Source organism: Magnolia sinica, chromosome 5 (assembly GCF_029962835.1).
Source record: "Magnolia sinica isolate HGM2019 chromosome 5, MsV1, whole genome shotgun sequence".
In the NCBI taxonomy this organism is placed as follows: Eukaryota; Viridiplantae; Streptophyta; class Magnoliopsida; order Magnoliales; family Magnoliaceae; genus Magnolia; species Magnolia sinica.
The window spans coordinates 42,945,823-43,017,911 of NC_080577.1; the positions used below are offsets into that span (position 1 = coordinate 42,945,823).

The 72,089-nt window shown below is 41.0% G+C and overlaps 1 long non-coding RNA gene and 1 other non-coding gene across 3 annotated transcripts; one reads left to right on the top strand and one right to left on the bottom strand.

Annotated features, from left to right (window-relative positions):
* The first annotated feature begins 2,912 nt into the window (after positions 1 to 2,912).
* On the top strand, positions 2,913 to 6,925 carry LOC131245983 (uncharacterized). Of its 2 annotated transcripts, XR_009171065.1 has the most exons (4): positions 2,913 to 3,112; positions 6,079 to 6,153; positions 6,255 to 6,279; positions 6,404 to 6,925. It is a non-coding gene; the product is annotated as an uncharacterized LOC131245983 (long non-coding RNA). The 2 variants fall into 2 exon arrangements; XR_009171064.1 differs by lacking the exon at positions 6,255 to 6,279.
* Positions 6,926 to 21,143: 14,218 nt separating this feature from the next.
* Positions 21,144 to 21,250, bottom strand: LOC131247694 (small nucleolar RNA R71). The gene has a single exon (XR_009171966.1). It is a non-coding gene; the product is annotated as a small nucleolar RNA R71 (small nucleolar RNA).
* Between the last annotated feature and the right edge of the window lie 50,839 nt (positions 21,251 to 72,089).

Below are 72,089 nucleotides of genomic sequence, written 5' to 3' on the forward strand. Positions count from 1 at the left end.
TTGGCCCATCCCATAGGTCTCAATCATGTGATAATTGATGTGATCCCCATCTTACATCAAGGTGGGGTCCATACCCCAGAAAACCCCCAAAGAAATTGAAGATAAAAAGCCCCACAAATGGGCCTAAAACAATGCGCAAAAACAATGTAGCAAATGGGCCTGAAATTTGGATAACAACATATGTTGTCCATATTTCAGCCCATAGAAGATATCCAGAGGGATTTATACCGAAATACATCAAGTGGGGTCCACCTTAAGGGACCATAAAAATTTCAGATCCATGTCCTTGTGAAAATCTCCAAGAAAATCAAGGTATGGGGGCCATCCAACCAATGCATGTCAAAGTGGGCCTGGACATCCCAAATTTCCACTACCAAAAATCGAGCAAAGGCTACGGACTTTGAAAGTTTTTAGGTATGGATTAAATCTATTATGGTACAAATTTAATCCGTAGCTAAAACCTAATTGATATGTAGCTAAAACCTACATCCTCACTGGAACTTTATTAGATATTGATGATGCTTAAGGGGTTCCATGGGGCCCATTGGAATATATGTGTTTGATCTAAGCTGGCCATCAATTCTGATATATAATTTCAGTCGATGAGCCCAAAAATTATGTAGATTAAAGATCTAAGTTGACCACACCATAAGAAATAATAAAAATTAAATTTCTATTGTTAATATGTTGTGTGGTCTTCTTACAGCTTCGATTTGACTCATTTTTTGGATCAACACTTAAAATAATATTTTAAAATTAATGGACGGAGTGGAAAAAAATACATCACGGTGGGCCTCACGATCCTAAAACCAAATTCTTTATGGGCCGTCCATCATGCGCCCCTCCCAAAACGAAATGCGCCCTCCCAAATCGAAATCAGTCTGCTCTTTTCTCCTACGTGCAAAAAACCTCCCAAAACCCATCTCTCAATCTCTCTCTCCATCTCTCTCTCGCACTCAGCCTCTCCATCTCCCTCGCCCTCTCTCGATCTCCCGCTCTCCCTCATGCGCTCAGCCTCTCCATCTCAGTCCGCCCTTTTCTCTTGCGCATAGCAAACCTCCCATAACCCATCTCTCAATCTTCAAAACCCCCTTTTGCCGCAAGAAGGAGAATAAAAAAGAGAAGGAGAAGAAGATCTCTGTATAGGTAGAGCCATTTCTCACAGCCGCGGAAATCATCGGACATGATGGAAGCGTATGGGCTCAGAGCGAGACTTCCCCTCATGTTTGTTTTCCTTGTTTCTGTTTGTATTCTTTGACTAAAATCTGAGATGGGTTTTCTTTTGATTGCTTATGTGGATTGTATAAGATGTTAACAGTCCAATCGGGTCTGGTTCCAATGCTTCAATGGAGATTTTCAATTGGGTGTTTGCTTGTTTGTTTAAATAGCTCATGAGATTTGGTAATTGATTGGATCTCTTGTTTGATATGTAAGAAAACTCAACCAGGTGTTGCTGATTTTGTTAGATTTGGTGTGGAATTGCTCTATTTTGATTTGCGGATTCGATGTGGGTTTTCGGTTTTTTATCATGTTGGATGATTTTTAGGATTGGTTTGAGGGGGGAACATTCATACATTTGATTTAGGTTTGCCGTTTTAATCTGGGTTTGAGAAGATATCGGATGTGGGTTTTGTTTATTTTCAGGATTGGATTTGAGGTTGCAGAGGTGATGTGTTTGTGTGTTTCATTTTTCGATATTGATTATGGATTTGCATTATAGGGATATTGACCTATTAGAGTATGATTTGTTTGGATAATATTGGGATTTTATAGGAATCTGCTAGTTGACTTGTGTAGGCACACCAAAAAGGTTGCTTACGCTGACGAAGAGCTGTGTAGGAAAAAAAATCATCAAATCCACCCTGCCCATTAGGTGCAGTCACATTTTCACCAAGGATCCTAAGAATCAGTCAAATCCAAGAGTTAGGCATGCTGCACCATAGGGAGCGGTGGAAGCATCCTGTACTTGGCCAACATGTGCCTGATGTTGCAAAGGTATTAAAAATGGGACTTTGAAATGATGAATATGCTATGCGATGCTCCAGCCTTTTAATGAAGTTAAATTTCCTGATTGATCTCACATTCTGATTGATCTGCATGTTTTGTATACTATGTGGCAAACCTTTATGAGATTCGAACTCTCATCAGGTAGGCTGGCCCTACCTTAGACAGTTCATATCCCAAAATTGGTTGGAAAAATTGAAATGGTCAAATTAACTTGGTTTGACACTTCTTATAACCATATAATTTCTTTCCATAAAAGTTCTATAATAGAATGGTTAGGATTGTTAAATCAGTGTGATATATATTTGGGTTATGGCCCATTCAACCTATAGGCTACCTTATGATTGGTTTGGATCTCATAAAGATGGTGAGAAACACCATAGTATAGCATATTTTACATGTAATCACAACAGAAAACCTAGTTAAGGATGTCAAAAAGTCAGATGCATGCACCCACGAGCTAATCATCCTGACTGCTTCTAAGTGGGGTGTGGGCCACACTATCTACAATAAATCAGGTTCAAAAATCAATCTGAACTTCTTATAAATTCCAGATGACATTTTTATGGGCTCAAAAATCACATTGATCAGATGATCCAAGCTATTCGTGATTTGTCCCTATTCATGTAGCCATCCTTTCCCCGAGCAATGGATGGATAGTTATGATTGTCCAATAAAAGTGACTTTTTTGAATCATAAGCAATCTATGATAAGTTTTAATATATCTCATTTTAATCTTTTTGCTAGTAGCATTCGGTAGTCGCTACAAAGAAGGGATACAGAAATTCCAACTGCAAACAGAATAAGCCGAGCTTCTCATCTAGTCCATTCATATACTATACATCCTGGCTATAGGTGCATTTTTCGTTCATCTTCATTTCTCAATGCATGTGTTAAAAACCTATAAAAAACATACCAATGAAGCAATTGCATTGGAGAGCAATCAACATAGTACAATTTCTGCTCTCGTACTGTTGATATGGAAATCCAGCAGATTCTGTACTGCCGATCTTTGGCCATGTTTGGAGGTGTTAAATTGCAAGAATGATCAATTTCCCCATTACAAGATACAATGTGAACACTGTCTCACAAAGGGGGCGTTTGGATGGTAAGTTAAGATAAACTACTTTATAGAATTTGTATTCCCTCATTTGATACCATATCTTGACTATTGTCTCTTTATCTCTTATTTACTTCTACTCATTCAGTCTAGATTCTTAGGTTGGTGGGCAGTCTTACATCTTTGTAATGTGCTTTTCAGGTATATGTAAAATCCATTGTTTCATGTGCAACTGGTGCTTTGATTTTTGTTCTTTGGTATAAATTTCCAAAGCATGACTCACTTGTTCCTTTTGGTAGACATGGATTTTGTACCAAGATACTCCACTGCCCATTTGGTGGTTGGTAGGAGTTCCATGCAAATTTAAGTTTCTATTAATGCCAGTTTTTCAAAAAGTGGGCAAAAAATGTGGATAGGTAGTTGGATGTCTGTGACAGTCCCATCTATTGACGGGTAAAGATCTTTTCCCATTTCCTAATTCTTAAGATGCTACAAGTTTTAGAAGGCTGGTTTAGATACTATTTGATGGTTCTCATGTTTTTTGAATTAATGGATGCCAAGAAAAAATGAAATATTTTTGTGCAGTTTTGATTTGCTGGAATCTTTTGACAGGATAATCCTTGGATGTGGTTTTTTATTGAAAATTTTGGATGGTATAGTGAAAAGGCCAAGCTATATGTCCTAGAGGGGGGGGGGGGGGGTGAATAGGACAATGCCAAATAAAAACTTATAACAGCGGAATAATAAAGAATATGATAGCCAAAGTGAATAACAATGCAGTAAATTAAAATGACCTCAAAATTCAGATCTTGAGAGGTTGATACAAACGTTGTTCTAAGGACAACCTTACACCAAAAACAGAGTTTATGGTAGGACAACCTTATTTCTAGAAAGATCTTTGTATCAAGTATCAAATCGAAGAGGAATACAAAAATAAATATAAACTGAATTGAAATAACTTGTAATAAAAAATGTATTGTTCTAGGGACAGCCATACACCATAAAAATGGCAGGGCAACCTTGCTGGAACAACTTTTAAATGAAATTGAAATTCAAGCTGATAAAGGAATAGCTAAAAATAAATTCTAAACTATTACAACATTCTCACAAAGCTTGAATTAAATGATTACAACATTCACCACCATACATACAACCCACAAAAGAATAATTAAAAATAAGAAGTATAAAATAATCAACCACAACACAAGGGTTTATAGTGGTTCGCCTGTGTGTCCACCAACTGTTAAACAACAGCCACACAGAAAGCCACTCCACTCCTAATATCCTCACACAGGGGATATTAGCGTTCACTAAAAATAGGTTTTCCCAGGTTCACCCAAAACCCTTACAATTGTGTCTTTGTATGTGGGCTTACACAATTAAAAAAACCCCCACTTTTGAGTTTTCCTGGCTCTCCTCAGATAACCAATATAACAAGATTTTTCTGGCAAATCTTGAAAGAAACCAAAATAGAAACGGATTTACAATATGTAAAATACCTGAATATCTTCTTCGTTGTAGCAGCCCGGTAGAACCAAATCAAAGTAGATGATTGAATGTCCAAGTTCAATGTCCAGTACTCGATTACAATGGTTCTAGTTCTAATAGATTTTAAATTAAACCAAATAGGGCTTGCCTTAATTGATTTTGATTCCAAAGAAAGGGAATAACAATTCCTCTTTTCAAATCAGATTGGAATAGCAGAAACAAAATCAATTAAAATAAAGCTAAGGAAAGAAGAATATTAAATAAGCACACTTAGCTTAGATGGAGCACAAAATTATCTCTCAAAAGTTTGACGAAGATTGGCTTGAATACTATAATTAATTCGACGATTTCTTCTGAGATTCGTGCACTATTTATAAGTGAGAAGATCGGGTCTTTGACTGGTCTAGAGTGCTCTTCGACTAGTCGAAGCCATAACAGATATTTGAAAAAAACCGGCGGGATATGCTCTGACCGTTCTACGACTGGTCGTAGGTCACCTACGACTGGTCGTAGGTTTCCTTCGACTGGTCGTAGGTCCAGAAAATCTTTGCTGGACTTCGAGTCGAAGATTGTATGACTGGTCGAAGATCAGTCGACACTGTTCCTACGACTGGTCGAACAGATTCCTGGACTAGTCGAAGGCTAACAGTTTTTATCTGGAATTTGTAACAAACTCACGACTGGTCGAGGAATATCTTAAACTGGTCGAAGCAAGTCTAGGACTAGTCGAAGAACAGACCAATCACATGTAAAATAAACATTCGGTTTATGTATCCGAAATGACCTACTTCTAAGGTCAACCTATGGTCAATCAAACCTCAATCATGAAGTATGGACATTGAAACATTAGGAACAAGTGACCTTGAAGTATGAGCCTTGTAATCTTGATGTAGATCAAACCTTGATGTAGCTCAATCTTAAAAGTGTACAAACTGCCTTGAACTCTTCTTGAAGTCTTGCAGCTTGAGTCTTGTCTTGTGAGCAGTTCTTTCATTTAAGATCTTGAGTCTTGTCTTGTGAGCAGTTCTTTCATTCAAGATTGATCCTTGTACTTGTGAGCTTTGCTTGATGTGAGCTTATCTTGTTCATGAATGTTGATCTTTGAGAGAGCTTCACTTAAGCAAGTAATATATAACATAACAATGATTTTGTCATCACAAATTTGACAACAGACAGGGATAAAAACTATAGCACTTACATATAGTCTGTGTTATAAAAAAAATAAAAATAAAATTAAAATTAAAAATAACCACATCTTAGTTGTTATCCATATTAGTTGCTTTTAAAATTGAGTTTTACTATCATGGAGTCTTCAATGTTGTTATATACTTTATGCGCCTCATGTCACTTTATGCAACTAATGGTGGTTTCCAATAGCTGAAAGCCTTTTTTTAGGGTGCCACTTCTATTTCAAAATTTCACAATTTTAAGGAAATTCCAGATGTAAAGTTGCTTATCTCTGTATTTTAGCTATCACTATCAGGCACTGTTGGTAAATAATGGGTTTGCTTACATATGGTTTGTAGGGTGGCGCTGAAAGGGAGCAAGGTTTGCTTCAAATACTAACTGAGATGGATGGGTTCAAAGTTTCAACATCACAGGTATGCAATAAGAACTGTCCTTTAAGTTCTAGAGTAAATATAATCTATTTCTGTTAGAATGGTCATTTTGACAAGATTATATGGGTTGGTTTACCATCCAGGGATGGAAGGCTGGCCATATTACAGGTATCCTGTCCTGGGAGTTCGTAGTGTTAGATTCAACATCATTATGTCTTCTACATTAGATCTTGGTGGAGGTTCTCATGTGTGGTTCACACCTATAACATGTTCTCAATCTACTCACTTGTAGCAAAAGAGTACGTTTGAAACCGGTCAAGAAGATAGTACTGAAATTCTGGAGGAGTTAAAGCTGAGGTTGGCATTCAGGGAAGCAGCTATGGCTGTTCTCATTAATTTGGAATGCATGTTTATATTCAGCTGCCATATTGTATTACTCTTTTTGATAAAAATTGATGAAATTCGTGGTGGTTCATATTTTACATCTTATTATTTTGTCATGATTTTTTTTTTTTTTTACCAATTGTTGAGTTTGGATGAAAGTGAGAGGTGTTTCCCATCCTCTAGATGCACTTTTTGCATAACACCAAGGTCTGGAGATGCTTCATATGGAAAAGAGTATGTTTACAAAAACTTCTAACATGTCACTAGAACTGAAACTCTTGGTGTGGTATCTCACCACTTTTCTAATGAAATCTTGTTGCTTAAAAAAAAAAAAAAACACTCTTGGATATTTTCTCTTTTTTTCTTCCTTTTGGTTTCTGTGCTTTTAGTTTGATAAGTGGTGGTAAGTGGGGAAATTTTTTTCTTTTCTTCTCTTCTTTACAAGTATGCTTTAATTAAGGCAATAGAGAGTAACCAAAACTTTCGAAGATCTAACACGTTAAGTCTTAGATTCGACGTATACATCTCATTGTTAAAAGTGAATTTCCATTCCTATATCGTTCTACATCCTTGGACATGAAGATCTGATCTTTTCTCTTTTCATAGCCTTCCTTGTCATGATATCTGATCTTTTCCCTTTTCAAAGCCTTCCTTGTCATGATATCTAATCTTTTCTCCTTGTGGACTATGGATCTGATGCAGGTGGTGACAATGGGCTATTAGCTGGAGCAATCATCGCATCGTAGCTGGTTGTTGTGTTGTTATTGGATTGATTTTGGTATTTCTTTTGATGAAAGGTTGCTTAGGAGGAAAAGACCTTATAGACAAAGGTGAGATGATGAGTCAATATCTACTTTGTTTATATTATGGGAGGGACATGGTGAGGATCTCAGCTAAGATTAAGATCAAGAATTCAATTCATATAGATCTCCCTTTGAATCATCATTTAACATGAAAATTCTAGTTGATTGCTGAAAACATTGCTAGTTATTCAAATAAATGTGTCTCTTGATTGTCACTTAAACTGCAAATCATTTTTTGCAAGTGCCTGAGATCATGATCACCTATCAATGCAATATAAGGCATATATGTGTATGCATGCAGATGTGCAGGGACTAAACAAGAAAATAAGTTAGATTGAGATTTAGGCAAAAATAAAAAATAAAAATACAAACATATATGAATTTGCATTTGGCCATCACTGTGGGTTTGAGTTTACTAGAACTAGATAGCTCATATTTCACTCAAAACCTACATTAGCAAAGAGGAGTTATGTTTTTTTCTGCCATTTTTTGAAGTTGTTATAGTTTTTGAGTTTACTAGAACTAGATAGCTCTAATTTTGTAGGATGAGTGTTTACAAAGGTCAACTAAAGCTAGATCTGCCAGAATGAGATGAAGAAGCTTCTACCTATTGTGGATGCCAACTCTTCTGATTCAGGTGACCTTATGCTTACCAAGCATTTTGTATAAATGGTTTGTATCATTGAACAAGGCCTAAATCCAATGTCTAGAATCCCAGCGCATCATGTTTTAATATGTTGGGATTTATGTAAGCCAACCTTTGATTGGGATACTTGTTTCCATCTTCTATCTGATCTTGGAATACTTATCTTCTTCTTTCATCCTGGTTGAATTGAATGATCTTTGATGGTTTTTATTGATAATCTTCAATCTATTTGAATGATTTCAAGCTGTGACTGGTTAGATACTAGTTCTTGAAAACTATCTCGAGTGATTGATTTTTCTTATACTTCTTTATTATTCGATCTTATAATACTTTTGTTTGAATAATTCCTTTTTAAAAATAATCATTTATTCGATTCACCGCACCGATTTTTAGCTGCAAACGATCTTAATTACTTTCCTTTGAAACCGAATCCAAGAGAATCAATTGACAGAAGCATTTCAAAGCATCTGAGTTTTCTTGATTTCTGTTCTTATAAACATAATTTTGAAAACCATTTGGCGGCAATTAGTAGCTTCTTTGTTAATAGTTTGATTTTAACTGTAATGAATTTTCAAAAGGGGAATCCCCTGGTGGGTAGAGATGTTAGAGGAATCTGCACAAATGAAAAAATACCTCATCTTAGAAGTTCAAAAGTGTACTTTCAAGTTGTTAATGTTTTGATTTCCTTGGAAATGGAATTTAAAAAATCTTTACAAGATTCTACTTCTTTTCTTTTTCTTTCTTTCTTTCTTGCCTTTTTTTATAGAATTTTTTAATATATTGAGTATTAGTTGTTGATAAGCTCTATTTTTATTCAAAATCAGTAGGTTCTTTCATTTGATTTTTCTTTTTTATTTCCTCTTTTTAATTCATCGTAGACTATTTGTTTGATTTCTTTTTATGCAATCTCTGGGGTATATCATGCTTTTGTATGATCTCTCTTGATTTATGTCTATCTTCTTACAATTTTGTGTTTCTATTTTCAGGCAAACAGATACATATCTCGTATCAATGGCCAAACAGCACATTATGTTGCTTCTCTTTTTATTTCTATTCTGGACAGTGTACTGTTTTCTGAAACATCTGCAATCACTGATCCTTTGCATGGTAATTTTAATATTTTTATTGCTTCTCCTTTTATTGTTTGTATTTTATTTTTGGGTGAAAGTTTTGATAAATCATTTGGGAGAATATACTAGCTTGGAAGTGTTAAAGACTTTAACACCCTCACTCAGATGAATATGTAGGCTGTTTTTGTATTTGTTCTCGACAGCCTATTTTTAGGCCATAGAATGAAGGTCTGAAACTTAGGATTTGGCAACTATGTACCAGATCTTGAACTAGAAGGAATCGATCTTCTTTCAAAAATGCTCTGCTTGGAACCGAGCAGAAGAATCACAGCCCGAAATGCACTTGAAAATGAATATTTCAAGGATCTTGGGTTGGTACCATGACTCTCTCTCTCTCTCTCTCTGTATTATATACCTCATGGGTTTGAATGTGGGGTTTTGTTTTCATTTTTCGGTTGTGGTTTCTGAACTGGTTTGAATGAGAACCAATGCTTGGGTTTTGCCTCAGTTCAGATTACTTAGGGGAGGGAATTCTCTTCTTGAGGAAGATACTGTACAACTTCCATATTAAGATTGTTTTGAGTGAAACTTCTCTGCTTTCATGCTTTAAAAAAAAAATAAGAAGAGAAATAAAGCAACATTTGTAGAAACTAAAATCCTAGAGAATACTGTGCATAATAATGCCTAAAGACCAAATGGAATTCTCACACTTTCTTTTTCTTAGTACAAAAATTCTAACACTTCCACTCAGCAGATCTCATTGCAGGGCCTTTACATCTCCCTGAACTTCCCACCCCAACTCACTGGATGGTATTTTGTTGATGGTGACCCTTATGGAGAAAGTCGGGAAGGAATCAAATGCTCTAGAGATGCCATTCATTCCATGTAATGCATAACCTTCTATTCTTATCTTTGTCCTCAATTTCTCTTATTGTGCAAACTGTTTTTGCTATGGAAAAATAGTAGAAGCCATCAAGGGTGGTTGAGGCTCAGTTTGCGTTGGGGCCACAATAACAATTGACTCCTTGATGACTAGGAAAAACAGTAGATGCCATTCACTCTCTATGCTCACTTTCTTTTGATTGAATGAAGGATTGTAATTGATTCATTATTAAATGAATGGCTGTAATTGAATGAATGAATGATTATGAAGGTGGTAATTGAATGAATGATTATAATTATTATTTTTAATGTAGGCAATAGCTATGGATATTAACCGCAGGTGTTATTAAATTCAGCATATTACTATGGATCTAACACTACTTTTAGCTACCAATACTATCCGTAGCTATAGGTACTTTTGGCTACAAAAATAGTTGCTACGGATTATATCTGTAGCTATTGTAATCTATGGCTAAGGATTAAATCTATAGCTAAAGGTTTTAGACCTATTGGCTCAGCACTTACGACGACGATCATGCTACGGATGAAAACCGTAGCCATAGGTCTATGGCTATGGATTAAATTCGTAGCCTTTGCCCAATTTTCTGGTAGTGTTTTAGTGGATCTGGGATTTTTTTGATCACTTCAGTGGGCCACACATATCAGCAATCCAAAGGGGAAGAAATAGAGAGAAAGAGAGAGAGAGGGAGAGAGATCACAGCCATAGGGTAGGGTTCCGTCACTATGAACCCTCCACCTTCACATCCACACCATACAATGTACATAGATCTTACATGCATGTTATCCTACAAATCAAAGAAGTTGCTAAGGTAGGGATGTTATCCCTACCATGCATGCAGGGTTTAGATGACCAATGAAGTGATAGATCAAAGGAAAAATGCATCATGGTGGGTCCATGGAGAATGGCCCACCATGGAAGTGAACATGCATGAAATAGGCTCTTGGCCTCTCATATTGGAGTCATGTAGGACCTCCACCATTGATTGGTGGGTCCTAGGTGCTTCCAAACATGCTAGAAAAGAAATACATGAAGAAGGAGAAGAAAGAGAGCTTCAAGTAACACCCACTTCTAAGATCTCCTCTAATCTTCAAGGTACTAGCTCCAATGGTCCAAAGGGAAGGTTTTAATGGAGGAGATGATGTTGTAATGGTGGGATTGGGAGAGAGAAGGGGGGAAAACTTGCTGAAAAATGGATGAGAGGTGGACGTCCCGCCTAGCAAGGAAAGGAAAGAGAGGGAGATAAGAGAGAAGAGAGGACAGAGGAGGGTTGTAGAAAAGCAATGATTGTACCCATCTGTTTGTTGATTGATTGCTTGTGTTGCATTATGTATTGCTTTCTCTTATGTTGTTAATTGATATTTATATGATGATCTAATTTTGCATTACATTTTGTCCTGGTTATGGCAAATTTTGAGGATAAAATTTCTTTGTAGGTGGGGAGAGATGTAAGACCCTATCCTGAGTATCCATTTTCTTCTATTATGTCCCGCAGTCCTACCGGTCAAATCCCGGTGACCCGCAACCTATAGATTTCGTTCGCGATCATCCTTAAATCTCCTCATGTTAACCTGACCCGGATCGACCCGAAACCTATACCGTTGCGACCGCATGAATGCCGCAGTTCCAACACTGCATCTCATACGTCCATTTAATGTGTACATCATAAGATGTAGCCCGCACCATTTTTGGGCCATTAATCATGCATGTGAGGCCCACCTAGACCCTTACACATTTTCCCATGTCGGCCCCACCCTAGTGCACCTTTTTCTATGCAAGCTACCCTCCATAATGACATAGCCTAGCTATGATTATTTTTCTTTTCTAGAAAATAATCATGAGATATCCTCTCTATCCCATGCATCTCTCTTCCCAAGATAGTCCTTTCTTCCTCCTAAATCTCTACTTTGCGCTCCCAAGACGCCTCTGCCTCCAAATGATGACCCCACTTAACCTTCACCAGGGGAATGACCTTGGTCCGGAGAACCTACTCCTTTCGATCAAGGATGTGAATCGGCTGCTCAATGTAAGAAGCATCCTCACGAACCTCAAGGGGCTGCCAATCAATCACTGGAATAATGTCTGACCCACACTTCCGCAACATCGATACATGGAACACATCGTGGATACCGGACAACTCAAAAGGTAAGGCAAGCCTATAGGCCATGGCGCTTACGTGCCCGGTGATCTCGAAAGGTCCAATGAATCTTAGGGCAAGCTTGCCCTTCGCTCCAAACCACACCATGCCCTTCATGGGTGAGACCTTGAGATACACCATGTCCCCAACAGCAAACTTGAGGGGTCGACGCCGATGATCAACAAAACTCTTCTGCCGGCTCTGAGCTGTGCGCAACCTCTACCTGATAATATTAACAATCTCTGACGTCTGTTGCACAAGCTCGGGACCTACGAGACGATGCTCTCTAACCTCGGTCCAACAACTAGGAGATCTGCATGGTCTACCATATAGTGCCTCAAAAGGAGTCATGCCAATGATTGCCTGATAACTGTTGTTGTACGCAAACTCAGTCAAGCGCAATTGCTCATCCCAGCTACCCACAAAGTCGATCACGCAAGCTCTAACCATATCCTCAAGGATCTGGTTGGCCCTTTCAGTTTGCCCATCTATCTGCGAATGATAAGCGATGTTGAGCTGTAAAGTAGACCCCATTGCCTGCTGAAAGCTCCTCCAAAACTGAGACATGAAACTGGAGTCTCGGTCAGAGACAATCGAAACCAGAATATGGTACAGTCTCTCTATCTCCTCAATGAATACCTTCACAAGCCGATCCAATGTCCAGGTCGCACGCATCAAAATAAAATGTGTCGACTTCATCAGACGATCGACGACAATCCAGATGGTGTCGTGACCACGCTGAGTCTTTGGCAAGCCCATGATGAAATTAGTCAACACGTGCTCTCACTTCCATAGTGGAACGCTCAATGGCTGCAAAGGACCAGGGGATCTTTGGTGGTCAACCTTCACACGCTGGCAAGTGTCACATTCGACCACAAACTAACAAACTGGTGCTTCATCCCTAACCAGAAATACTACCTCCTCATATCTTTGTACATCTTCGTGGAGCCTGGGTGGATCGTAAGTATTGATCGGTGTGCCTTGGTCATCATATCTCTACACAACTCTGCCACGTCCAAAACACACAATCAGCCTCTGTAGCGAAGTCCACCATCGGAACCAATCTGCTAGTCTGACTGCTCCATGGATGCTGCCTCTGCTGGTATCCCTGTAATGATTCGTCTGTTTGTTGAGCCTCAATCACCGTTGCCATAAGAGAGGGTTGAATCGACAGGCTCGAAAGCAGAACAATAGAGGACTGCAAGCCAAACTAAAAGTTGAACTCTGATACATCCTCGAGCATCTTCCATTCACGAACCATCATCTGTGCAACTAGGCCTCTTGGCTGACGGCTGAGCGCGTCCGTCACCATGTTTGCCTTACCCGGGTGGTACTGAAGGTCGAAATCATAATATTTTAAGAGCTCCATCTATCGCCTCTGTCGCATATTCAGCTCTGACTGCAAAAACAAATACTTCAGGCTCTTATGGTCTGAAAAGAGCTCGAACCTGACTCCATAGAGATAATGCCTCTACACCTTCAGTACGAAAACATCTGCTGCCAACTCCATCATGCATGGGGTAGTTCAGTTCATGGACCTTAAATTGGCGCAAGGCATACGCCACTGGCCTCCTGTGCTACATCAGAACAACACCCAAACCAACTCTAGAGGCATCGGTGAAAACAACAAAATCATCACTCCCATCAAGAAGAGTGAAGACAGGAGCAGACATGAGGTGATCCCTCAGCTCCACTAATGCCTCCTCACAAGCATCACTCCACACAAACTTGGCACCCTTCCGAGTCAGCTTGGTCAGCGGTGCTGCAATATGAGAAAATCCCTTGATGAATCGTTGATAATATCCCGCTAAACCAAGGAAACTACAGATCTTAGACGCATTCGTGGGCTGGCCCCACTGACACACTGCATCAACCTTTGAGGGGTCCATAATGACACCCTCCCTCATCACCACGTGATCGAGGAATTTTCAGAACTCGTACTTCTCTAGCTTTACATATAGTTGGTGGGCACGGAGGGTCTCTAACACAATCTGCAAATGTATCTCATGGTCCTCATGGGTCCTCGAATACACACGATGAAGACTATGACAAAATGGTCAAGGTAGGTCCGGAAGACCTCGTTCATCAGCTGCATGAAGACGACGGGTGCATTGGTCAGCCCAAAAGACATAACCAGAAACTCGAAGTGACCGTGGTGTGTTTGGAAAGCTCTCTTCGGAATGTCCTCCTCACGAACCTGAATCTAATGATAACCGGAGCACAAGTCAATCTTGGAAAAGAATTGAGCACCCTGCAGCTGGTTGAACAAATCATCAATCCTCAAGAGCGAGTATTTGTTCTTAATAATGACCTTGTTGAGCTCGCCATAATCCACGCAAAGCCTAAACCAGCCATCCTTCTTCTTCACGAACAATACCGAGGCTCCCCAGGTGAACTGCTAGGACAAATAAAACTCAACTCCCAAAGCTCATCTATCTGCTCCAGCAGTTCCCACAACTCCATCAGTGCCATATGGTAGGGGGCCTTCGAAAGAGGCACAGTACCGGACTCCAAATCAATCTGAAACTCTATCTGCCGGTGTGACAGTAAATCTGGGATCGACTGAAACACATCCGGGAACTCGCATACGATCGGAAACTGATCACAACATCAAACCACTGACCCCTCAACAACATAAGCCAATAAACTCGACAGCGGCTCTCCTTTGGGCTCGACAACGAACTGTAACATAGGCAAGCTGGGTATGTAAAATGCGACTGTTCTCATGGCATAGTCTAAGATAACAAGGTGCTCGGTAAGCCAATCGATACCTAGGATGACATCATACTCAGCCATCGGCAAAACGAACAAATTCGTTTGCAGGAACATCTCTCTAACCAAGACAGGACAAGATGAATAGAGGCGCTCAAAACTGCAAACTTCCCCAAGAGAGTCAAAACGAATAAGGCCTCAGGAGCAGACTCCAATGGAAGACTGTTCAATCGGCAAAACTTCTCGGCCACAAACGAATGGGATGCTCTGAAATCAAATAATATACGGGCAATAGAAGCGGAGATAAGGAGAATACCCTCAACTACTCCTCCTAACGATGACTGAGGGTCCTGAACCGGCGCCTGTTACGTAGCATAGAATATACCCTGGGAGGGTAAAGGAAGCAGTCCAGGCAATTGAGGGTCCATAACCTGCTGAGTGGCATAAAACCTACCCTGGGTTGGTGGGGGAGGTACCTGTCCCCTCTACGGCGGTCTCTTCTGCTGCTGCGGCCACTGGGGCGGTCTACCTTGCTGCCTCTTCTGATGTGGAGGAGGCCTAGGAGGTTGATGCTGGGGTTGTTGCTGTTGGTGCTGTGGTGGATGGTGCGGGGGCTGCTGCGGTGCCCTCTACTGTTGCTGCTGTTGGGGATGGGGACACTTGCACTTACGATGTCCCATCTGTCCACAACTGAAATAAACTCCAGCGAATGGTCTAGAAGAAGATGAAGCTGGCTGGGAAGAAGATGTCGCCAGCTGTGCTGCTGGCTGTCGAAACCCTGGATGACCCCTATGCCAATGGTGCTGATGCTGATAGGAGCTACCGGAAGGCGCCTTCCTCTTTCGGTCCCCACTCTGATCTCTAGCCCTCTGTAAAATGGCCCAATCCTACTCATAAACTAGGGCCATGTGTACAACCTCAGCAAATGTAGTAATAAGATGCCCAACCACACGGCTACAGAGGGCAGGATGCAAGCCGCGCACAAAATGGTGGGCCTTCTGCCTCTTGTCATCAACAAGATAGGTGGCGAATCTGGACAAAGCAACAAAATGCGCCTCATACCGGGACACGGTCATATCACCTTAAATAAGGGTCTCGAACTCCAAGGCTCACTGCTCTCGAATGTGCTCTGGGAAGAACTTCTGGTCAAAGCAATCCACGAAGTCCTCCCATGTCCATACGAAACCTGGTCCAGCGGACCTAGAAACAGAAGTCCACTAGTGCTGCGCCTCTCCCTGGAGGAGGAAAACTACCAACGGAACTCTCTGTTGGGTCATGCACTACATAGTATCGAAGATCTTCTCCACCTCGAAGCACTACAACTCAACTGCAAAGGGGACTAGCTCACCCTGAATCGTGGGGATCATGTTGTCTGAAATCTCAAAATATAGCACTAGCTTGCATCTGTTCGGCCTGATTAGGAGTCTCTACGGGATACCTGCCCTGTCCCTGGAGGGCAGCGGTGACTGCCTGGAGCATTCGCTGTAACAGCTTAGCTCCAACTGGAATGGTAGGGGTTGTACAAGCCTCAGGTGGAGGCACGGGAACTGTGGGAGCCTTTGGCATAGGTACGACAGGCCTTGGTTGAGGAATAGGATTAGCTGGAGGCAGAATGACAACCTCCGATCTAAGATCAGGACTAGGGTCCAGAACAGATGGAGCAGGATGTGCTCGGATCGATTGGGTCGCTCGAGTATCACGGGTGCCTCTACCTCTCGTGCCTCGACCACGGGTGCCTTGTTTAGGCGGCATCGTAAGAACAAAGGTGATGGACACCTTGAGATTAGAATTCTCAAGGGACTCGGATATTAGGGAAACAGAATCAAAGAGAAAACGTGCTTGAAGCAGATATGTAATGTTATCCTAAGTTACTTCTGAGTTATTCTATTATGCTCTGATACCAACAATTTTTGTGCCCTAGACTCGGTGACCGAACTCACAAGAATCCCTATTGCCGATTCCAGTGCTGATAGCCTCCGTAGTACCTCATTCTTGGCTCTTGGCACCCATACACTAGGTTCCGATCCTTGGATCCTACAAGGAGGACTTCTATAACATAAGTCTGGTTCATAAAGAGCATACCCAAGATCATAACATCATAACCACGTGTAATAACTACAGGAACACTATTACAAAATCCACTCAGAATTTAAACTTTTACAAGATACATGGCATAAAAGGGAAATACAAGAACTATATAAGGGCAATCTCCAAAAGGTCCACGGCACGCTCCATGCTCCTACCCTGCTACTGCTGCTACCTAGAATCACCTGCACGCATCAATCGTGTATAAGCTTATAGAAGGCTTAGAGGGCGGTGTAAGTGTGTGTAATACCAGTGCTAGGAATGTCATATCAGAGTATGCGAAAATGCGCAAGAACCATGAATACTATCGATGCTGTCAGCCATACCAAGACTAAGCTATACCAAGCAGGAATGATACAAGCCGTCTCAAGGCTATGCAATGTAACATATGAGTACTGGGCGCCATACTAAGGCGATGCAACAAGAGGCTTACATAGCCAATGTTATATGCCAGGTGCAATGTAATCATGCCAATCCTCATCACAAATACAAATATCAATATAGTTCCACTCTAAGGAATGTACCGGGATTAAATACACTACCTTTCAACTACTGCTCTCCTAGTTGTAAAGCCTAGTGAGCATAAGAGACCTCACTACCTAGCTGTGGACAGCCAATCACTAGCAAGGCTCGCCGGTAGCGGACCCATTCATGAGTTGGTCAAACTCAGCCTAGCTATTGCCCCCACACTCAAGCGGGTAAGGCCACACCCCATCTCAACCGACCACGCTACAGTGGGAGTCATGGCCTAATGGTATAAGGCACTCGGGTGCTCATATTTTTCACTCGGTCTTGGCATTAAGGCATCTTCTAGTACCATGAAGGTTTAGGGGATTTCACCCAAGGACATCCTAAGTGCCCTAAATGCTCAAGTAGCATTTTCGGTGTCTAAACCCAGCCATCCACGATATACCTGTGGAGGATACGGCCCTAATGAAGAAAGGGTGAATATTAACATGCTATGCAATGCCAGATGCATGAATCACACAATCAGCCATGCATCAATCCCGATCATCTAATGCACTCAAGAGGAGCAACTCCATCCCTCTAGGAATATCATAATATCCTGCCTAATGGCATAACCATGACAAATCATAATCTCAACCAAGCACACATATGATGCATGTAGGAATGGGTCTTGGAGATAAGCTAGTATGTCATGCGACGATGTTGTACTCTCCACCTAACCAAGTAGGTCTAGGTACTTAGACAAATTCCATAAGGAACACAACCTTTTGTGGGGGCCCAATAGCCTAGGGTAGCCCACAAGACTAAGATAGACGATGACATGGGCCCAAATGATAAGAATGGGCCTAGCAAGGGTCTATGGTCGACATTTAACCACCCATAGATGCAAGTGGGCCTAGTCGGACCTAGAAGAGTACACAAATGTGGACATTCAACCACCAATTGTAACATGCATAGGGGGCCCCACCACATAGGAAGTACACATACAACACATAAAATAAGTGGGCCTTGCTGCTGGACTTTTAGTCCAGCAGAAGCCCAATATAGTGGGCGTCCCACAAAGGGGTGGGCGGTCGAATGGGCTTGATAGTCTAGACCACATCAAAGGTTAAAGTGGCCCCACCATGGACGTCATGCTTAGGAGTGGGCCACACAAATGGATGGACGCATGGATGAAACATTACATCAAGGTGGGCCACATGGAGGTGGGATGGCCACCCTTGCTGGACGTCAACTAGCTGGGACGTCTAACAAGGTGGCTGTCCAGCCACTTCCACCCCAAAATCTGATGGCCTTGATGGCCTATGTTCACATAGGGTGGGTCCCAGCAAGGTGGGCCACCATAGAGATAAATTTTGGGGTCAAACGCCAGCCCAAACAATCACACACATAAAAAAATATAGCAAGGTATTAATCAAAAAAATTTTGCTGCTAAAATTGTTGTTGTCCCCATGTTTGACACCTCATGGGGTGAGCCTAGGCCTCCAAAATCACTGGGAAAATAGGTGAGTTTGGTGCTCCCATGTATGGACAGCAAGTGGGGTCCACTGAAGTGGCCCACTTTCCCCAAATTCAAGGTATACTAGGTCCATTTCCAACATGCAACATTGCTGGACTATCCAGAAATTTCTGGATGTCCAGCCCTCTTTGGCCCATCCCATAGGTCTCAATCATGGGATAATTGATGTGGGCCCCATCCTACATCAAGGTAGGGTCCATACCCCAGAAAACCCCCAAAGAAATCTGAGATAAAAAGCCCCACAAATGGGCCTAAAACAATGCAGAAAATGGGCCTGAAATTTGGACAGCAACATATGCTGTCCATATTTTAGTCCATAGAAGATATCCAGAGGGATTTAGACCCAATTACATCATGGCTATAGGGGACGGTTCCGTCACTATGAACCCTCCACCTTCACTTCCACACCATACAATGTACATAGATTTTATATGCATGTTATCCTACAAATTAAAGAAGTTGCTGAGTTAAGGATGTTATCTCTACCATGCATGTAATGTCTAGATGCCCTGTTGTTCGCCATCGTCTCCTGGGCATGGTTGGATGTCGGTTCCCTTCCTAACCCTCATATCATGTTGATTGGTTTTTAATTAGTTTAATTCTGTTATTTACTTTGTCTCCTAGGCATGGTTTGGTGATGGAATCCATTCTAATTCATATACCTTTCATCTCTTGAAAACTATATCAAAGGAAGTTCAGTTGATTTTCATAGTTACACACTTCAACTGGATGAAGATGAGACTCTAAGTCCAGTTGAGTTCTTAAAACAGGCATAAGATCTCCCTGATCTCTACAAGTGGATCCTCTGAATCCCTAGTTTCCTACCTCTAAATTTCTTAAGTTTTACATTAATCTCTCACCATCATTCATCAATTTATATTTAATTTAGATTTCATCTTAGGCTAGTTCTATTTCTACCTAGTTTCAGGTAATGTACAAGTATCAGTCCCTTGGGATTCGACCTCGGTCTCACCGAGTTTATTACTACATCACAACCCTATACTTGGGGAGTGAACAAGTTTTTGGTGCCGTTGCCGGGGATTGACGGTTTCATTTTCTGAGATTAATTAGTTTTAGAATTTGGTTAAGATTAGGATTTTACTAACTTTAGGTTAAAGGTTTTTATTTTATTTTTAGGAACTAACCTGTTTTCCTGTTTTGTAAGATCCTGACATAAACTTCTAAATTGGTAATCCCTTTCTAATTCTTCTACTTTTTCTATTTTTAGGAAATAGTTTATTTTTAGAAACTTTCTAATTTTAGGTTTAGATCTTCTATTTTAGAAACTTTCTAATTCTAACTCTTTTAGAATCTAACTTTGTTTCCTAACATATTTTTAGAAATTTTCTACTTGTAGAATTTTTGTTTAGAAACTAACTTTCCTATTTTGTAGGCTTTTAAGATAGAAATTTCTAATTCGGTAACCTCTTTCTCTACTTTCTATTTTTCAGATCCCTGTTAGTAACTTACTTTCTAGTTTAGGACTTTCCTAATTTATTTTAGAAATTTCCACTTTCTTTTAGGAATTCCTTCTTTTAGAAATCAGTTTACTGCTATCTTTCTTTTTTAAGGATTTCCTAATTTTAGCCCTTCTCTTTTTAGAATCTAACTTATTTTATTTTATTTTGCAGGTTTTTAACTTAGGGACTTCAATTTGGTAACTTCTTTCCAACACTCTCTTTCTTTTTAGATTTTCTTTTCCTTTCTTAGGATTAGGTTTCAAATTTGATTGAGGGCTGCGAGTGTTTCATGCCCAAGTGGGCCCGTGACAACACTCGACGTCTCTTGACTGAAGGAGGATTGGTTAAGGGGTTAACTATCCATCGTAAGACTAAACACCACTCGAAATCCCCTGAGTTAATTGAAGTGATGGCTGAAAACCAACCTCTTCTACCCCAACCTAGGGTGGAGGACATTCAGGATGAGAATGAGGTGCATCAAGCACCTCTGCCTCGTACTTTACGAGATTATTTACAACCAGCGGGGGTGAGTACGCCCTCATGCATGATTTTTCCTGAAAATACAGGACATGTGGACATCAAGCCAAGGGTTATCCAACTCCTTCCTAAGTTCCATGGGCTTGAATTTAAAGAACCATATTTATATTTAAAAGAGTTTGATGAGATCATAGCCACTTTATATTTTCAAAATGTGTCTAAGGACACAGTTAGGCTGAGACTCTTTCCTTTTTCCTTAAAGAAGAAGGTTAAGACATGGTTACATTCACTGTGTCCTAGATCCATTGGTATATGGAATGATATGCAGAGGAAATTTATAAAGAAATTTTTTCCACATCATAAAACGATTACCCTTAAAAAAACAATCATGAACTTCACCCAAAAGGAGGATGAAACATTTTACCAATGTTAGGAAAGGTTCAAGGATTTGGTCAGTTCATGCCCACAACACGGCTTTGAAATGTGGCGCATCACAAATTTTTTCTACGATGGACTGACATCTTCCATGCGTCAAATGGTCGAGACAATGTGTAATGGAGAATTCATCAATAAAAATGTTGACGAGGTTTGGGATTACCTCGATAGTCTTGCTGAAAAAACACAATCATGGGATTATTACCCAAAATCGAACACCACGTCTAGGCTGACTCAATTAAAGGAGAAAGGTGGATTGTATCTCTTGAAAGAAGAGGATGATCTCAAGTATAAAGTGACTACGCTCATAAGAAAAGTTGAGGCCATGGAAGGAAAGAAGGATAAGGTTAATGAAAGTATTTGCGGCATCTGTGATTGCAACAGTCATACAACTGAAAATTGTCCTACGATACCCGCCTTTCAAGAAGTGTTAAATGAACAATCCAATGCCGTAAATAATTATCAAAGACCTTCCAATGGACCAACCTTTAATACGTACAATCCTGGTTGAAAAAATCATCCAAACTTTAGTTGGAGAAATGGACAAACTGCTACCCCTCAAGGTTTCTTTAATCAAAATCCAAATCAGGGGAAACCTCAAGAAGAACCGGTTCAAAATTCCATGCAAGAGCTGACCCATGCAATGCGAGACTTTATGCAAAAGATGGATTCACGTATCACGGTTATAGAAAAGGGGATGCTTCCTGCACAACCGCTCCCCAATCCTAAACCACAGAATGAGATAAGTAATCCCAGCTTTTCAAATCAAATGGAGCACGCTAAATCCATCACCACTCTTAGGAGTGGTAAGATCATTGATAAAACCCTTCCGGTTAGGCCCGAAAAGCCTCAAGAACCGGAAGAGGACAACAACGATGGATCTAGTGATGCCCCACAAAAATTAGAACCGGAACTTATAGAAAAGCCAGTTGCTCCATTTCCCCAACAGTTGGTCGCACCAAAACCTCTCTTTAACTCTCAGGATATCCTAGAGGTGTTGAAATAAGTAAAAGTCAACATTCCTCTACTTGATGTCGTAAAACAGATACCTTCATATGCCAAATTCCTGAAAGACTTATGCACGACCAAACGACGGCTGAATATTTAAAAGAAGATCTTCTTGACCGAGAAAGTGAGTGCCATCCTAAAGCAAGACGTGCCACACAAATTCAAAGATCCCAATACCCCAACCATATCATGTGTGATCGGAGACCATCGAATTGATCATGACCTTCTTGACTTAGAAGCGAGCGTCAATCTGATTCCCTACTCGGTATACAAACAGTTAGGTTTGGGTGAATTAAAACCCACCCTAACCATAATACAACTTGCTGATCGCTCTGTTCATGTACTAAGAGGGATAATTGAGGATGTGTTGGTCCAAGTTGATAGATTTTACTACCCTGTAGATTTTATCATCCTGGATACTGAACCCATCAATAACATGAGCACTCAGATTCCCGTCATTCTTGGTCGCCCATTCCTTGTTACTTCAAACGCAATTATCAATTGTAGGAATGGTGTCATGACTATGTCCTTTGGGAATATGACATTGGAGTCAAACATCTTTTTCAATAACGACAGAAACTTAGAGGATGATGACGATTTCCACGACATTAACATGATTAACTCTTTAGTGGAAGATACGACACCCCTGACCTTATTCGCCGACCCTCTAGAGACGTGCCTGGCCCACTCCCATGATTTTGATGATGACATGATTAGGGAGACGTGTGCCTTGTTTGATACTGCACCGGTACTTGAAGTTAACCGGTGGAGGCCACAATTTGAAGAGCTGCCCCAAATTGAAGAGACGCCTCTACCATCTAACCTCAAGCTGCTGAAGCTTGACCTAAAACCTTTGCCCTCTGATTTGAAATATGTCTATTTAGGTCAAGATGAGACATACCCGGTGGTGATCTCTGCCCACCTAGAGAAAGAACAGGAGAGTATGCTCATATCTACTCTCATTGAGCATAAGGGAGCCCTTGGATGGACGATAGCGGACCTCAAGGGAATCAACCCCTCGATTTGTACTCACCGCATATATCTTGAGGATAATGCAAAGACTGCTCGGCAATCACAACGTAGACTAAATCCAAACATGAGTGAAGTGGTTAAGGCCGAGGTTCTTAAACTATTAGATGTGGGTATCATATACCCCATATCCGATAGTCAATGGGTGAGTCCAACTTAGGTGGTTCCTAAGAAGTCCGGGATCACCATCGTAGCCAATGCCAATAATGAGCTCATACCAACAAGAGTTACTACTGGTTGGAGAATGTGTATTGACTACAGGAAGTCGAATACCGTCACGAGGAAGGACCACTTTCCTTTACCCTTCATTGATCAAATCTTGGAAAGGCTAGCTGGTCATTCCTATTACTGTTTCCTTGACGGGTATTCGGGCTACAATCAGATTGAAATCGCTCCTGAGGATCAGGAAAAGACCACATTTATATGTCCCTACGGCACCTTTGCCTACAGAAGGATGCTATTTGGATTATGTAATGCCCCTGCTACCTTTCAACGATGTATGATAAGTATCTTTTCTGACATGGTGGGGAAATATCTAGAGGTCTTCATGAACGATTTCTCTATTTTCGGTTCATCTTTCAGCAAGTGCTTAGAGAGTCTTAAATGTGTGCTGAAAAGATGTGAAGAAAAGAACTTGGTACTTAATTGGGAGAAGTGTCATTTCATGGTTTAGAAGGGAATTGTCCTTGGACATATCATCTCGTCCAAGGGAATCGAGGTAGATAAGGCAAAAATCGATCTTATCTCTAACCTACCTCCACCCAAGAACATCAGAGATGTGCGATCCTTCTTAGGACACGCAGGGTTTTACAGACGATTCATAAAGGACTTTAGTCTCCTCTCTCGTCCCTTATGTAATCTTCTGCAAAAGGATGCACCATACGAGTAGACGGAGCAATGCTAGGAAGCTTTCACCAAGCTTAAGGGCATATTAACCACTGCACCTATCATGCAGCCACCCGATTGGAGCCTTCCTTTTGAGCTTATGTGCGACGCTTCTGATTATGCTCTTGGAGCGGTTCTAGGCCAAAGAAAAGATAAGAGGCCCTACGTCATTCATTTCACAAGTAGAACTTTAAATTTTGCCCAAGTGAACTACTCGACTATGGAAAAGGAACTCCTAGCCGTAGTGTTCGCTTTGGATAAATTTAAGTTCTACCTGATCGAATCCAAGATCATTATCTACATAGATCATGCGGCACTTAAGTAACTTCTTTCTAAGAATGATTCTAGGCCCCGTTTGATACGATGGATCCTTCTACTCTAAGAATTTGATTTAGAAATTAAAGATAAAAAGGGAGTAGAGAACGTAGTGGCCGATCATCTGTCTCGCCTTAATACCTCTGATTCCCCTGGGGCGACCTATATCAATGACATGTTCCCTGATGAACAACTGTTCAGAGTCTCCCATTCAACTTGGTTCGCTGATATTGCCAATTATCTTGCCACAGGTTCCATACTGACGCATTGGACTGCACAAGATAAGAAGAAATTCTTTACCAAAGTGCGTAACTTTTTCTGAGACGATCCATATTTATTCAAATATTGCCCAGACCAAATTCTAAGGAGATGTGTGCCGGATGACGAATATCAGAGTGTCATCTCCTTCTATCATTCACAGGCATATGGTGGTCACTTTTCTGCTAAAAAGACCACGGCTAAGATTTTACAGTGTGGTTTTTATTGGCTCACTATGTTCAGGGACACCCATGAGTTTTGCAAGGCTTGTGAGCGTTGTCAAAAATTAGGAGCATTGTCCCATCGAAATATGATGCCTTTGAATCCCATCCTTATCATAGAAGCATTTGACTGCTAGGGCATCGATTTCATGGGACCATTCCCCCAATCATTTGGAAATTTGTATATTTTGCTCGCCGTAGATTATGTCACTATATGGGTCGAAGTAATTCCGTGCCGAAATAATGACCATCGTACAGTCATTAAATTCTTAAAAGAGAACATCCTTTCGTGGTTTGAGACGCCTCGAGCCATCATTAGTGATGGGGGCTCACACTTTTGTAATAGATTATTCGAGAGCTTAATGAAGAAATATGATCTCTCATAAGGTGAGCACCCCATACCATCCATAGACAAGTGGACAAGCTGAGATTTCCAATAGGGAGATCAAACATATCCTAGAGAAAATGGTTAACCCTGATCGTAAGAATTGGTTAATCCGATTGACCGATACCTTATGGGCATACCGTACTGCTTTTAAAACCCCTATTGGAACATCTCCCTTTAGACTTGTTTATGGGAAAACTTGTCACTTGCCTGTGGAGTTGGAACATAAAGGTACTGGGTGATCAAAAATTTGAATTTCAATCTGGACAACGCTGGCTCGCTACGCAAACTTCAGTTGAATGAACTCGAAGAAATCCGGTACGACGCATACGAGAACTCGAGAATTTACAAGGACAGAATGAAGGCGTTTCATGACCAACGTATTCTACGAAAATCATTCACACCTGGTCAAAAAGTCCTTTCGTATAATTCTTGATTACATCTCTTTCCAGGTAAGCTTCAATCTCGTTGGACTGGCCCTTACATTGTGGTCACTGCGTATCCTCATGGGGCCATTGAGATAAGAGACATCGACAATGGTAAAGAGTTTAAAGTAAATGGACATCGCTTAAAGCCATTTGTCGAGAAATTTGATTCAGAGGACATGTCCATACCTCTGACTGATCCTGTTTACCAGGATTGATCTCCTAGTCTGATGGAGGTATAGGTAGGTTTCCTATTTTCATAGGACTAGGATAGTTTCCTTTATGCTGTTTTAGGATAGACGGTAAACTTAGCGCTCCTGGGAGCCAACCCAGCTTTTCATTCTGTTTTATTTTCCTAATTAGTTAGTTCAATGTTTGTCGGTAACATTACTGCAAAACCTCATGAGACTACAACTCGTCCACTTGGGGCAACCTAGGAGTTTAAAGGCTTGTTGCATACGCTAAATGCAATCGAGAGTACCTGCGAAAGTGGTGTAGGTAGGATTGTATTTTTGTTATTTTTATTTTACTTCTGTTGGTTTCTCTCTTGTGCTGACCGCTCTTACGTAGATATCTTTGGAAAGCTTCTTGATTCTTTCGTCCAGGTACTATCTTTTCATCACTCCTCTTATATTTTCGTTGTCCCATGTGCATTGCATGCTTATTTCTTTTACATTGAGGACAATGTAGATTTTAGGTTGGGGGTGGGAGATTAGGTTTCCTAATCAGTGTTTTCTTGGTTTTGAGCAAAAATTGTGAAAATTTTTAATTTTTTTTGGAATTCCTTGTGAATTTCAAGATACGTAATGTTGGTAATTTATGACTCTTGGATTCAGTATCTTTTAGATTTCATAATTAAGTTTTAATTGTTAATCCGGAATTAAAAGTTGTAAACAATAATTGAGTCATGATTTCACAAAACACATCTCGCTTGCACATTAAGGGTTTAGTTCGATATTGAAGGATTAACTTGGTAATCACTAAACATGAAAAGAACCAACTTGGAAAATTGAATGGATTAGGCGAACAGTCTTTACCATAGGTTTTCTCCCTATAGGTGAGGATTCGATTCCCCATGGATGATATTTGAAAAAGAGTTGGGTGTACAGTCTTTACCTTAGGTTTGCTCCCTATAGGTGAGGATTTGATTCCCCTTCTTGGCATTACTTTTAATGAAAAAATTAAAAATTAAAAGAATAAAAAGATAATGTGTGAGGCAAGTTTTGGTTATCGTGAATTCTCTTATTGGTTACCAATGATATCGTTAAATAGAGAGGTGAATCTTAATGTTGATAAGTCGAGATTAGACTATACATTCATGGAATTCAATGTTTAGAATTGTTCTAATTGACAAACTAATATTTTGAACTTAATTATAAAGTTACCGTGTACTTGAGTCTAGGAGAGAATTATGCCCAACATTTATGAATCTTAGAATTTTCACATCTCGACTATTTGTTCACAAGTCACTCGGGTTTACAGGAATTGTCTTTTAGTTTTAAAAGTAATTTTCGCATATTTTGCTCGGGACTAGCAAAATTTTGGTTGGGGATTGTGTTGAGGGTCAAATATTGCATATTAGACCCCAGTTATTGCTTGGATTTACGAACATGATACCGTTTAATGGCCTGCTTTAATCATGTTTGTGATGCAGAGTGTAATTACTAGCATGGACTGAAAAGGGAGCTTAAAGCATGGATTTAACGCTCTGATGACACTAAAGGCAAGGGACAGACTCCAAAGGACCAAGCTTGAAGAATTTACATGCCAGAGATCCGAGAAAATCGAGAAATTGAAGCTCAAGTGGCCCAAAATTGGTCCAGAATGCAAGATCATAGGGTTCCCACCATCTTCTTGGCTCGAAACTTCATACATGGCCTGAAGACCATAAATTAACCGTACACATCAAATTCGAGCCATCGGATCCCTGTAGAAGTGGCCCAACGGGCAAATCAGCCCCTTAAATCCTTAAGTGGGGCCCACTTGATCTCTGGATATGCTTTAATTTTGGACTCAACGCCTTAAATGGGGCAACAAAATAAATGGATGGATTGGATTTCTGAGAAAAATCACAGGGGGCCCTATGTGTGCACGTGTGCGTACACAGTGCACACTTACCGGCTGTGCACCGGATGGTTAGCCCGGTCAATGACAGGCTGACCCATCTTCTTCTTGCGTAGAAGTAGCGGACGGACGCTGTCCGTCCGTTTTTCAGTAGCAGGGCCCACTCATCATCTGGTTCAATGATCCGAACCGTTCTCCTGTCTCAAGATATGGCCAAGACCCTCTCCAAGATCTCCTTATTGTCCCATGCATGCACTTAGGCAATCTTAGCCGTTAAATGCAGGATGGACGACGGAGAAGAAGATCTTGTGGGCCACACCAATTTCACTCCAAAACCACCATTGCGGAACGATTTTTTAAGGTGAACACAATGGTCGGACTAGATTTTCTTTCTGGCATCGATCCTGGGCCCACCAACATCATAGCAAGAAACATCCGTAGCTCTATTTCGTAAACAGAGCCTGCGGATGAATCTTGTGGGCCTCTACCATGCTTCATCGGTCTGATCTGGACCGTCCATCAGAAGCCCATGCTCCTTATCACCCAAGCCTAGATGATGAAATTACAGGAAGAAATGAAGATCGATTTTCAACTGTCTAAAAGGAAGATGAACGGTGCAAGAAGAACTCCGTGGACCACACCAAAATCAGTCAAGAACCATCCATTCCTGATGAGTTTTTCGAGATGAATCCGGTGGACGGCGTAGATCTCTCAAACGTCATAGAATATGGGCCCCACCGACATCCAGCGCAAGAAGAATTACGCATGTCTGCGCGTCCGGAAATCGATCGAATTTTCCAGCCCGTTACACGACTGTGGAGATGATCGGATGGTCGATCCGGACCATCCACAAGCTTCATAGAGTGGCCACGACCCTAACCACGACGTCAGAGCATGCTTTTCGGTGATCCTCTTGCCAAAAAGTCTATCCAAATGCGAACCTATTTGCATTTTTCTTCCGCTGGCGCTTCGCACGACACTACTGTGTAAAGTCGGTTCTCCCCCGATCCCAGCAGGATCTACACGCAGCTACTACCTTCATTACCTATAAAAAGTAAGAGAAAGAGGGAGAGTAGGGGAATGGGGATCCAAGCTTTGGACGAGCAGCGTGGAGGCCGTTGAAGAAGAGTATTTCTTTCCTATTTTTGTTTATTTCCTTTTCTTTTTGAGATTTAGTTAATCATGTCTATGAGTGGCTAAACCTCTTACCTAGGGATAAGAGGTGAAGCTTGTAGTGAGATGGGAGACTCTATTTTATGCTTTTAATTTAATTTTAATTTATGAACTGAATTGATTTTAGTTTGATTATTGAAGGAATGTTTTTAGCCTTTAATGGTCTGTTGTGACTGAAATTACAATAGATCTGCGATGGCTTTGAGTATTTCTTTTTCCTTATTTTGATTTTGACGTCAAGAAGCCCTATTGTTCGCCATCGTCTCCTGGGCATGGTTGGATGTCAGTTCCCTTCCTAACCCTCATATCATGTTGATTGGTTTTTAATTAGTTTAATTTTGTTATTTACTTTGTCTCCTGGGCATGGTTTGGTGATGGAATCCATTCTAATTCATATACCTTTTATCTCTTGAAAACTATATCAAAGGAAGTTCAGTTGATTTTCATGGTTACACCCTTCAACTGGATGAAGATGAGACTCTAAGTCTAGTTGAGTTCTTGAAACAGGCATAAGATCTCCCTGATCTCTACAAGTGGATCCTCTGAATCCCTTGTTTCCTACCTCTAAATTTCTTAAGTTTTACATTAATCTCTCACCATCATTCATCAATTTATATTTAATTTAGACTTCATCTTAAGCTAGTTCTATTTCTACCTAGTTTCAGGTAACGTACAAGTATCAGTCCCTTGGGATTCGACATCGGTCTCACCGAGTTTATTACTACATCACAACCCTATATTTGGGGAGTGAACATCGTCTCTTCAAAAAACTCCATATACTCATGTACATAATCAAACTCTCCATTCTCAAATTCAGTATACTCTACAAGCAAGTTAGAATCACTCTCCTAGCATTATGTTTCTAGATTGGGTTGAGGCTGGGATAAGCTAGCATCTTTCTAATAAAAAAGGTGCGACTGAATTCTTTGTGTAATGACCCTAAAAATTTTGTGCTAATCTTTCCCTAGTAGTTGTTTTTGGGGTAATTAGTGCTAATCTCGATTGCTTGTGAAATTCGCATCAATCACTTTAAATCTGATCTGCATGACTTAAAACATGTAGATTAGTTAGCGCTATGTTACTCTGAAATCTGGGATCCATCGCTAAATCCAGTTGTTCTGGGGAATTTTTGGAAGTTCTGGATTGGACTTGGACCGCGCGTCGAAAGTCCGATAGTGATGATCTTAGGCCGTTGCGGTCACCTTGTTGGACTTGACCATCACCTCGAAAATCAAGTCCATGTGATGTTCTGGGTCGATTTGATTGAGTTCGGAGTGAAGAGTGTGAGAACGGTTATGGTTTTCAAGGCTTTCAATGCCAGTTAATGGTTTATTCTTGCTATGGATGAGATTTCACATGCCAAATGTTACGTTTATGTTCTGTTCCTAATATGCATGTGTTATATTGAGATTTGTGTATTCTATGTGTATGTATAAAGTACCGTATGCGTATAAAATATGAACATGTGATTGCCATGATTATTTGTCGTGTACTTATGCTAGACGTATGTGTGACAACTCCTTGGTAAAAGGAATTGTCCAAATGCGTGTATTTCAACGTACGTCATGTATGTTGGACTATGTATTCTAAGTGTTTGTAGAAATGTTTGAATGATCTAAAGTGTGACTTATTACACTATTTGCAGGCGTTGAGAAGTGATTCTCAACACTCCTATTGATGTGTATGATTTCCTTCCTACAAGTTACATTCCTTATTGTTTAATTTCAAGCATTACTTATGCTTACATTTATGTTAAGTTGATATTCTTCAAGTGCTTATGTATCGCATGATTTGAGTTGTTGTTCCTTTACTGTTTTACATTCAGTATGATTATCTGTTGTAGTGTAATGTGTGTGGGACTATGCATTAGTCCAGGAAATCGGTAATCGGCCTTAAGATCTTGGCTGAGGTTGCTTTCGCCACGTAGGACGTGATTAGACGAACCCGAGTCGTACTAGAGTTGTCGGCAGTGGTTTGGCTACGCGGAGTGTTTGCGCACTTTATGTCATTCAACCCAACGTGTGCTCGTGCTAGTCGAGTTCGTCAAGTAACCCGATTGTCCGATGTATGTTCACCATGTATGGACACTACTGCTTGAATCTAGGGTACCAGACTTACCAGTGAAATCCTATTAACCATGGTACCTTGCTCCGCAAAGACTCATGAGCCGAACATGGTGGTATGGGACACCGTGGTCGAGCTGTCGGCCTACGCTAGGGTGACGAGCCTCCCCGTAGTGACCAGTGAGCAACCAAACTCGTGAGCCGATTATGGTGGTATGGGACACTATATTCGTGCTGTCGGCCTACATTGATTGGTGACGAGCCCTTTGTAGTGACCTCGAGCATACCTGGATACCGCATTGAGGTGACGAGCCTTAGTGTAGTAATGAAGGTATGATAGGCGTGCATTGATTGGTGACGAGCCCTTTGCAACGACTTACAACCATATGATCGTATGAGGCGTCTAGGATTGACGACCCTAGAATGGATCACTGTTTGGATGGTGATATGAGGAAGGTACTTTAGCTTCCCAATCCTGCTGTATGAAAGTGACTAATAACAACTTGGTAATCATGTCCATGCACCGCATTTGCATGTGCTTTGTAGATGTGGCGCACTTTGAGGTGGTGTCATGCATAACATAAGATGAAGACGCTGAGGGTGTACGCGTGAGGGCACGCATCATTTTTGCATACATCCTTGCATTAACAAGAGTACTTAGGACATGTTTAATTGTTCTGCTTTATCATTACTGCTTGATTGAACTGATAACATGTTAACCTGTGCCTTATTGTTCCACTGAGTTGATCACTCACTCCCACGTTCTGGGGCAGTGTTAAACACCCACCAGACTCTGTCTTAGGTTCTGATGTTGGAGATGTTGATGCGACTTCTGAGGCAGAGCGTGAGATGGATGATGATGGGGCTGCTTTCTCTTTTGTGCAGTTTTCAGACGGGTTCTAGTCACCCTCGTTCTGATGCGCGGGATGTTGGGATTTATTTTGGGAATTAAATGATGTAATTTTGATACTTGTAATCTTGATAATAACACTTACATTATGACCCGGTATGTATATGTACTTCAGGGATTTACACTTGTACACATATATTTCTATAAGTCTTCCGCTTGCTTTCTTCACTTATCCCTGAATTATATTTATTATTTGTCTTAATCTATTCCATGTTTTATGCACTAATACAGACAACATATATCCATCATTTAATATGTTGCATAAGTGATGTTTTGGAACTCGGGAGCTGAGTTATGCTCGACCCCCGAATTTCAGGGCGTTACAAGTTGGTATCAAAGCATGATCTGGATTAAACTGGACTTGGTTTATGGTCACACACCGCACGCTGTCGCCACTTTAGTGTATTTGGGTGCGAGTCTATTGTAGCTTGTGTGTTTTTGTTCCGTAGCTTCTATCGGTGAAAGTTCACTGAAAACGTTCGCCGAGATCGAGTCTGTGCTCTCTCCTGATCACACACAGCGACCCGAAACCTTTCCTAGACCATCTATTATTGAGTTTAGATGGTCTATCTTCCCTTTTTAACCCTTAAATCTTTAAGAAATCTCTATTTGAACTAGATTTCTGCCCGAATGGCCCAATAGGCGTCAAATCATGCAAGGGGCCGATCGGGGCATTTCCAGTGGGGCCCAGGGGGAGAACCACATCATTCTGAGCATGGGGGACCAGGAGGACCTCGCCCAAATGGTGAGGCATCGCCGAAAGGTCTAGAGACTGGCGATGCCATCGCCGGCTCGGCGAGGCCTCACCGATCAGCGGGCCAGGCCGGGCGGGCCGGCGCGGGCCGACGATTGTTTGGCCTTGTGTGGCCCACCCCTCCATGGTTCGGTGATTAAAACACCTCCTACACCCTACTTCCTTCACAAACTCCCCTCCCAAGCTCTCTTTTCTTTCAAGTTTCTCTCCAAACTTCTCCAAATCCTTTCCAAATCTTCTTCTTTCTTCATTTTCGTGCAAACCCCATCACCCCATCTCAAAACCCTCACCCCCATTGCTGTTTATCCTCCTTTTCCTTCTCATTTGAGCTCTCACATTCTCTTTTGAGATCTCAAGTGTGTAGAAACTTCCCATCCTTCCTATTTCTCTCTTTCTCTCATTTCTCATGGTCCTCTTTGAGTTTATCACGGCCATCTTTTCCTTTTCCTCCCTTCTTTTTTTGATGGGGAAGAAGAGAGCGCCCGTGGATGAAGTCGGGCCTAGCCGCCCAACCCGTGCACAGAGGCCGAGAGGTGCCGCTATGAGCACGTCCGCCACTCGTGAATTCCAGACCAGCGGGACCTCGATCCTCAAGCTCCTATTGGTAGGACCTTGTTGGCGGAGTTGTCGCGTGGAGTCTATGAAGGCCGTAGAGTCCTTTTTGAGGCTCATGTTGATTCGCGGCTGTATGGTGAGTTTCTGTTGTTGGAGCGCCTGGAAGGGGCTGGTTGGTGTCCCTTGTTTGAAGGCGAGTATCGCGCAAATGCAAGTACTGTTCGAGCCTTTTATGTAAATATTCGTGATCTTTCGCTGGAGCCTCTGCAGTTCAAGATTCCTTGTGGTAGCGGTCGAGAGGCTATAGTCAATGTCGCTTTGATATCCCGACTTCTAAATGTGCCACTTGGTGAGGTGCATACCAGCGAGAAGAATGTGAACAGTATGCGCGAGAGGGATCGTCGCACCCGATCCTTGTGTGGTCGTTTGGTCGAATGGCAGCCTAATAGGAGTCTTCTGGCTACCTATATGACGGACGACTTCCGTTTGCTTCATTATATGTGTACGTTCAATGTATACCCAAGGTGGAGCAACCGCAGCGAGTGTACGCGCCTGATGGTAGATTTCCTATATCAAGTGGGGCAAGGAGCGAAGTTGTGTGTGCCGACGTACATCATGCGCCAGATTATTCTCATCGCTCGTTCGACTAGGAGGACCAAATCACTTCCTTTTGGCCGCCTTATTTGCAAGCTTGCACATGAGTTTGGCTATAGGCTTGGAGCAGAGAAGCCGGTTCCTGTTCGTCATATTAATCTGAGGACCCTTAAGCAGATGGAGATTGGTTCTGGTCGACATGCCTCAGAGAGTGAGGATGAGTCAGAGAGCGATGGTGAAAAGAGTTATGCTGAAGGTGGTGCTGAGATTGAGGAAGAAACAGAGCAGGACGAGGAAGAGGTTGAGGCACAGGATACGAGTGATAGCTCTCCTCCTGTGGCACCAGAGCAGAGTGCAGATCAGACTGCCAGAGATGCCCGTCTCGCACGGCTTGAAGAAGGGCAGGCTGTTCTACGCTAGGATATTGTGGATCTTCGAGCCCTTGTGAAGCATAAGTTTAAGAAAGTGACTCGAACTCTGAAGTCTGTCCTGTGTTGCTTGCAGGATAAGGGTGCCCCACCTCCATCTCCTGATTTCGACGAGTAGTTATCGGTGTAGCCATCCTTTGCTTTGTTTGTTGTTTCTTTCTGTGTGTAGCTGTTGTTGGCTTTGTAGTTAGAGTTGTTTGTAGTTGTTTGTTGTTGCTTGAAGTGTTAGATGTTGTAGTTCACATGCTTTCCTAGTCGTGATTCATGTAATGCTGCACTACTTGTATTGTGACAATTTTGTTTAATGGAATGCATGTTGTTTATCTTTGGAGTTGTGCTGTGATTGCTGTTTGGCTGAATCGGCGTTAGTTAGCACGCCGGTAGTTCGGGAGTTTGAAGATGTGTTTGAGTCGATTCCTGGATTACCTCCTCAGCGTGAGATTGATTTTGCTATCGACCTCATGCCTGGTGCGGCGCCCATTTCATTACCCACCTATCGTATGCCTCCGAGTGAAATGGAGGAGTTGAGGAAGCAGATAGATGGTTTGCTGAATTTGAGTTTTATTCGGCCTAGTGTGTCTCCTTGGGGAGCACTTGTTTTGTTTGTGAAGAAGAAGGATGGTTCTTTACGGTTATGTATTGATTATCGCAGGTTGAATTTGGTAACTGTGAAGAATAAGTACCCTTTGCCCAGGATTGATGATCTGTTTGATCAATTGAAGGGGGCACGGTACTTCTCGAAGGTTGATCTGTAGTCAGGGTATCATTAGTTGTGCATCAAGGATGGGGACATGCAGAAGACCGCTTTCAGGACTAGCTTCGGTCATTATGAGTTCCTTGTGATGTCGTTCGGTCTTACAAATGCACCGGCCGTATTCATGGATCTGATGAACAGAGTGTTTCGGCCATTCTTGTTCCGATTCGTCATTGTCTTTATCGATGACATCTTAATTTATTTGGCGAGTCGGGAAGAGCACGAGGAGCACTTCAGAGCGGTTTTGGATACTCTCAGGAAGAGTCATCTCTTTGCGCAGTTCAAGAAGTGTGATTTCTGGAAAGAGGAAGTCAAGTTCCTGGGACATGTGGTGTCCAAGGAAGGGATAGCTGTCGATCTTGCCAAGGTAGCTGCAGTGCAGGACTGGAAGTAGCCTGGTTCAGTTACCGAGGTAAGGAGTTTTCTGGGTCTTGCAAGCTATTATCGACGCTTCATTCAAGACTTCTCGAAGATTGCCAGACCATTGTCGCAGCTGACACGGAAGGATTTGAAGTTTGCTTGGAATGAGAAGGCGAAGTTAGCTTTTCAGGAGCTGAAGGACAAGTTGACGTCCGCCCCTGTGCTAGTATTGCCAGAGCAAGGGGTTAAGTGTATTATATATACTGACGCCTCTCGCGTTGGCCTGGGTTGTGTCCTTATGCAGAAGGACAGGGTGATTGCTTATGCTTCGCGTCAGTTAAGGAAACACGAAGATAATTACCCTACGTACGACCTGGAGTTAGCAGCTGTCATTTTCACATTAAAGCTTTGGAGACATTACCTCTATGGTGAGGAGTTCGAGCTCTTTTGCGACCACAAGAGCCTTAAGTATATTTTCATGCAGCGTGACTTGAATATGAGGCAGCGCCGATGGATGGAAACATTAAAGGACTTTAAGTTCGATGTTTCTTACATCCGGGCAAGGCGAACCTTATGGCAGATGCGTTGAGTCGCAAGAAGGCTATTGAGTTTATGGCTCCGCTTATGATAGCAGAGTGGGATATGTTGGAGTTCGTGCGAGATTTTGAGCAGAAGCTTATGGTGGTTGAGCCGTATGAGGTTATCGCACACATTCGTGTACAGCCCCTTATCGACGAGAGGATCGTTGCAGCTCAGGCAGATGATGAGCTTTTGGTGAAGATGAGGAAGCGGGTTGGTACAGATGAGAACTCCGACTGGAGTGTTAGTTCTGATGGGGGCTTACGATTTCGTGGCCGGTTATGTGTTTCTGACATCCCTGACTTGAGACGGGAGGTTCTCGAGTTAGCCCATAGTTCTAAGCTTGCGATGCATCCAGGTTGCACGAAGATGTATCAGGATATGAGGAGATCTTATTGGTGGGACAATATGAAGGTCCAGATTGCTGAGTTTGTTTCTCGTTGTCTCACGTGCCAGCAGGTCAAGGCAGAGCATCGCCGACCTCCTGGGTTGCTGCAGCCCATGCCCATAGCAGAATGGAAGTGGGACTTTATCTCTATGGATTTTATTTCTGGGTTGCCGAGAACGAGGAAGGGATATGACTCTATTTGGGTGATCGTCGACCGACTGACGAAGTCGGCGCATTTCTTACCGATCAGAGTCACAAACTCTGCAGACGAGTTGGCTAGGTTGTATATCAAGGAGATAGTACGTCTGCATGGAGTTCCCCTGGAGATTGTGTCTGATAGAGACACGCGTTTCACATCTATCTTCTGGACTCGTATTCAGGAAGTGATGGGTGTGAAACTGAAGTTCAGCATTGCGTTTCATCCGCAAACTGATGGGCAGACGGAGCACGTGAATCAGGTCCTGGAATACATGTTGCGAGCTTGTGTTTTGGATTTTAAAGACAGTTGGAATGATTGTCTTCAATATGCAGAGTTCGCGTATAATAACAGTTTCTATGCGAGTATTGGCATGGCTCCCTATGAGGCGCTGTATGGTCACCCATGAAGAGCACCGCATTGCTGGGAAGAAGTTGGCGAGCGTAGTTTGCTTGGCCCAGAGTTGGTGCAGGTGACTTCAGAGAAAGTTGACATCATTCGACGTCGACTTCTGACAGCGCAGAGTAGGCAGAAGAGTTATGCTAATACGAGGCGTCGACCGCTGGAGTTTGAGGTTGGAGACCATGTGTTTCTGAAGGTCTCTCTTATGAAGGGAGTTCTGTGGTTCAGTAAGAAGGGGAAGCTGACGCCGAGATTTATTGGTCCATTTCAAGTTCTGGATCGAGTGAGAGCGGTAGCGTATCGCCTTGCTTTGCCCACACCTCTTGCGGGCGTGCATAACGTATTTCATGTTTCTATGCTGAAGAAGTACGTTTCCAATCCTTCGCATATTATCAGTTGGGAGCAAGTGCAGTTGAGTGAGGATGCCACTTATGTACTACGACCGACGCGTATTCTCGACAGGAAGGAGCAGGTATTGCGTAGCAAGGTTATCCCTCTTGTGAAGGTGCTATGGACGCATCATAATGAGGAAGAGGCTACTTGGGAATCTGAAGCTGAGGTCAGGAAGAGCTACCCTCAGATCCTTGAGGAATATGAGAAGGTATGAATTTCGAGGACGAAATTTTCTTTAAGGGGGCTAGATTGTAATGACCCTGAAAATTTTGTGCTAATCTTTCCCTAGTAGTTGTTTTTGGGGTAATTAGTGCTAATCTCGTTTGCTTGTGAAATTCGCATCAATCACTTTAAATCTAATCTGCATGAGTCAAAACGTGTAGATTAGTTAGCGCTATGTTATTCTGAAATCTGGGATCCATCGCTAAATCCAGTTGTTCTAGGGAATTTTTGGAAGTTTTGGATCAGTCCTGGACCGCGCGTCGAAAGTCCGATAGCGATGATCTTAGGCTGTTGCGGTCACCATGTTGGACTTGACCATCACCTCGAAAATCAAGTCCATGTGATGTTCTGGGTCGATTTGATTGAGTTCGGAGTGAAGAGTGTGAGAACGGTTGGATATTTATTAAGCTTTTATGAAATCTGAGTCGTGTCGCTTGCGCGATGATTTTAAGCAATCTGACCATTGGATTCTGACCCAATTTCACCCTCTGATCAGGGAAGGTGGCCCAGGCATGTCCTTGTGCTTGTGGACCTGATTGAGATTCGGTGACCGTTGATTTGAGTATGGTCCGCCACGGCTGATCTGAAGATCCGGTCGGTACAAAAATTCAGCCTGACCAAGATCCATGGTTGGTGAGCTTAAGTCCGACCTTTCATGGTAATAGGCCCACCGGAAGTGCTTCGTTGGATCGAGAGAGACCTGTTTTGGTTATACCCTAAGTATACCTTGGCCCTGGGGTTATTTTCATCAATATGAGGCCTATTTATAGTCCTTAAACCCTAACTCTCTTTTCCATACGAATTTCCTAACCCTACCTAAGAAAGAGAGAGGAAAAGAGAGAGAAAGTGAGAGAGAAGTTGGTGAATCATCTTAGATTCTTTCCTGTTCTTCTTCATCCTTGAACCTTCACTTTGAATCGTTATTCTGACGATTCTGAGTTCATCTTTGGGTAAGTTAACCTAACCCTAATCTGTGTTAGAGCTTAGAATAGTCTTGGTGTTGCTGTATCTCATTTCTATTCTTGTCTTAGGTTATTCTGTCGCCGTTGACGAAGACATATCGTCTGAAATCAGTTCGGTGTTCTTTTCTGGCTTAAGGTGCGGACTTTAAGTGTATGGGTTATGGTTTTTAAGGCTTTCAATGCCAGTTAATGGTTTATTCTTGCTATGGATGAGATTTCACATGCCAAATGCTACGTTTATGTTGTGTTCCTGATATGCATGTGTTATATTGAGATTTGTGTATTCTATGTGTATGTATAAAGTACCGTATGCGTATAAAATATGAACATGTGATTGCCATGATTATTTATTGTGTACTTATGCTAGACGTATGTGTGACAACTCCTTGGTAAAAGGAATTGTCCAAATGCGTGTATTTCAACGTACGTCATGTATGTTGGACTATGTATTCTAAGTGTTTGTAGAAATGTCTGAATGATCTAAAGTGTGACTTATTACACTATTTGCAGGCGTTGAGAAGTGATTCTCAACACTCCTATTGATGTGTATGATTTCGTTCCTGTAAGTTACATTCCTTATTGTTTAATTTCAAGCATTACTTATGCTTACATTTATGTTAAGTTGATATTCTTCAAGTGCTTATGTATCGCATGATTTGAGTTGTTGTTCCTTTACTGTTTTACATTCAGTATGATTATCTGTTGTAGTGTAATGTGTGTGGGACTATGCATTAGTCCAGGAAATCGGTAATCGGCCTTAAGATCTTGGCTGAGGTTGCTTTCGCCACGTAGGACGTGATTAGACGAACCCGAGTCGTATTAGAGTTGTCGGCAGTGGTTTGGCTACGCGGAGTGTTTGCGCACTCTATGTCGTTCAACCCAACGTGTGCTCGTGCTAGTTGAGTTCGTCAAGTAACCCGATTGTCCGATGTATGTTCACCATGTATGGACGCTACTGCTTGAATCTAGGGTACCAAACTTACCAGTGAAATCCTATTAACCATGGTACCTTGATCCGCAAAGACTCATGAGCTGAACATGGTGGTATGGGACACCGTGGTCGAGTTGTCGGCCTACGCTGGGGTGACGAGCCTCCCCGTAGTGACCAGTGAGCAACCAAACTCGTGAGCCGATTATGGTGGTATGGGACACTATATTCGTGCCGTCGGCCTACATTGATTGGTGACGAGCCCTTTGTAGTGACCTCGAGCATACCTGGATACCGCATTGAGGTGACGAGCCTTAGTGTAGTAACGAAGGTATGATAGGCGTGAATTGATTGGTGACGAGTCCTTTGCAACGACCTACAACCGTATGATCGTGTGAGGTGTCTAGGATTGACGACCTTAGAATGGATCACTGTTTGGATGGTGATATGAGGAAGGTACTTTAGCTTCCCAATCCTGCTGTATGAAAATGACTAATAACAACTTGGTAATCATGTCCATGCACCGCATTTGCATGTGCTTAGTAGATGTGGCGCACTTTGAGGTGGTGTCATGCGTAACGTAAGATGAAGATGCTAAGGGTGTACGCGTGAGGGCACGCATTATTTTTGCATACATCCTTGCATTAACAAGAGTACTTAGGACATGTTTAATTGTTCTGCTTTATCATTACTGCTTGATTGAACTGATAACATGTTAACATGTGCCTTATTGTTCCACTGAGTTGATCACTCACTCCCACGTTCTGGGGCGGTGCTAAACACCCACCAGACTCTGTCTTAGGTTCAGATGTTGGAGCTGTTGATGCAACTTCTGAGGCAGAGCGGGAGATGGATGATGATGAGGCTACTTTCTCTTTTATGCAGTTTTCAGACGGGTTCTAGTGAGCCTCGTTCTGATGCGCAGGATGCTAGGATTTATTTTGGGAATTAAATGATGTAATTTTGATACTTGTAATCTTGATAATAACACTTACATTACGACCTGGTATGTATATGTACTTCAGAGATTTACACTTGTACACATATATTTCTATAAGTCTTCCGCTTGCTTTCTTCACTTATCCCTGAATTATATTTGTTATTTGGCTTAATCTATTCCATGTTTTATGCACTAATACAGACAACATACATCCATCATTGAATATGTTACATAAGTGATGTTTTGGAACTCGGGAGCTGAGTTATGCTCGACCCCCGAATTTCAGGGCGTTACACTTTGAAAGTAGGATTAAAGAAATTGCAATGATATGATAAGTTTTGTGAATGATTGCACAATGTGTTGGTTAATTTGCTCTTGGGCATCCATGAATTTCTAAAATAAATCCTATTAGATCGTTTCTGGTTGGATCAATATAAGGGATCCAAGAGGATAGTCACTATAATCGATTGTTGGTTTATCTCTCCAATTTAAACTTTCATGTGTCCACTGACTATAGTCACATGGGTCATTTGAATGAGATTGTGATGGTTGTTGGTACATGTTATCACCCATAATATAATCATGCATTGTTTTCTTCTTACTGGATGGGTGATGATTGTTCTCTATCATATCATCATGTAATGATTTCTTAACCAGTGGAATATCATATCATGGTCGGTCCTCAATCATGGTTTCAGTAAAATTTTTAAATAGATTGTTTCCTAACATAATCATGACAGCCCTTCCTAGTATGTCTTGTCATCTAAAAGTAGATTAGTGTATTCACGTGTCTACTCTTGCATGAACATGATGAAACCCTAATTCTGAACTAATCTTAAAATAAATTCCTACAGAAAAAATCTTACAATAATATGGAAAGCAAGTAGGGGGAGTAAGGAAGGATGTTACCAGAAGATAGGAACTAGAATGAAGATCCTATAAAACAAAAATAATAAACTATGTTACTAATGTTAAAGAAGAAAAAAAAAAAGACAAATCCTAAAAATAAAAATCTGGAAATTGAAAAATCCTAAAAACCCTAAATTAGAAAAATTCAGAAAATAAGAAAGATCTGACCTAAAACAAAATTAAACCTAGAAAACTTAAACCTAATCGTATTCAATGCCACTCCCCGACAATGGCGCCAAAAACTTGTTCACAACCCTAACTGTAGATCGTGATGTAGTAATAACTCAGTGAGAACAAGGTTGAATCCACAGGGAATGGGGAACATGGTTTAGAACTAATCTAAATCTAACATGGTTATCTGAGTTTTTAATCCAACGATGAAGAAAAATATTTTAATTAATAAAGTTAAAAAGATAAAGATCTAAGAATCCACCTATAGCAATCTCAATATTCAATCTACTTGATTCAATGATAACTTGATTGGAATCGAAGTTCTATCATATCAATTCCCATGATGGAGAAGTTAAATCATAAGTTAAGTACATGCATTTCCCGTAGCAATGCATTCTGCTTCTACGGTAGATAACTGTATTAAATTTTGTTTCTTACTCATCCACAAGACTAGACCGTTTCCAATGTAAACACATCCACCACTAGTGGATTTTCCATCATCTACATTTCTTTCCTAGTCTGCATTAGTATATCCTGCTATTTGAATTGATGTATCATGAGGATACCATAGACCAACATTACTAGTGCTTGCAACATATCTAATTATGCATTTGATAGTTGAGAGATGTGATTCTTTAGGATCAAATTAATACCTTACATAAATACTGACTCTAAATGAAATATATGCTCTACTAGCAATTAGATATGGCAAGCTATCAATCATGCTTCGATAAAGATGAGAATCAACACTTTTAGTTGATTCATCCTTAGATAATCGGAGTGTTGTACTCATGGGAGAATTGAAATTTCTCCGAGTTTCAAATCCAAACCTCTTAACCAAATTCTGTGCATATTTGGTTTGGGAAATGAAAATTCCATCTTCGAGCTGCTTTACTTGAACTCCAAGGAAATATGTTTACTCACCAACCATACTCATTTCAAATTTAGACTTCATAAATTCTACAAACTTATATGATAGATTAACACATGCATATCGATAAATAATATCATCAACATAGCTTTGTACAATCAAAGTATCATCATTGGATTTTTTAACAAATAGAGTACTATCTACACTTCCCATTCAAAAATCATGGATGAGCAAAAATTTACTTAGCTTTTCATACCATGGTCTAGGGGCTTGTTTCAAGCCATAAAAAGCTTTCTTAAGATGGTACACGTGATCCGGAAGTTTGATATCTTCAAAACCTTTAGGTTGTTCAACATATATTTCTTCATTTAAGTTACCATTTAGAAAAGAACTCATGACATCCATTTGATATATTTTAAAATTCTTATAGTAAGCAACAAAGATAAAAAGTTTGACGGATTGAAGGCAAGTAACTAGTTCAAAGGTTTCATCATAATCAATTCCTTCTATTTGAGTATAACCTTGCATAACTAGTCACACTTTGTTTCTAATAATATTTCCAAGCTCATCTAATTTCTTTTTAAAACTCCACTTGGTTTCAACAACATTTTTATCAGATGGTTTAGGAATAAGATACCACATCATTTTTTTATAAATTGATTTAGTTCATCTTCCATAGCCAAAATTTAACTATGATTAGCCAGTGCTTCATTTATGTTGGCCGGTTCAATTTGAGAAGTAAAGAAAACATAATTGCAAATATTTTCCAGTTGCCTTCTGGTTTGAACACTAAAAAGAGGGTTACTAAGAATTTGATTTGTTGGATGATATTTTTCCAATCTAAAATCAATAACATCTGATATGGATGGTGGTTCACTTCGATTAATAAGAATGATATCACCATCACCGTCATCGTAGTGAAGATAGGATTGATCGATTAATCATCAATTATAACATTTATAGATTCTTGTATAACCCCAATTCTCTTATTTTGAACACGATATGCATGACTATTAATTGGATATCCTAAGAATATGTCTTCATCACTTTTTACATCAAACTTACCTAAATTTTCATAGTCACTTAAAATGTAATACTTCTTGGTTCTGAAGGTACGAAAATATTTTACACTGGACTTTTTCTCAAACCATATTTTATAGGTTGTTTTATTTTTTTCTAGCTCTAATATAAACACAATTGATTATATAGCAAGCAGTATTCACAACTTTAGCCCATTAATATTTAGACAATTTCAATCTATTCAACATAACACTTGCCATCTCATGTATCACCCTATTCTTCCTCTCAGCAACTTCATTTTGCTGGTTGTTTTAGGAGTTGAAAATTCATGCAATATACCATGATCATTGTGGTATTTTCCTATATTACTATTCTCGAATTCTGTTCCATGATAACTCCTTATTTTGACTACAAATAGCTCTTTTTCAGTCTAGATGCTTTTAATAAGCCTTTTGACCTCGTTAAAAGCTTCCAACTTTTCTCTTAAGAATGCTACCCAAGAATATCCTATGTATTCATCAATTAGAACAAAGAAATATTTCTTTCTTCCTCTACTCTCCGTTCTTACATGTCCAACGAAGTCCATGTTGAGAAGTTTAAGAGGTCTAGTAGTGATTAAGGATTTCACTTTCCTGTGATAACTCCTAATTTTCTTGCCAGCTTGACAAGCACCAGATACTTTATTTTCTTTCTTACTCAACTTTGGTAAGCCTCGCAAATGATCTCTTTTGCTTAACTCGTACAGATCTCTATAATTTACATGTCCAAGATATTGGTGCCATAATTCAGTCTCTTCTGTTTGGACCATATAACATGAAACGTTTGTTGTGCTAGTATTTTTATTATATGGCAATTTTCGTAAGTTCTATGAACATTTAAAACCACATTTCCTTCTTTAATAATTATCTTACATCGTAAAAAATCCTACACTATGATCATTGTCATAGATTTAAGATATACTAAGAAGGTTATGTTTCAATCCTTCAACATACAAAATAATTTCAAATATAGGTAAGTTAGGAAGACGTACATTACCTTGACCAATGATTTTACAATTGCTATCATCTTCGAATGTAACTAAGCCACCATCAATTTGGTTGATATTTGAGGGAATGGTTTTGTCACATGTCATATGTCTAGAACATCCACTATCTAGGTACCATCTTGAATTGCTACTTGCTTTGAAAGTTGCTTGGATGACAAGACATTTAACCTTTGGAACCCACTTCATAATGGTTCTAGGCTTTGGAGGGTCTCTTTCCTTTTGTTGTCTTTCGGAGTTAGGATTTCTCTTTTTTCTCTCTTTTTTTTTCTCCTGTTTACTCCTTGTTTGAGTTGGCTTTCAATAATTCTTTGAGCAAGTCCACAATTTTATCAGCAAGAGAAGGATTGGTAATTTCTCTCCTTTGATATCTCTGGATGTTGGCAAAGTTTTTCACTTTAGAAAATTCTTGGAAGGGTTTTTATTTTTTAAAAATAGTTTTCTTATGATCGAACTCAATCTCGTTTTGAGTTTCCACTTTATAGTCCAAGGATTCCCCTTTCATAAAGGTAGGAGTAGAAGTCTTAAGCTTTAAATTGTTATAGATGTTATAGGCAAAGCCAGACTTATCACCATACTAGTGAGATGAGGTTAGTAATTTTTCAAGTTTTTTGTCTCCTTCGGTATAATTCCAAGTATCCTTTGAACTCTGAAGTGTAGAAACTTTAATCCTCATTTTCTCATAATCAGACTTGAGATTTTGAAGTTATACATTTTTCAAACTTTAGTCTAGTTTGGATTTTTTAAAACAATAAAAAAGGTGAGACTTTTCCAAAATAGCCTTTTCAAGTTCTAATTGCAATTCCTCACACTTTTCTTTTGTATTTTCAATTTCAACACAATTTTGCAACTTTCTCTAAAGAGAGCATCATATGCTTCTTGAGGGTCTTCTTTATTTTTAGAGTCACTCTTGGAAGTTTCATAGACAGATGTTCCACTGTCTTTTGGAGTAGTAACTCTAGTTATTGTCATGAATGCATTTTAATATCTTACTTCTCCATGACCTGATTCATCATATTCTGAATCAAATTCAAATTCTGATGATTCATCCTAAGTGGCAATCAAACCTTTTCTTTTTAATTTATCCTTTTTAGGACATTTTGAAGCAAGATGGCCAAACTCATAGAAGTTTTAACATTGTTTGCCTTTGGATTTAGTTTTCCAATAGCTAGAATTGCCCTTTTTCTTATCAAAAGTTTTTTTTTTTTTTAATTAATTTTTTTAAAAAAAAGTTTATACAATTCCTTTACCAATAAAGTCATACCATCCTCATTTTCCTCATTATCCAAATTTTCATTCAATACCTTTAATTTGGACTTAAGGATTTGAGGGCTATAGACTTGTTCTTCTGGGCTTTAAAATTCAGCTCATATGTTTGAAGAGATCCAACCAATTCATCAACCCTCATTTTATCGGTATCCCTCAATTCTTATATAGCAGTAACCTTAGAATTGAGCCGTTCAGGTAGTGATCTTAGTATTTTTGCACAAACCTTGTTTTTTGGGATACTTTCTCTAGGACTGCACATAGAATTAACTATTTTATTTAGTTTAGTATAAAAGTCTATGAATGTATCATTTTCTTCCATACAAATTTCCTCGATTTTGGTTATGAGGATTTGGATCTTAGATTTTTTCACATTATTAGTTCCCTCATGGATCATTTCAAGTATGTCCCATGCTTGTTTTCCTGTTTCACATGAAATGATTCTTTTGAGTTCATCCAGTGAGAGGGCACGAGTTATGGCATTCAAGGCCTTTGCATTAGCACTACTTTCACTTTTCTAAGTATTTGTCCATAAATTGTAGGCTACTTCTTTTATGGATGTCGTTCTATCCTCAGCTATTACTTCCATCATAGGGAGGACCATTGAGTCATAGTGGCTTGCCACACACTTTCATCTATAAATTTGAGGAAGATCCTCATCCAAGCTTTCCAATATGAATAGTTGAAGCCATCAAATGGATGTGGCCTGAATATGGATAAGCTCTCCAAATTTGACATCTTATAACTCTGGATCTAGCTCTAGGAAGTAAATCTAATCAAGAGCAACCCTCTCAATACCACTTGTAAGTGGGGCTATCGATTTCCTAGACGCAAGGGTGAATAGGACTTAACCACTGTTTTTGTTAAAACAATCTTAGAGAACAAAATCAGAACAACAACTAATATTGAAATATAGATTTCAATTGAGTTGTAGGACAACCTTCGCCTAATCTATTAGGTAGGATAACCTTATTTCATGAATTTCTCAATTTTAGTATTTCAAGATAATAAATATGAGGAAAATATTTTCAAACACAACAAGACAACCAGAATTATAGTGGTTCAGTGTTAACACATACCTACTCCACCCCCAAAATTACTTCTCCATGTAATTTTGGCTTTCCACTATAACAAAGGTTTCCATAGGCTAATCTTAACAACTTCCTATAGTTTGTGATTTTTACAGGCTATCACAACTAACCTTAGGTGATTTTAATAGGCTTATCACTTCTCAACCCAATGAGATTTTTTTCGGGTAATCTCATTCAACCTAACTAAAAGTAATTTACCAGATGAAAATGTATTTTCTTAAAGATGTAAGTCGAAGTGAAGATATCGGTAAAGCCTTTCAAGATGAAGCTTCATTAGATGTAGAAATCGCTTCTATTCTCAGAAGAAAATAAATCAATGTATGCACAATTAAGAAGGATTTAGGGATAGAAAAATTTTCAAAGAGAGAAACACTAAAACCTGCAGATTGAATCCTCTATTCTCAAGTTAAGTATATTCCACTCTCTATTTGAATTTAACAAGACTTGAGAAGAGAATTGAATGATAAAACATAATATATGAAAGATAATGCAAATAATATGAAAAGAAGAAGAAGATTTTTTTTCTTTTGTTTCCCATTTTTTCTATATTTTTCTATGTTGAAATAATAAGAAATGAGCTCTATTTATAGCAAAAAGATTATAGCTTCAGTCGGCCTAAGAATCCCTTCGTCTGGCCAAAGTTTCATGATTCTATTTCAACGACTAGCAGATTTCACGAGATTTGATTTCAATCAATCTTGGGCTGGCCCAAGATAGAGTTCAGCTAGTTTGAGATTCATTCATCTAGCCTGAGACAGGGTTTGGCTAGCCTCAGATTGATGAATATCAAAACAACCTATTTCTAGAAAGTGGACCTAGGTTGTTGTTAGACTGACCCGAGATCATTTGGCTATCCAAAGATAAGGTTAAGCTAGCCAAACTACCATAAAATTTAATGTAATAACACAATAAGTTACAACTTAGAAAAACTACTAAGATGTATTTTAACCTAGGGTCATTCCTAAGGTCTTCTTTACCTGTAGGCTAGCATACAATTGATTCTTCTCTTGAAATTCTTCCAATCCTTTTAATCTTGAGATGTTGAATTGTGCTCTAGTCTTGAAATCGTAAATTGAGTTAAATTTCCATACAATATATATTTTTTCTACAAAATTTGACAATCTACTTGTGTGTTGTCACGCCTCAAACTCAGAAACTGGGCTCACAAAATTTTCGATCGCTGAATCCGGTGCCAATAGCCTCCATAATACCCCATTCTCGGCTCCCGGCACCCATATACCAGGTTCCGATCCTGGGATCCAATAAGGAGTATTTTTAATATAAATTTGATTCACAATAAGCATAACCCACGAATAATAACCAGAACACCATCACAAAATCCACTAGGATAAAAAACTTTAAGATACAATGCGCATAAAGGGAAATACAATGATAATAATAACAAAACTCTTGAAGCTCTATGACACACTCCTACTCCTGCTCAGTTATAACCTAGTGTCACCTGCACGTATCAATTATGCATAAGCTTATAGAAAGCTTAAAGAGTGGTGAAAGTGTATGCGTAATATAAGCATGATCAGAATGCAATATCAGAGTGATGCGGAATATGCTGCTAAGTCCATGAATGCTAACAGTCATACCAAGGCTATGTGATGCAAAGCATGAATGCTATCGGCTACCCCAAGGCCATGCGATGCAAGGCGTGAATGTTATCGGCCACACCAACGCCAAACGATTCAAGGCCTATATAGCTAATATCATTGCAAGATGCAGCTCAAGCATAACAATCCACATATCAATCCAGCTCATCTCTGGAGCATCATATATCAATACAGTTCTCTCTAGATAATCACCAAGGTCTAATACATTATACACCACATTGCTACCCTACACTGGACGCATAACCGTGCAAGTGGAAGAGACCTCACTATCTGCCTGGCCAATAGTTAGTCAATATCTATCTGGCATGTCGATAGCGGACCCATTTATGAGCTGGTCATACTCTGCCTAGCAATTGCCCCCTACCCTCGGGTCGGTAAGGCCATACCCCCTTCTAACTGACTATAACACAGTGGGAGATGCGGCCTCCTAGTATTGCCTACGATCTGTGCCATGTGCAATCCTCTCGGTCCTTATGTTTAGTGTTTCTACTTTCCTCAGTTGTTATTTCTATTTTTACTGCCTTCCGTATGAAAGTACTTTCCAGTATAGATTAAATGAAATGAGAGAGATTTCCTCATAGTCAACCGAAATTGATGAAGGAAGCTAGTGTTGGAGTGTACACCTTGGTGATATTTCCAGCGACGAACTGTTACGATATGTGGACTAGTTGAGGATCAACATGTTTGCGTTGTATCTCTAGCATATGAAATTTGGCCACATAGGCCTTGCATTGCATAGCCTTGGTATGGCTAACATCATTTATGGACTTGCTAGTTTAGCCTTCCATCATTTCCACTCACTCTGATGTTTGTATGCTTGGCACATGCATTACACACACACGCACGCACGCACTCTCTAAGCTTTGTAGTAAGCTTATGCATGTTCGTTACATGCAAGTTATGCTATACCGTAGTAGCATTGAGGCAGGAGAATGTGCCTGATCTTTTAGATTTTTTTTATATCATATATTTTTCTTTCAGCATTTACTCAAAGATTATATTAGTAGATATGTGGTGATGATGTTTTGTGACTTTGGTACACTTGTGGTTATGTTCTTTTACAAAAAAAATCACCCTAAAAATCCTCCTTGTAAGATCCTAGGATTGAAACCTGGCGCATGGGATTTGAGAGCAGAGAATGGGGTACTAGGAGGCTGTCGACACCAGATTTGGAAGCTGGAGATTTTGGAAGCCCAGTTCTCGAGTTTGGGGCGTGATAGAAGTGCACACAGTGAAGTAGAACTTTGTCCACATCGGAAGCATCGTCTGAAGTTGTGGTGGCTATAAGTCGGGTTCGTTCCTTAATAGGTATGACGTGTTTTAAATTTGTGAGCTTTGGTAAAGTGGACAATATCATGTGTTGTGGGGACGGGCCTTACGAGGTCAGTCACCCATTAAAATTCTGCCATGATCAACTAAGTCATCTTCCCGACTCGCTTGAAGAACCCATCACCTCCTAGTGGGGCACACATTCTGATCTGATTCATTCATTTGGAGACCCAAAACATCAGATGGCCATCAATGATGCTAGATTATAACTAATCATGGGTGTGTTGTCCGGTAATCATTTCAACCTAATCATAACTAATCTAAAGATTAGTTAGCTTCGAACCCTTTAAAACGAGGTTAATATATCCCTTAAAAGGATACCTTTTAGGGGAACCTCTTGCCAAAAATAAAAAATGAGGGGAGTGAGGGAACGTTATCTATTTTGCGCCACACTGAGTTAAATCGAGTCAGTCGGGTTCGAGCGAGTACAAGCTTAGTATCCGTCGGTAGAAGAAAAGAAGAAAAACTAGTAGAAGAGAAGAATGAGAAAAGAGAAGAAGAATGGAGAGGGAGAGTATGTTAGTTTACCAAACCGACTCAACTCGAACCGAGTTGGCCAGTTTCAGAGGCGAGTTAGTGCGGGTCTAATGAGTCTAATATGCGGCCAAACTCCTTCCTGGCCGATTTAGAAAGCAAAAAGGAAGAAGGAAGGAAAGGAAGGATGAAGTAGAAGGGGAGAGAGAAAGAAAGAGAGAGAGAGAGAGCTGGGTCAGGGGTCGCTGTTGAGACTTGACTCACCGAGTCTGAGTCAACTGAGTTTTGACTTGAAACACGTTCGTTTGAGAAGATATGGGTCCTCTACAGTATAAAAGCAGAAGGAAGAAAATAAGGAAGAGGAAAGAGGGAAGAAAGAATGCGAGTTGAAGCATTGAGTCAACTCAATGACCCAACTTGCAAGGCCGAGTCAACACCTGGTTGAGCTCGGGTTGAGTTCCGAGTTTGAAAATGTTAAAGCAAAAAGTGAGGGGAGGATAAAAGAAAACAAGAGAGAGAGAGAGAAAGGACCGAGTTTAAAGACGAGAGTCACTGACTCGACTCGGTTGGGAGTCTAGTCAAGTTACTGGCAAAGGTTTGTGGCTAAAAAAGGAAAGAAAGAAGAAATCCGAGAGAAGAAAGAAAGAGGAAGAAGAAAGGAAAAGAGAGTAGGTAAAGGGAGTGGATCTTGCCAAGTGAACTCAGTTAGAACTCACTGAACCCAATCGAGTTTGTTATAACCCAAGGGAGTTCTCATTTACCAAGCCAGGGTTTGAATCATCTTAGACATTTACTGTAGCAAACACAAGTAGTTTTGGTAGAATTTCAGCCTAAGTCAAGTTGATTTAGACTTAGGTGAGTCAACTCATCTACATTTGAAGTTCCTTTCTAGTTTATTTTAGTCAAAATCTTAACTTAACACTTAGATTAAAAAATGGTATATTATGTGTTAACCTTCTCAATTCAAGTGTATAGGAGTTAAGACGATTAGATTTGTTTGGAAATATTTTAGATTTGAGGTGAGTCAACCCTTATTTTCCCTATCTGGGTGTCAAAGAAGGCAATATTAGTCTTTTTAATTAAATTACTCACTTATTATAGGAAAATGAGAGTTTTTCCATATCTTCCTTCCCTTATTTACTCAAGGAGGGTCTCAATTTAAGGTGAGGATCACCCTTCCAGCTTTTCTACATCATGATAGTTAGCTTAGTTCATTTACTTAATTATTTACCTAATACAACATGTAATGAAAATAATGATAGTTTCTATTTGAATGATTCTTCTTAAATGATGGGTAGTTAGATTTAAATTCAAGTATTCAAACAAGCTAGTGATCTCAAATATTCTTATTTTGATTTAAATTGAACACTTTATCTGATTAAGTGTTATCAAAATTGTATGTGGTTTGTTTCACCACTTCTGATTACTTTATGGTGTTTTTGGAAGTCCTTGATTGGGTAGTTGATGAAGAATTGAAGGCATAGATTCAATCGATTTCCTCTAATTCCCCCTGTCTCACCAAGCTGAAGACAGAGATGTGATAGACAATAATGATTTGGAACCGGTCAAGAGAACATTTTTCATCTGCATTAAATCGAGTAGTCTCCCCCTATGAGAAGGTAGTGAGTTTTGGCGCGAACCTTACAACCCAAGTAGGTTTGCACGACAATTTGGTTATGATCAAACTATGCCACAAGACGGAGAGGCCGTCACTCGAATAATGAGGAGCTACGTAGTAGGTCCTTATAACTGGGCTCTAATATGGAAATAGTTGCTGGCCAAATTTTTTGGCTCCCGCTTCATTCTCCCCTCCTACAACGATCAAGTTCAAGCTTCCTACATTTAGATACAGTGGTGAAGACATCAATTCCACCTTGTGCGTAACTGCTACTCGGTGGATTGGCCTGTTTGGATTCCTCCTCCCAGGATAAGAAACTATAAGCCTGAACAAGGCATTGGTTATATCATTGAAAGAGACCATGCTACCACTCCCAATCAAGTTTGTCTGAAAATTTCCTTGGAGGAACCCATTCGGTAGGTAAAGCCTGCTAATACTTTAGAAGGTTGGATAGCTTACGGGGCTTCTTTAGACCTCGTAAGATAATCAAAGAGAGTCTACCACAACTGCCTCTCCAAATCAGCCAAAAATTCTTAAAATTTTGACCGACACTTTATATACTCCTACTTGAAGAGTAAAGGAAGACATCAGGGACCAAGATACAGCTACAACATCTCCTTCTTGGGGATCTCTCCCCTTTTTGCCCTGGCAGAAGACGGCTGGGCGACCAAGGGCTGCTTGGCTTCAGCCCCCAACCTCGCCTCCATAGTGGGAGAGAATATTTGGGTGATGGAGGGAGTCGTCCTCTTCCGCTCGGTTCTCTTCTTTTGAAGCATCTCCTTGATGGAAGGGCGCTTCCTCTTCCCAAGTTTCTAAGGCTCGACCATAACTGCACATCACAACTCAAATCAGCTAAGCACCAACATCAAAATTCTAACTGATAAATGAGTACTTACAAAGGGAGGAAAGAGAAGGAATCAATCTGCAAAGCCCGAATCAGTGCAACAGGTCGAGAGTAATGTGGAGCTCCTCCTTCAACACCCTTGCTCTGTCCACTTGGCTGCGAAGGAATGGAGATAGGTTGGGTGAACTGTTTTGAAAAAATGTAAAAGTTCAAAAGGAAACAGATCAACAAAAAATTCAATGACAGGGAAATAAGACCTATGCGCCGCACTGAAATTCGACCTGGGATGGTAAATTTAGTGGGCACTCTTTCCCGAAGACTAGCAAGCTCGGCAGCGGGCGCCTCCCACTCTCCTGATACCCAAAACCACTTGTTCTTCTAATCCTTGTTGGAAGAAGGGAGTTTGGCGATGAGGCTTCGACCTTGGTTTGTCTTCAACAAAAAATAATACGAGCTTGGTTCCACCCGGTTGTGCTTAGTCTGGTACAGGTAAATGAAATCATCTGGTGTCAGCTCATTGTTCCTGAGCTGGAACCAGATGATGTATGTCCCGAGCAGTGCCCACCAAGCATTCAGAATGAGCTGCCCCGAATCTAGCCTCAGGCGGGCAGGCATCGCCCTCACAAATAGGTGAAGTGGGAGCCAGAGTCCACATTGGAGAGAACAGATAAATATGGAGACCTTGCCTTCAGCTGAATCCTTTGGAATGTCAAAGGGGGCCGGTGCTCGTAGACGTATGGAATTCAAGATCTAATATTTAGAGTGGACTTTGACCATATCAGCTTTAGTCAAAACTGACCCCTCGAGGATTACCTCAGAGGGTCGCTCAACCTGTGGTCAGGCAGTCATCCTAACAAATCGCAGAGGAATTAGAGAAAGTGGTTCAACCGAGGCCCGTCTCTTAGAGTTTACACTCCCTAGGTCAGTATCGCCCTCGAAGGCATACACTTCACGCACATCATCTGAATCGTTCGACATATTGGATCCTTGATAGAAAAAAGGAATGAAACAAGTAAAAAAGATTGGAAAAAAGGCCGGGGAAGGAGAAGAACTCACCGAAAACTGCCTATTCTGGGAGTTATCAACAGCGAAAATTCTCTCCCTAAAGAAAATAACAGACCAGATGTGGGAGGCGGTGGCTTTTATAAACCTGCTTGGTTAAGAGTAATCATTACCGACATTAAATGTTGAAGGCGGAGAGTTGCGCTCCTGAACACCACCTCATACGTGGCAATGCTAGATTAATCCTTCTGATGTAAAACCCCAAGCCATGCCGAATTGTTGATGAGCGGCATTAAATGTCGCAGGCGAAGGATCGCTCCCTCACCCACCACTTTACACATGGCAACTCCCCATTCACCACGATGATTCGTGCTCTTGGCTTGCACCACACATCCACTCCCCACAAGTTCGCAATTGAAAACCTGCTGGTATAGAGTACGGTGCCTCGATCCTACTAGGCCATCATTACAGATTTTCCTCGATTATATTGCCCTCGCTAGCTATCAATTAAAGCGTAATGGCACGTCCGTCCATCTCCATTTCACAAGTTTACTCCCCAAGCTCACTGCAAACTCATGAAGTAGGGGGCTTCTGTTATGGGAAAATGCAGTTCGACCACTTTCAAAGTCAGCTCGGCTCAACGAACACCTAATCTGTTCCTGCGTCACCTCATGAATGGAAATTGGCGTTCACTCCTATGGGTATATAGTCTTCAGCAGGGCATGACTCTAAGTTTCTGCCTACTTGCACCCACGAAAGACCGGATAATTCGGTAAGGCCATGGGACCATCGAGAACAGATAGACCCGGCGAAGGATCAGTTCTGAGCTACAACTCAGATTGATTTAGTTCTAATTTAGCTTGACTCAAGTCATCTTCGATTGATCGGTAGAGACCGACTTAGATTAGTTCAGCTCAGGATGTCTTCGGTCGACTAGCAAAGCTCGGATCATCTCTTGTCAATCGGCAAAGCTCGATTTAGATCATTTCAGCTCAAGATCCCCCTTAGTAATGCACAATTCAAAAATAACTGCCAGCACCCACCTCTCGCGTAACCGTCCTCCACGTGATTCAAGGGTAATGGCTCATATTCATCACTCGTGCATGTCCAGTCCAAGGGCTAAGATCGCGCCTAAATTAACACAAAGCTCTACCCTATAAACATTATAAATAACTGGACCATCGACAGAGGAAGGTACAAAAAATCTCTTACCTTAAACCTCTCCATACGATTAGACCCAGACTCCTAGCCTAACTTTGGCGTCGGAGGGTCCCCTGCTCTAGCTAGGGTCTCCTTTATCTTCTTTCCTGTGCAAGTGCGAGGAGGTCAGAGAATGGTGGTCCAAATTACTGCATCAACAATAATAATCAAATCTATTCGAATATCAATTTTGCTAGCATTTCAATTCATGATATAATCTTTTAAATGCAGAAACTGTTGTGTGAAAATGATGTCTCTTTATCAATCAAGATGATTCTTCTGAAGTTCCTTTCCCTTTGAATTAATCAAACTTTTGGAAGAATTACAAATATATGAATCATAAGTATATAGTCGTTGCACATGCAATACTCATGTTTCGTGTGGCATAATAAACTTCGGTTACTCCATTGCACGGTCACTATGTTGTGCGTCGCGCAACAGGTATCCTCCAATACCTTGCGAATTCCGAAGAACTTTCTGGTCTTCTGTTGGTTCTTAGAGTCTTTGTATGTTGGAAATGAAAAGAGAGGAGGGGTATTTATAAGTAATCACACATGTGAACCCTGAATTCCACACAGTATCTCCCTACTGCACAAACCTTGTAATCCTATTGCAAAGGGCGCAATGGTCTACCATGATCAACATATTGTTATGTCGCACAATGGACCAAGATCAACATACTATTGCACACCACGCAATCAAACTATATTGATTTTCATTGTCTCATTTTCTTCTTAAATTTATGCTCCTTTCGACCCATAAATTAGAAGTTACAATTTTGACACAACTGAAGTGTGCCGCGTAATGCATGCGAGTCCCACTTGCGTAAATCTCAATATTCTCAAATCAATCAATCCATCACTCATGTCACTCTCTCCCCGTTAGTCAAACAACCCTACGCCTTTCTCATACAACTCATACCCCTACCTATGCTAGCCATCATTCTTTCTTTCTTTTTCTCTCCATTTTACCCCTCTTTTCATAATTCCCTTTCTACCCAAAAATCTCTACCACAAAACTCCCTAACTCCCTCTCATTTCTACCATTTTCTAGCAAGAGTATAGAGAGATTAAGAGAGAGAGAGAGAGAGAGAGAGAGAGAGAGAAAGATTAGAGAGAATTAGGGAGAGATTAAGAGAGAAAGAGAGAAAAGAAAGAAAGATAAGGGAGAGATTAAGATAAATAAGAGATCTTGAGAGAGGATTAGGAAGGATCAAGAGAGTAAGAGAGAGAAAAGAGTGATTAGAGAAGGTTACGGGAGGAGATAAGTTGGTGGACCGTACGATCACCGATCCAACCGTCCATCGTCACTATGAGTGTAAGGGATGACAAACTCTCCCTTTCTCTTTGCTTTCTTTCATTCCCATGGACCCATAAGGGTGGAACCCACCTTGTTTATATGGTAGATGTGTATGGTGGATTCCATAGTGGCGGGGGGCCACCCCGATGGCCGAATCTCCTTCCCTAGCTTCTTTTTGCCATTTCATTTCCCTTCATTTTTCTCCTTTAATGATATTGTGGAGCCCACAAGTAGGCCATGCTGTTGAAGGGTGTGCCCCGCACACTATCATAGTGCGGGTTGCCTTATGTGGCCCACTGTGATATTTTTTCCAACTAGCATATTGTTTAGATTACATGGATCTAGATGAAGGAAAAACACTAGGAATCGGCTTGATCAAAAACTCCTTTATCCACCATGAGCGGGCCAATCTGATGAATGGAGTAGATCTCCTTAGGTGAGCCCCACAACCATTAAAATAACAAGCAAGAAATGGGGCAGCGACAAGTGTCGCTGGACACAAAATGTCCATAGACATTGTTGGTGGTGTTCACCTTCCCTTGGTCACCATGTGGCCTCCAATCGTTGGTACCACCATGATATGTGTGTGTGTGTGTGTGTGTGTGTGTGTATAGTTAACCCTCTCAGTTTGGCCGTTGATACCTGTAACACCTGGTCCATTCGGTACTATTTTCCATGCATATGCGCATGATGATTGATGTCCTTAGCTAGACATAGATTGACCGTTCATAATACACACCCAACTGACTAGAACCCCAAGACCTTGAAACCTATCTCATATCGACCGCCCCATCGCCGCGATCGTGGGGGTACCACCCGTGCGTCGGCATGATACTTCGTTAGTGAGATACGCCGTGAAGAATAATAAGTGTATCATGTGCGCATGGCACCATGTATTTCATTCCATACATGTGCACAACACATGTCAAGCACACATGTACATGCCACACATGGGTGAGAGAATCTCTACCCATGTGTGTGATGTCACATACCCATACCTCCCATCTCTCATGTGCTCCCCAAAGTCAACATCTCTCCATGCCACACCTCATGTATGACATCATCAAACCATGCCATCCCATGCTTCTTTAATCCACCATTAATTACAAATCATGAGTTAATTATCAAAATCATAGCCTAAGCTAATATTAATCACATTAGCCTAACTTAACCAAAAGTTTATCCATTTCTCTATAAATACACCTCCACCCCTTAGCCTTTCACCATTTTTCTACAATTAGAGAGAGAGAGAGAGGATTGATCTTGGTGGGCCATCAATCACATCCCTTCCATCCATCTCAACCATTAATTTCATCTCAACCATCCATCTAATTCATCAAGGTGAGTACACCCACCCTACTCATTCTTATTTTATTTTGTTGTGTTTATGTATGGTAGAGATGATGTTAATGATGATGTGATTAATGGTGTGGATGATGAAGATAGTATGATTGATGGTGAAGATAATTGCAATAATGATGATGATGCTATTAATGGTGGGGATGCATAGGAGAAAACATATAAAATTAATTTATTATAGAGTTCATGTGGGACCCATTGATAGTGAGTCCCACCAAAATGTTTGTATGGCATCCAAATCACCCATCCATTGGCCCATTGGGCTGGCCAAACTCACACACACTTACACGTATAAAAAAAAGAAGAAGAGAGAGACACTTCCAGCCATTTGATTTAAAGGGGCAGGGGTTGTGGGTCCCCAACGGGCCCCACACGTGATGTATGTATTTAATCCACGTTGTCCATTTAATTTCTCAACTCATTTTAGCCATGGAGCTGAAAAATGAAGACAATCCAAATCTTAGGTGGCCCACACCATCTAAACTAATGTGTAGACATGGCTAAAGCATATAAAAGCACTTGTTGGGCCCCACCGAAATTTGGATGCATCCGAAACTTGGATTTAACGCTCCACCCCGTGGGAAAAACACAACATTTGGACTGGATCATCCTTTTGTGGGCCCCATATATGAGAAATAAAAAAAAAAAAAAAAAAAAACAAACCAAAAAAACACAAAAACAAGTAGCGTCTGCTGTTCACGTTGGAAGAAAATGGGCCCCACCACAGCCCTACCTTGATGTATATTGAACATCGATCGTGCATTTGATGGGTCCCCTCTTAAAAATGGGTCACGCCAAAAATTAACCGTATAAAAGAACTCTAGTGGCCCACACCATCTAAAATAATGTGCAGACATGGCTAAAACATATAAAAGCAGTTGTTGGGCCCCATCTGAAATTTGGATGCATCTGAAACTTGGACCGTCCCCTCCATCAAGTGGGACACACACAATAGATGGTCTGGATCATCCTTTTCTGGGCCCCATATATGAAAAAATTTAAAAAAAAAAAAAAAAAAAAAACACGGATGTAATGTGGTATCTGACGCTGGAAGGATGTGGGCCTCACCACATGCCCCACCTTGATGTATGTCGAACATCAGCACTGTGCATTTGATGGGTCCCATTTAAAAATGGGTCACCCCCAAATTTCAGCCGTACACAGAACTCAAGCGGCCCACACCATAAAAATAAATATTAATAATAAATAATAATTACAAAAAAGATTTGGATCAATCTGCTCACGAGGTATGTGTTATATCCAAACCGTCCATCCATTTGGCAAGTTTGTCTTAAGGCTGGAAAAAAAAAAGAAAAGAGAGATAGATTTAACTATCAAGTGGGCCACACTACAAAAGTGGCGGGGATTGAACATAAACCATTGGAACCCTTTTGGGTTAGAAATTTTGGAGCAGTATGAAATTTGTTTTTCCCCTTAATTCAGGTCTTTGTGACCTTATGAACAGATTGGATGGAAAATAAACGGTATGGTGGGCCCTGTAAATTGTTTAGTGGTGAAATCATTATCTCCACTACTGTTTGTGGTGAGGTCCAGATAATCTTCGGATATGATTCATTTTTGGATGATGCTATAAAATGATCTCAAAATAATAATAATAATAATAAAATAAAAATAGGTGAATTGTGTATATGCAATAAATACATCTCTTTGCACCCATGTAACCTTGATCTCCTTAACTGTCTGTACAACTCGAAGCTCGAGTATGTAAATCACCTGTTAGGTCCACCTGAAATTTGGATGTATTTGAAACTTGGTCTGACCCCTCAACCAAGTGGGACACACATAATGGATGGGCTAGATTTATGAACCACACCTCTGTGGGCCCAACAAATAATTATGAATATTTAAGGGAGGGTAACCCTCTCAACTTGTGTGTGGTATGACCCACTTTGATGTAGGTGTTATGCCACTTAATCCACCATGGTTATGACATGATTTATATTTAAGATCCTCATCGTTTATCTATTTTATCAACTTTTTTGACGATATGTTACCAAGACTTAGGCCCATCCAATGATTAGATAGTCGTACGTTATGAAATAATGCAAATTAAACTCTCATCATTGAAAATTCATTATGAGCCATCCTGACGATGTATTAGATATCGACCCATATACCGGGTTTCCTTTAAGCCATTATCCCACAGAACAGTCAATCCAACCTGAATTGGACCATACAATACAAGGCTGTGAGGATAAGTACTTAACTATTGAATTCAACTTAAGGCCACCATGGTGTATCTATTTAATCCATACAGACCATCCACTTGCTCATATCATTTTAGGACTTGGACTAAAATAATCAAAGCAGACCTAAGTCGTAGGTGGGTCACACACAACTCAACCTCATGGGAAATCCCCATGGACTCTACTGCATAGGACCCATTATGAATTCCATTGATATGTGAGCCTAAGAATGTTAAGGCCCATTTTGAGTGAACGCCATGTGGACCCATCAGTGATAGCCTTGTTTGGGCTAACCATTGGGCCTCTTCGATAAGAGTTTGTAATTTCCATGTGTGGAATGTATGATGAACTGGTATTGTAATTTTTGAAGTAATGATGATTAATCCTTTAAATGGGCTGATTGTGGACATCCCTTGATCACTTGGCACTTTGGTTAGAGTGCGGCCCCAAGTAATAAGATCATGATACCTGTGTTTAAACTCTTAAAAACATGTTTAATTATAACAAATATATAAACTCTAGTGGTGTGAGGGTGTGATATTACCTGTTTGGCCCATTGATCATGTGGGTATTTGATGTATGTATAGCCACCTAATCATAGGCAATGGTGGAGTACATGTAGTATACGTAGTCATCTAATTGTATGAATGTGAAATACGTACAAGGCCACCTAACCGTATGAAATCAAGTGGCGTTGATGACCATTCAACAATGTAGATTTGTACTTATTGACATAGATACCACCACTTGAATCACACATGACCAAGTTGTACACTAAACCGAATATGATTTAGGGTTATATTACCCAAGCTAATGCTATCAAGATCCTGAATTTTTATACAATGTGATCTTTAAACTATAAATGGTATGATGAAATGTGGCTCTCGGCCCTTAACCAGGTGACACCGAATATGAGTCATTATCTATGTGACGTGCGAAGTGGTTGTAGTATAGGACTTATCATAATTGGTGTAGCCATGTATTCGTGGCCTATGGGCAAGGCCCATTGAGATATATTTCCGGTCCATATGATGAAGCTCATTGTGATGTATTTTTGGCCCATGTGATGCGGCCCATAGTGATGTGTATTAGGCCCAGGTATGTGGTCTACCTATGAAATAGATTTGAGGCCACTTGCAATGTATTCGAGGCCCATGAGCGAAGCCCAATGTGATGTAATTGAGACTCATGGGCGTGGCTAATTGAGATATATTTTAGGCCCATGGGTTGTGGCCATTGTGATGTATTTGAGGCTTGTGTGTAGGGCTCACCTCTTGAGTATTTGAAGCCCATGGGTCGTACAGCCTGATGTGGTGTATTCATGGCCCATGAGTGAGGCCCAATGCGATGAATGTGCGGCCCTTGTGTGAGACCCGAAGTGATGTATCTGAAGACCGATGTGGTGTGATTTCACCATGATGTATGTATTGATATTTATGTGGGTCATTCCTTGGGGACAATGTTGGTTAAATGTCCACATTGTCGAAGCCGATTGTTGAGGCCGGTTATTGATACTGATTATGAGTATGTGATAGCACAGCATTATCATACATGCCCATACGCATCATCTGCATGTTTGTTATGAGATGTGGTTGACCATTGCATATGTCGTTGGACAGATTGTTATGAGACTCCCTGATAGGTGGAGGTTATCTCACATGAGTGCATGGTATGCGCAGGATTGATGCATGACTGTATTGTATGACTCATGCATCTTGCATTGTGTGCCCTAGCAACATCAGGGCTGTAGCCTCCACAGGCATATCGTGGATGGTCAGATGGGACACCGAAAATATTTAGTTCTAGCATACGGGCGCCATAGATGTCCCTGGGTGAAAATCCCTAAACCTCCGAGGCCAGGAGACCCCCCAACGTCGAGACCGAGTGGATACATGAGCGCCCGAGTGCCAAATACCAGGAGGCCGCGTCTCCCACTGTGTCGTGGTCGGTTGGGAGGGGGTGTGGCCTTACCCGCCCGAGGGTAGGGGGCATTACTAGGCTGAGTTTAACCAGCTCGTGAATGGGTCCGCTATCGACGTGCCGGATAGGTATTGGCAGACTATTGGCCAGGCGGATAGTGAGGTTTCTTACGCTCACTTGGACTGTGCTGCTAGGAGAGAGACAGTGTCATTTGGAGTGTACTAAACCCTGATGATATCCCAGAATGAGCTGTATCGATATGTGGACTTATTGAGCAGAGTTGCATACTCATTCATTCATTCATTTACTATTCACTCGGCCGGTGGTGCGCAACTATTTCGTTGTGTGTACCTTCGCAATGGCCAAGATTTCGGTTGGGGCGCGCGACTAACCCGAGATCGGAGTTTACCACATTAAGTCCGACTATCCAAATTAGGTATGGGACTATTTTGGATAGAAGTCCCTGTGATGGACCCCATAGTCTGCGATACTACGTACCACCATCCCGACTTCACTCCAACGATAGTCATTTCATTCGCACCACATATTGTGTTGCATCCTCGACATCTGATATTTGACTCTTTATAACTCCTCATTTACATACTGAATTATATTGCGTACTCTGATATTGTATGACTCATGGACTTGTCAGTATTTTCGATATTGTATAATTACGGCATGACAATATGATGATGATGACGTGATTACGGATGCATGTAATATGGTTATGGCTATGGTATGATTTCCTTGTAGTACATTTATCTTGCCTGCTTGTAGGACACACTGCACACACGTGTGTACTCACTAGGCTTTTTGGCCTAAGCCTCCTATTTCCCATTTTTTTCAGGGTTGGAGTAGCTTGGAAGACTTAGCTTTCTCGATGCATTGCATTTATTCTTCGATTTGGCAATGTTGACGTTGCGTATATTTTGTAAAGCATTACACTTATAACCATCGGGACTTATGATGGAGAGTGTTGCTTGATAGTTTGATCATGGATCTTCATGCTCAGGTATTACTATGTATATAAAAAAAAATTTCAGTCAAAAATCTTCCTTGTGGTGCGCCGAACTCGGGACTTGGTGTATGGAAGTCGAGTGCCGAATTCGGGGCATCACGGAAGCTGTCCGTCCCCGGGTTTGGGGCGTGACAGAAGATGGTATCAGAGCATAAGATTTGGGATCAATTACAAGCAAGGTCTGCAAGTGGAAAACATAGAGGAACTTAAACTAGGTCTCCTAGTGTCGTTGATCGAAAACTTAGATGCTGTTAGTACCCCTGATTTGTATGAATCTAGAGACATGAATTTAAGATTCCCGGTTTGAGAACCTAGTTAAAACAGGATCCTTTATTTGAGAATGTAGAGGCTATACCTATCACCCAGGCATGAGGTAATAGTTGTGAGCAATACCTCTAGTGTTTGATAGATGATTGTTTGATAAATTTGGTGATGTATGTTTGGATTCTATGTTGTGAGTTTGATACTGTGCTTAGAACTAGAAATTTCGAGGACGAAATTTTTATTAGGGGGGTAGATTGTAACACCTGGTCCATTCGGTACTATTTTCCATGCATATGTGCATGATGATTGATGTCCTTAGCTAGACATAGATTGACCGTTCATAATACACACCCAACTGACCAGAACCCCAAGACCTTGAAACCTATCTCATATCGACCGCCCCATCGCCGCGATCGTGGGGGTACCACCCGTGCGTCGGCATGATACTTCGTTAGTGAGATACGCCGTGAAGAATAATAAGTGTATCATGTGCGCATGGCACCATGTATTTCATTCCACACATGTGCACAACACATGTCAAGCACACATGTACATGCCACACATGGGTGAGAGAATCTCTACCCATGTGTGTGATGTCACATACCCATACCTCCCATCTCTCATGTGCTCCCCAAAGTCAACATCTCTCCATGCCACACCTCATGTATGACATCATCAAACCATGTCATCCCATGCTTCTTTAATCCACCATTAATTACAAATCATGAGTTAATTATCAAAATTATAGCCTAAGCTAATATTAATCACATTAGCCTAACTTAACCAAAAGTTTATCCATTTCTCTATAAATATGAGGCAGTTGTTGATGCCTAGCCACGTGAGGGGTAGAGCTAGGCATCAGTCCAGATTGGATCGGATCGGATTGGGTCCAACTCGACCCGATCCGAAGTCTCAATGTCCCGACCTGAACTCGATCCGATCCGGGACCGAGTCTAGGTCACCTGACTCAGACTGATCCAATACATGGCTGGCCTGACCTGAACCGACTTCGACTCAATTAGGAAAATCGAGTCAGATTGGGCTCGGTAGGATTTGGATCATATAAATTTAATCTAACTGTTTCACATGGTGTGGTCCACTTCAGCCTTTAATATACCTCCTTTTTGTGCTCAAGGCCAAAAATGATATGTCAAAATGGATGAACAACTTAGATAAAACATATACATCAAGGTGGGCCCCACATGGTTATGAAAGAACTATCCATTATGTATCCTTACTTTTATCAAATATATATATTAGATATTTTAGTGTTAACGTGCACGACACAAAAGTGCAGTGACGTTTCACAACGTCTCATGCAAGTGTAGCGGTGAACCTAACTTGCTTTATTGATGTTAGCAAGTTTCGTGGGACTGATCGTGGGGTTTGTGTTATATCCAAACCATCCATCCATTTGGCAAGCTCGTTTTAAGGCTTGAGAAGAAAAAAAAAAGACAGATCTAACTATCAAGTGGACCACATGAGATGTTTAACGGTGAAAATCATTCTTTGCTGCTATTTATGGTGTGGTCCAGATGATCTTTTGATATTATTCATTTTTTAGATAATACTGTACAATGATATCTAAAAATATATGAACGATTTATATATAATAAATACATCACTGTGGGACCCATTAACTTTGATATCCTTTGAACCGCTCGTACAACTCGGAACTCGAGGAGTGTCAGTCTCGTCTTCGCTCGTACCTAGCCAGCCAGCACGCTACGGAAGCGGATAGCGTACTATGTAACTCAGTATGCTACGTGAACTGAGCAAACTTTGTGGGGTCCACCATAATTTGCACATTTTACCTACTCCGTCCATCCATTTTAACAGATAAGTTTATGGTTTCATCCCAAAAATGAGATATATCCAAATCTCAAGTGGACCTTACCACGGGAAATAGTGTGAATTGAAATTCTACCGTTGAAAATTTCTTGGGGCCCACAGAAGTTTTGGATCAAGCTGATATTTGTTTTTTACATTCATCCATGTCTGCGTAATCTTATGAACAGGTTGGATGACAAATAAAAATCACTATGGCCCTAGCATGGTTTCAACGGTGGAAGTCATTATTTGCATTGTTTCTTATAGTGTGGTCCACTTAAGCGTTGGGAATACTTCTAGTTTAGACTCAACCACTTAAATGATCTCGAAAATTGGATGGACAGCGTGGATAACCCAATACATTCATTGTAGGCCTAACTGAGTTTACTCTGTACGATAGAAGCCAACTAAGTAACTCAATACGCAATCTTATTTCCCTATTTTCCAGGCTACTTCCCAGGCTATAGCTAGCTGGTGCGTGGTACTGACGCTGACGGATTGCTACTCTTGTGTTCAGTGATCTGCGGGCCCCGCCATGAAGTACGTATTTCATTGATGCCGTTCATTCATTTTTACTGATCATTTTAAGGCTTGATACAAAATATTAGAGGGATAAAAATCTCAGGTGGACCACAACATAGGAAAACAATAATGATTGGATATCCTCTATTAAAATCCTCCTAAGGCTCCGAATCGGGTCAGATTTGATTGGATCGTGTCCATTCAGATCGGATCAGTCTGGATTGACCACGATCCGATCGTGATCCGAAAACCATTCAGATCTGAAATACCTAACTCGATTCGCCCCAATCCAGGCCGTCAGTTCGGTTAGGATCGGGTCAGATCGGGTCTGATTGGGTCGGATTGACCAGATCGGATCTATTTTGCCCTGCTCTAGTGAGGGGTGTAAGCCTCCTTGGGCTGCCCTAACTCATGGGACCATCCTTGAGGTATATGTTTAATCCACGCCGTCCACCAGCTTTCCCAGATCATTTTAGGCCATGGGATAAAATATGAGGTCGAGATGATTCTCGACTGGGCCGTACTAAGGGAAATAATGCTCATCTATAAAACCTCCTGGGGCCTGCGGTGGAGTCCCTGATCATTCAAATTAGAATCAATTGGACCCCACTCAAGATGGCCAAGACAATGGACAAAGAAGATCATCCATTTGGGGCTCGCTTGATAGTGTATCAAAAAATTATATAAATAATAACTTTTTTTTTAAAAAAAGGCCATGCACGTGGGTGGTAACCCATTCCTGTCCAAATTTGGGTCTCACAAGTGGGACCCATCTTGATGTTTATATTTAATGTGAGCTGTCCACCAAGTTTTCTAGATCATGTTAGGCCTTAATGTCACACCCCAAACTCAGAAACCGGGCTCACAAAATTCCCGATCGCTGAATCCTACACCAACAGCCTCTGTAGTACCCCATTATCGGCTCTCGGCACCCATATACCAGGTTTTGATCCTGGGGTCCTGCATGGAGGATTTTCAACATGAATTTGTTTCTTAATAAGTATAACCATAAGCATAACCCACAAACAACAACCAACAACAACATCACATTTCCACTATAATAAAAAACTATGAGTGCAGTGCATAAAGGGAAATATAATGTCGATATCAAAGGCTCCAGAAATTAAGCGGCACGCTCCTGACTCAGTATTGTTGCGGTGTCCTAGTGTCACCTGCACGCAACGATCGTGCATAAGCTTATAGAAAGCTTAGAGGGTGCTGTAAGTGTGTGCGCAAAGTATGTGTCAAGTATACAATGTCAGAGAAATACAGAAACATGCTGATAAGTCCATGAATGCTATTAACCGTACTGAGGTTATGCGATGCAAGGCATGAATGCTATCGGCCACACCAAGGCTATGCGATGCAAGACATGAATGTTGTCAGCCATACCAAGGTTATGTGATGCAAGGCCCATATGGCCAATGTCATATGTGAGATGTAACTCAAGCATACCAATCCTCATCTGAATTCACATTACAATATAGTTCATCTTTGGAATATCACCGAGGTCTAGTACACTCAACACCAGGTTGCCACCCCATCTAAGCGCACAACTAGGTAAGTGGAAGAGACCTCACTATCTGCCTGCAATATCGGGCCTGACTCGTCGATGTGGACCCATTCCTCAAGCTGGGTCAGACTCAGCCTAGTTATTGCCCCCTCACTCCGGCCGGTAAGGCGACATCCCCTTCCAACCGACCACGACACAGTGGGAGATGTGGCCAATCGGTATTCGACCCTCATGTGCTCATGCATCCACTTGGTCTAAACATTGAAGCATCCTCCTGGTACCATAAGGGTTTAGGGACTTTCACCCTGGGACATCTATGGCACCCGTGTGTTAGAATAAGTATTTTCAGTATCCAATCCTGCCATCCACGCTATGCCTGCAGAGGCTACGGCCCTGATGTCGCTAGGGCGTACAATAATCGAATCATATAATACAAGGTACATGAATCATACTATCCAATCATACATCAATCCCGCATTACCGTGTGCTCATGTGGGACAACTCTGTCTATTAGGGAGTCCCATAAACAATCCGCCCAATGGCATATGCTATGATCAGTCACTCTTCATAAAAAGCTTACAAATGATGTGCATGGACATGTAACATGATGTTATGCTAGCATATACTCGGTACGTCCTACTAACTCAAGTACACTAGCATGAATAATAGATATAATATTAAGATCAGTCCTCAACAGTGGATATATCAAATCTGATACCACAAATTCTTCTATGTACGGTAATGATGTACTCTCCTCATGACGAGGATGGGTCTAGGAACAAGGAGTGGGCTTCCTCACCCGTTCTGACATGTAGCAAACTGAGTTTCCCAATGGGCCTGATATGCACAAGGTGGGCTCTATAAGGTATGATGGAAGCATAGCCATAATTGGGGCCCAATAGTTTGGGGTAAGCCCAATAAGAGGAGATGAGAATGGGCCTTACAACAGGCCCTAGGAAGGATTACAATGTGGACATTTAACCACTATTTCTCTTACAATGTGGACATTTAACCATCATTACTCCTAAGGCATGGCCTATTTAGAACCTATCCTATAATGGGGTCCATAGTCTTTATGCTAACTAGGTAGATGAATGGACATTATAAACATTGTCACATACATCATGGTGGAATCACACATGATAATTAGGTCTCATCACATAGGCCTCATACACATCATAATGGGCCTCACTCAAGGGCCTCATATCCATCACAATGGGCCTCCCACAATTGCCTCACATACATCACAAAGGGTCTTACATACATCACAATGGGCCTCCCACAAGGGCCTCACATACATCACAAAGGGTCTTACATACATCACATTGGGCCTCATACAAGGGCCTCATATACATCACATTGGGCCACATCACATGGGCCTCACATATATCATATTGGGGCTCATGCAAGGGCCTCATATACATCACATTGGGCCTCACATAAGGGCCTCATATACATCACGTTGGGCCTCATCACATGGGCTTCACATACATCATAATGGGCCTCACTCAAGGGCATCATATACATCACATTGGGCCTTATCGGGCTGCCCATATGGTCCAGAATATAAATGGACAACATGAATATAATCATATACATCATGGTGGGTCATAAGTCCCATGAACGGTGCGGGCAAAACACTTGCATCACGGTGGATCCCACGTGCATGGGTGAATGGTGAGGATAAAATCCATATGTCAGGGTGGTCCCACGTCCAGAGATGGACGGCGTGGTTGAAACACCTACATATGATGGGGTCCACGTCCAGTGGACTGGACGACAGGGATAAAACACAACACAATTTGGGGTCCAGTCCACATCCAAGGACTGGATGACCATGGATAGAACACTTACATTATGGTGGGTCCCAACGTCCTGCCTATCTGGACAGTGTGGATATACAACACATACCTCACATGGGCTCCACTGTCCAAGGATGCATGATGTAGATACAACACAAACATCAAGGTAGGCCCCACCCCCCACACATGCAGCATGTGTAAGGTGGGTCCCACGTCCAAAGATGGACGGACGGACAATGTGGATGTAAAACACATACATTAAGTCAGGGCCCCATCGTCCGGACAATTGGATGGCATGGATGAAATGCATACATCAGGTGGGTCCGCATGTGTGGCCCACCTGCTATGTATCAAGCTGACATTATGTTTTCCTTCATGCAGCCCCGTCCAAACAGACAGACTACAAGCATGCCCACTGGATAGGTAGCAAGGTGGGCCCGGTGTGGGTGCAACATATACATCACAATGGGCTTATTAGCCCTTGACGGTGTGAGCGACTTAGATAAAACATATACATCAAGGTGAGCCCCACATGGTTATGAAAGAACTATCTGTTATGTATCCTTACTTTTACCAAATATATATTAAATATTTTATTGTTAACGTGCACTGCACAAAAGTGCAGTGACGTTTCACAATGTCTCACGCAAGTGCAGTTGTGCACCTAACTTGCTTTATTGATGTTAGCAAGTTCCGTGGGTTTGGTCATGGGGTTTGTGTTATATCCAAACCATCCATCCATTTGGCAAGCTTGTCTTAAGGCTTGAGATGAAAAACAAGACAAATCTAACTATCAAGTGGACCACACGAGATGTTTAACATTGAAAATCATTCTCTACTGCTATTTATGGTGTGGTCCAGATGATCTTTGGATATTATTCATTTTTTGGGTAATACTCTACAATGATATCTAAAAATATATGAACGGTTTACATATAATAAATACATCACTGTGGGGCCCATATAACTTTGATATTCTTTGAACTGTTCTTACAACTCAGAACTCGAGGAGCATCAGTCTCGTCTTCACACGTGCCTAGCTAGCTAGCACGCTACGGAAGCGGATAGCGTATTATGTAACTCAGTACGCTACATGTACTGAGTAAACTTTGTGGGGTCCACTATGATTTGCATATTTTATCTACTCCTCCATCCATTTTAAGAAATAAGTTTATGGTTTCATCTCAAAAATAAGATATATCCAAATCTCAAGTGGACCTCACCCTGGGAAATAGTGTGAATTAAAATTCTACCGTTGAAAATTTCTTAGGGCCCACAGAAGTTTTGGATCAAGCTGATATTTGTTTTTTTATCTTCATCCATGCCTGCATAATCTTATGAACAGGTTGGATGACAAACAAAAATCACTGTGTCCCTAGCATGGTTTCAACGGTGGAAGTCATTATTTGCATTGTTTCTTATAGTGTGGTCCACTTGAGCATTGAGAATACTTCTATTTTAGAACCAACCACTTAAATGATCTCGAAAATCAAATGGACGACGTGGATAACCCAATACATTCATGGTAGGCCCAACTGAGTTTAATCTGTACGATAGAAGCCAACTGAGTAACTCAATATGCAATCCTATTTCCCTAGTTCCTTGGCTACTTCCCAAGCTACAGCTAGCTGGTGCGTGGTACTGATGCTGACGGATTGCTACTCCTTTATTCAGTGATCTACGGGCCCTGCCATGATGTATGTGTTTCATTGATGTCGTTCATTCATTTATACTGATCATTTTAAGGCTTGATACAAAATATTAGAGGGATAAAAATCTTAGGTGGACCACACCATAAGAAAATAATAATGATTGGATATCCTCTATTAAAATACTCCTAAGGCTCCAGATCAGGTTGGATTTGATCGGATCGGGTCCATTCGAATCGGATCGGTCTGGATTGACCACGATCCGATCTCGATCTAAAAACCATTCGGATCTAAAATACCTAACTCGATTCGCCCCAATCCAGGCCGTCGATTCAGTTAGGATCGGGTTGGATCGGATCTGATTGGGTCGGATCGGATCTATTTTGCCCAGCTTTAGTGAGGGGTGTAAGCCTCTATGGGTTGCCCTAACTCGTGGGACCATCCTTGAGGTATATGTCAAATCCACGCCATCCACCATCTTTCCTATATCATTTTAGGCCATGGGATAAAATATGAGGCAGAGATGAGTCTTCACTGGGCTGTACTAAGGGAAATAATGCTCATCTATTAAAACCTCTTGGGGCCCGCTGTGGAGTCCCTGACAATTCAAATCAGAGTCTATTGGACCCCACTCAAGCTGGCCAAGATAATGGACAGAGAAGATCATCCATTTGGGGCCTGTTTGATAGTGTATTAAAAAAATGTAAATAATAATTTTTTTTAAAAAAAAAGAGGCCATGCGCATGGGTGGTAACCCATTCCTGTCTAAATTTGGGTCTCACAAGTGGGACCCATCTTGATGTTTATATTTAATCTGAGTTGTCCACGAACTTTTTTAAATCATGTTAGGCGTTAATGTCACGCCCCAAACTCAGAAACCGGGCTCACAAAATTCCCGATCGCCGAATCTTGCACCAATAGCCTTCGTAGTATCCCATACTCGGCTCTCGGCACCCATATACCAAGTTCCGATCCTGGGATCCTGCATGGAGGATTTTGAACATGAATTTGTTTCATAATAAACATAACCATAAGCATAACCCACAAACAACAACCAACAACATCATCACATTTCCACTATAATAAAAAACTTTGAGTACAATGCATATAGGGAAATACAATGTCGATATCAAAGGCACCAGAAACTTAGTGGCATGCTCCTGACTCAGTAATGTTGCGGTGTCCTAGTGTCACTTGCACGTAATAATCGTGCATAAGCTTATAGAAAGCTTAGAGGGCACTGTAAGTGTGTGCACAAGGTAAGTGCCAAGTAAACAATATCATAGAAATACAGAAACATGCTGATAAGTCCATGAATGCTATTAACCGTACTGAGGTTATGCGATGCAAGACATGAATGCTATTGGCCACACCATGACTATGCAATGTAAGGCATGAATGTTGTCGTCCATACCAAGGTTATGCGATGCAGGGCATGAATGCTATCGGCCACACTAAGGCTATGCAATGTAAGGCATAAATGTTATCGTCCATACTAAGGTTATGTGATGTAAGGCCCATATGGCCAATGTCATATGTGAGATGTAACTCAAGCATACCAATCCTCATCTGAATCCACATAACAATATAACTCATCTTTGGAATATCATTAGGGTCTAGTACACTCAACACCAGGTTGCCACCCCATCTAAGTGCGCAACTAGGTAAGTGGAAGAGACCTCACTATCTGCCTACCAATATCGGGCCCGACTCGTCGATGTGGACCCATTCCTCAAGCTAGGTCAGACTCAGCCTAATCATTGCCCCCTCACTCAGGCGGGTAAGACCACACCCCCCTTCCAACTGACCATGATACAATGGGAGATGTAGCCAACCGGTATTCGGTCC